This window comes from Dipodomys spectabilis, unplaced genomic scaffold (genome assembly GCF_019054845.1).
Source record: "Dipodomys spectabilis isolate Male_0828 unplaced genomic scaffold, ASM1905484v1 ptg000639l, whole genome shotgun sequence".
Lineage (NCBI taxonomy): Eukaryota > Metazoa > Chordata > Mammalia > Rodentia > Heteromyidae > Dipodomys > Dipodomys spectabilis.
In genome coordinates, this window is record NW_024871316.1 from 494,823 (window position 1) to 566,220 (window position 71,398).

Genomic DNA, 71,398 nt, shown 5'->3' on the forward strand with positions numbered 1-71,398 from the left:
CATGAGCTGCTGTGTGCCAGCCTGCTCCTGCTCCTGCTCCAGCTGTGGCTCCTGCGGGGGCTGCAAGGGGGGCTGTGGCTCCTGCGGGGGCTGCAAGGGGGGCTGTGGCTCCTGCGGGGGCTGCAGGGGGGCTGTGGCTCCTGTGGGGGCTGCAGGGGGGCTGTGGCTCCTGTGGGGGCTGCAGGGGGGCTGTGGCTCCTGTGGGGGCTGCAAGGGGGGCTGTGGCTCCTGCGGGGGCTGCAGGGGGGCTGTGGCTCCTGTGGGGGCTGCAGTGGGGCTGTGGCTCCTGCGGGGGCTGCAAGGGGGCTGTGGCTCCTGGGGTGGCTGCAAGGGAGGCTGTGGCTCCTGTGGGGGCTGCAGGGGGGCTGTGGCTCCTGCGGGGGCTGCAGGGGGGCTGTGGCTCCTGCGGGGGCTGCAGGGGGGCTGTGGCTCCTGTGGGGGCTGCAAGGGGGGCTGTGGCTCCTGTGGGGGCTGCAAGTCCTGCTGTTGTAAACCCTGCTGTTGTGAGTCCAGCTCTTCAAAGCCTTGCCGCTGCCAATCCTGCTGCTGTCAGTCCATCGGTTATGAGCCCTGCTGCTGTCAGTCCATCTGTTATGAGCCCTGCTGCTGTCAGTCCAGCTGTTGTGAGCCCGGCTGCTGCCCGTCCAGCTGCTGGGCCCCGTGTGCTGCCAGTTCAGGGTTGAGGCCTGGCACTCAGCCAGGTCCTTGCAGAGCTGCTGCTATGGCCTGGTCTTTGTCACTGAGCCTCACACCGTGATGTGTAGTCATTCTCCCACTTCGCGGGTAGAGTGAGGGCAGGTTTGGGTCCAGACGCCAGGAGGGGACCTCCCCATGCCTCGTGTCTGGAGGAAACCTCAAGTCCTCTGCTGCTGTCAGTGCTGCCGGAGCCTTGACGCACAGCTGCCTGTCCTGGGTTATAGTCTTGGGGTTCAGGGTGGGTGAGGACTTCCTCTGGGCAGCCTTGCACTCAAACCCTGTTTCATCTTCATGAATGCTGCAAAGCAATGAAAATGCTAAGCCAGCACACGGAAAGCCGTCCCACAGTGTTCGGTGGCCTGCTGTCTCAGCGCTGGGGTGGCTTCCTTGGTCTTGCTGTGTGGGACCTCGGAAGCCGCCGCCCCCTCCTTCCCACCGTTCTCTGTCTCTGCCCTGGGTCTCAGCAGCCACTGGTCTGAGGAGACAGGCCTGTCCCTGGGCCAGGCCCACAGAAGGCCAGGCCGGCAGCTCCCTCTGCTCCAGCCCCTGCCCACCTCCCCATCCTTACACATCTCCCTTCCAACATTTCACAACTGACTGCTCTCCTCTCCTTTGTTGATGGGTAAATGGACGGTGCCTTTGTAGCCGATGTGTCTATATCCACTGACCTTCTAAGTGGGACCTGGGATCCCGTCTACACCCACATGGTGGCCTGGAGACTGCCACGTCCCCACAGCAGGAGGCTTTGCATGCTCTCATAAGCCCGGCGGGCACTGGAGGAGAGGCTGACTCCATGATCGTCCTCACTGGCTTGTCCCGATCTGCACACCACCTGCAGAATTGTCTGGGAGAGACACAGGGCTGTGTCCAGAGTCCAGCCCTTGGGGCCCCCGGTGCCCTCCTGCTCCTGCCCTTGTGGCCGGCATTCTCTCAAGACTCTTAACCTGTGCTACTGATTCTTATTTCAATTCATCTGAAAACACGATATTTTGCTGGCAGGAAATGTCCAAAGCAAACAAAAGGCTCATGCCTGTAATTTAGTTACTCAGGAGGCTGAGATCTGAGGGTCCTGGTTCAAAGCCAGTCTGGGAAGGAAAGTTTCTGAAAGTCTCTCTCTCTTTGTTTTGCCAGGCTTGGGGCTTGAACTCAGGGCCTGGATGTTATCTCTTTTGTTCAAGGCTAGCTCTCCACCACTTGAGCCACAGTGCCACTTCCCACTCTTCTGTTAACATGGTACTCAGGAATCAAACCCAGGGCTGCATGCGTGCTAGGCAAGCACTCTAACACTGAGCTACCTTCCCAGCCCCTAAACTCTTATCTGGAATTAATCACCAGAAAGAAAGCTAGAAGTAGAGCTGTGGCTAAAGTGGCTGAACATTAGCCTTGAGAGAAAGGGAAAAAAAGCTCAGAGAAAGCACCTAGTCCTGAGTTCAAGCCTCAGGTCTGGCAAGAAATACTGTAAGAAGGGAAGGCAGGGACGGGTAGGAGTGATAAGGGAGAGGATTTGGTGGAGGTGTGCTGTGTGCGTGTATGCAGATTCCACAGCCAAACTCTTTTTCTTAATTAATGTGTGGGGACAAAAATGTAAGATACAAACTAAGCAAAAGACAAAATACAGGCAGAAAAATATACTTCAAGAAATTGTTTAGAAAAAGATTCATATGAAGCCAGGCACCGGTGGCTCATGCCTGCAATCCTAGCTACTCAGGAGGCTGACATCTGAGGATCACAGTTCAAAGCCAGCTTGGGCAGGAAAGACTGCGGGACTCTTCTCTCCAATCAACCACTGGAAAACCAGACATGGTGCTGGGACTCCGGTGGTAGAGTGCTAGCCTTGAGCTGAAGAGCTCAGGAACAGCGCCCAGGCCCACAATTCAAGACCCAAGATGGACTAAAAGAAAACAAGACTCAAATGAACAAAGGACTTCAGTGAAAAGTCAATGAATTCATGAAAGCCACGGCGGTGTCTACTCACTATGGAGTGTTTTCAGCCACAAAGCAGTGACATCATCAGCAGGTGACTGGGTAGAGCTGCAGACCTTTCTGCTAAGGGAGACAAGCTAGGGTCAGAGGGACGAAGGTCATGCTTCCCTTCATATGCACATTACACAGACAAGTGTGCACTGCAGGGGAGGAGGATGAGGAGAAGGAGCAGAAGCTGCTAGATAGTGGGAGGAGGAGGGGAAACGAGCCAGCGATGGAGGGGTTGCTCTGATCCGAGTGAGCTGGACTGGACGGTTAGCAGACTCCAACAGGAAGCGTGCATGTGAAGAGCGCAAATGCGTGCAGGCAAAGAGCACAAGGACACTTGGATTGGCACATCTCACGGGGAAGCCCCGGTGCGTGCATTCCCTCCGGTCCATAAGGACAGACATCTCAGGATGTAGATGTCGCCAGCCAGCGGCCAGGCCAGCTTGCTTCTACACAGACAGGCCCACGCTCACGCTAGTGGGGTGTGAAGCCAGAGTCACACTCACACACACTCACACCCTCACACATTACACACTCCCACTCTCACACACACACACACACACACACACACACACACACACACACACACAGGTGGGAGCAACTGCCCTTTATCATGGTGCAGCGGGCTCCACCCCCTTACCTGGATTGGTCAGGCTCAGGTTTGTAGTCTCTCAGGATTGGCTAACACCAACACTTAGCCCACAAAGCTGGGGGCTCAGTGGGCCTTCAAGGAGCAAAGGGCCAGGGATGTCTGGACCAATTTCACCAAGAAGGAGGGCGGAGGAAGCAAGAATCCAGGAAAGAATCCAGAGCAGGAAAAGTGAACATGGTGTCTTCAAAGGAAGGTAACCATGCACTCTGACAGAAACCCTGTCCCTACTTAGAGAGGACTAGTGGCCTGCAGTGATAACCACTAGTGCCCAGAGTGTTGCTCTCCTCCTCCTCCTTCCCTCCTCCTCCTCCTTTTCCCTCCTCCTCGTCCTTGTCCTCCTCCTCGTCCTCCTCGTCCTCCTCGTCCTCCTCCTCTTCCTCCTCCTCCTCCTCCTCCTCCTCATCTTCTCCTCCTCTTCTGCCTCTCCTCCTCCTCTTCTTCTCCAGCCCTCTCCTCCTCTCTTCCTCCTCCTCTTGTTCTGCCTATGGCTGACTTTGAACTCTGATCCTCTGGACCTCAGCCTCCTCAGACTCTGGGATTACATGTATGAACCATGGAATCCAGTTCCTTCCATCCTTATTTCCTTCCTTCTTGTTTTCTTCCTTCCTTCCTTCTTTCCCTTCCTCAATCTTCCCTCTTTCCTTCCTTTCCTCCTTCCTTCTTTCCTCCTTTCCTTTCTTTCTTCTTTTTCTCCTTCCTTCCCTCCTTCCAACTCTTTCTCTTTGTTGCTTGTATCTTTGTTGATTTTTCTTTTCAGAGGGGCTTTACTATGTGACCCAGGCTGGCTTTGAGTTTTCATCCTGTGACCTCAGACTTGCAAATGCTGGGATTATAGGCATGTGAGACCAGGGCTTTTTTGTTTTGTGTTGTTGTGTTTGTCAGTCCTGGGCTTGAACTCAGGCCTGGATGCTGTCGCTGAGCTCTTCAAGGCTAGCGTTCTAGCCCTTGAGCCACAGTTCCACTTCTGGGCTTTTCATTTTCTAAAGTTAATTGGAGCAAAAGTCTCATAGACTTTGCTGCCTGGAGTAGCTTTAAACTGGGATCCTCGGCTCTCAGCCTCCTGAGGAGCTTGGGTTACGGGTATGCGCCCCTGGCACCGGGCTGGTTTTTCCCCCTAGACAACTTTTTGTATCTAAACAAAGTCTGAGTTCTCCGGACAGATGGACAGGGAGTGAACGGATGAATCTGGACCATCTTTTGGCTTTAGAAAGCAAGGAGAGGGCAGGGAGCCCCAAGGTGGTGCCAGGACCCCGGCGGCTTGGTCCTGCCTTGCCAGCCCGGTCCAGTGGCATGTCCCGCCCGGCCCGGCCACCACTCTCATTCTACGACAGTGTCGGCTCAGTTCACTGGCCGGGTCAGGGGCTGGAAGACAGGGCGAGGCTCAGGCCCACAGCCCTGTCCCGTGGGCCCTGCAGGCCACGGCCAGGCTTGTGTGAGGACACCAGGATGGGCGGCGGGAGAACAGGCAGGCTGCACAGGCAGGGCCGGGGGCCTCTGCACAGCCAGGGACAAGGGAGCCCCCGATTGAAAGGGAACATCTCGTGTCCACGTCTACCGGCCCCACGGGGGCCATGGCTGCCGCAGGGGCAGGTGGCCGCTCCCGCCAGTGGAGGGGCCGAGGGGGCACCAGGTGGGCACAGGAGTGGCAGGGCCTCCCTGTTCCCGCTCAGCTGTCCCAGGTCGCTCTACCACTTCTTCCACAGAGGAGTCTTGCTGTGGAGTGTCAGGGCTCCGGCGGGGACAGGACATCCACACATCCCAGAGGACAGCCTGGCCCCCGCTAGCCCAGGAGCCTCCCCTGACCTCCGGGAAGCAGCCTAAGGCCCCAGACCCCACACAGGGCAGGGGCAGGGGCGACGGCAGAGGGCAGAGGGCAAGAGGCATGGGGCAGGCAGGAGGAAGTCTGCTAATGCAGGCACCACACACACTCTACCAGCTCTCTCTCTGACACATATTTAGGATCTAATTTGCCAATTGCCTAACTAGTCATTGACCTAATCAGCCGCTTCACAGCCCCACCTGCCCCAAGTCCTCTCCAGCCACCCCCCCTCCACAGACTGCCTGACATCCTCTCCCAACACCTCGTCCAGACTGCCTGACATCCTCTCCAACCACCTCCTCCTCCAGTCTGCCTGACATCATCTCCCAAAACATCCCCGTCCAGACTGCCTGACATAATGTCCCACCAACACCTTCTCCTCCAGGCTGCGTGACATCCTCTCCTACCACCTCCTCCTCCTCCAGACTGCCTGACATCCTCTCCCAACACCTCCTCCTCCTCCAGACTGCCTGACATCCTCTCCGTCCACCTCCTCCTCCTCCAGACTGCCTGACATCCTCTCCCAACACCTCCTCCTCCTCCAGACTGACTGACATCCTCTCCGTCCACCTCCTCCTCCTCCAGGCTGCCTGACATCCTCTCCCAACACCTCCTCCTCCTCCAGACTGCCTGACATCCTCTCCCACAACCTCCTCCTCCTCCAGGCTGCCTGACATCCTCTCCGTCCACCTCCTCCTCCTCCAGGCTGCCTGACATTCTCTCCCAACACCTCATCCTCCTCCAGACTGCCTGACATCCTCTCCCACCAACACCTCCTCCTCCAGGCTGCCTGACATACTCTCCCACCAACACCTCCTCTCCAGGCTGCCTGACATCCTCTCCGTCCACCTCCTCCTCCTCCAGGCTGCCTGACATCCTCTCCCAACACCTCCTCCTCCTCCAGGCTGCCTGACATCCTCTCCCAACACCTCCTCCTCCTCCAGACTGCCTGACATCCTCTCCCAACACCTCCTCCTCCTCCAGGCTGCCTGACATCCTCTCCCAACACCTCCTCCTCCTCCAGACTGCCTGACATCCTCTCCCTCCAACATATTCTCCTCCTCCAGAAGGCTTGACATCCTCTCCCATGAATACCTCCTCCTCCAGGCTGCCTGATATTTCTCACACCACCTCCTCCTGCTCCAAGCTTGGTGCTCTTTCTCCTTTTTGGGGGTGTGGGGGTTGAACATAAGGCCTCATGACTAATAGTGAGGGATTTAATCCCTAGACAGCTGAGCCTACTCCCTATGGGTTCCCCCTGAAAGCCAGCTGAGGCTCCTCCCCACAGGGTCTCCCCAAAGCCAGCTGAGACTCCTCCCCACGGGGTGCCCCCCAGCCAGCTGAGGCTCCACACCTGGGTCTGGCAGTCATTGTCCAGGCTGGATCTGATCTTGGCCTTGGCCTTGCACAGGACCTCTGCTGGGACTTTCCAGATGTGTGGCACAGGCCATGAAGCCTCTCGCCCGGGAACCTCTGGAGGGCAGAAGTCACAGCCTGTGGCCCTAAACATGTGGACATGAAACCAGCAGCACAGGGGCCGCCCAAAGAACACTAGGCAGACCTAGAACCATCGCCGGACACCAGAGAGAAGAGAGATCACCCAAAGACTGCCTGCCTCTCCTCTTCCACTCCCCTCCTCTTCCTCTACCTGCTTCCTCTCCTCTTCCTCTCCTCCTTCCCCTCCCTTCTTCTACCTTCTTCCTCTCATCTTCCTCTCCCCTTTCCTCTTCTCTTTACTTCCTTCCTTCCTGCTCACCCTTCTCTTCTCCATCCTCCTTCCTCTCCCTCCATTCCTTACTATTCCTGCCTTCTCCCTCCCTTCCTCCCCTCTCTTGTCCTGTCCTCTACTTTCTTCTCTCATGCTTCCTCTATCTCTTCTTCTCTTCCATCTTTCCTTCCTCCCTTCTTTACTGCCTCCTTCGTTGGCCTAGAGTAGCTCACAGGACACTGATGATATTAAAAATAAGCAAAAACAAGACAGAATCATGTGAAGTGGACCAACACTAGAGGGAAAAAGGCCAGGCCAGGAGACCCTTAACCACTCACCTCTCTCTCCACCAGCTCCTCTCACCTCCTCCAACCTCCACAACCAAAACCATGACCTGCTGTGTGACAGCCTGCTCCCGCTCCTGCTCTAGCTCTGGCTCCTGCGGGAGCTGCAAGGGAGGCTGTGTCTCCTGTGGGGGCTGCAAGTCCAGTTGCAAACTGTGCTGCTGCCAGTCCTGCTGTTGCAAACCCTGCTTCTGTGAGTCCTGCTGTTGCAAACCCTGCTGCTGTGAATACTGGTGTTGTAAACTCTGTTTATGTGAGTCCTGCTGTTGCAAGCCTTGGTGTTGCCAGTCCAGTTGTTGAAAACACTACTGCTGCCAGTCCACCTGTTGCAAGCCCTGCTGCTGCCAGTCCAGACTTTGTAAACCCTGCTGCTGCCAGTCCAGCTGTTGCAAGCCCTGCTGCTGCCAGTCCAGCTGTTGCAAGCCCTGCTGCTGCCAGTCCAGCTGTTGCAAGCCCTGCTGTTGCCAGTCCAGCTGTTGCAAACCCTGCTGCTCCAGCTGCTGTGCCCCCGTGTGCTGCCAGTGCAAGGTCTGAGGCTCTGATCACAGACACAGGTAAGCTGCAACAGTTGGGTTTCTCAGCAAAGGTCTTGCTGCTTCTCACAGACCTGAAGCTCCACCCCCACTATGCTCCAGAACCCTGGCCTCCTGCAGAGCCAGCATTCAGGGCGCTAGCATGGAGCCCTGCCCAGGGGCAGAGCCCAAGCTGGTCCTGCTGTCTTTGCTGACCCACCCCTTCTCAAGAGCCAACACCCTCAGCCCTCTTGGTCTTTTAAGCGCCCTGAATCCCTGGACCAGCCGTGCCAGAGCATTCCTGACTCCTCCAGCTGTTCAACTCTGGTCCTGACACTGCTCTCTCCCTCCCTGCCTGCCTCCCTGCCTGCCTCCTTCCTTCCCTCCGTCTCACCTTTCCTCCTCTGCTTGCAGCCCTGCCTTCCTTCCTCTGTCCCTTTCTCTCTTCCTCCCTCCCTCTTTCTCACTTCCCTTTCTCCATTTTCCCTCTCTTTCTTCCTTCCCCCTCTTCCCTGCCCCCTTTTCCTTCTTTCCTCTGCCCTTCTTTTCCCTCCTTCCCCCACCCCCAGCTTTGTCTCTCTCATCCTCCCCCTACTATGTCCAACAGGATGCTGTGGCTTCCTTAAGTAAAGCTTTCCAAAAGATGGTCTAATTCTTGTGGTGAGCTTTATTTATTTATTTATTCATTCATGCATTCATTTATATGAGCTTCAATCTGACAAATAAAGTCCAGTTCTTTGGTTCTTCACTCGTCCAGGGACGGTGGTCCCTGGCAGGCCGAGGTGGAGCCTCGGGGTCCAGGGCATGGGTGGCCAGGTAGGAAAGCTGGGCGTGCTGCCTGGGCCAAGATGCCTGTGCCCAGGCCTTCCTGAGAGGAGGCCGAGCCTGTGTGAGCCTGGGGCTGGGGAGGGGAGAGGCTCCTGGGGGAGGAAGCCTGGCAGGGTTCTAGGAAGATCATCCACCAGCAGCAGCCTTGGTGCATAGGTGCCTGCATGCAGGGACATGGGACTAGGAAGTGCGTCTTAGCAAATCTCAGGCTGCGGCGCCCATGCACACATGAAGCTCCATGATGGCGGTGAGTGCTGGCAAATGCCCGGTTCATCATGGACACGGAGTACGAACTTCACAAAGCACAAACCTCCATGCTGCCAACCATACCATGCAGAGAGGCAAACCCAAGAACATCTCTGTCAATAATGGGACTGACTGCACTCATGGACGAAGCACATAACACAGCAGAGGCGCTGAAACTGATCTGGAGTTCCCATAAAATGACGTGCCATCAAAACTCAGAAAGGTCCATGGTAGGACTGGGAAGGTGGCTCAGTTGTAAAGTACTTGCCTTACATGCCTGAGGGCCTGGATTCGATTCCTCAGCACCACATAAGCAGAAAAATAAGCCGGAAGTGGCACTGTGGCTCAAGTAGTTGAGTGCTGGCCTTGATCTGAAGAGCTGAGGCACAGCACCCAGGCCCAGAGTTCAGACCCACAACCAGACTCCCCCCCCCCCAAAAAAAAAGATCCGTGGCAAATGCAGGCGACCACAGACATTTTATAGGAAGATAAAAGAACAAGAAAAGCCTTAGTGATCTCGAAGTAGGAATGCGTGGCCACTTCCTCCGGAGAAGTACACACTGACTGTCCAAGGCAGCCGCCATCCTGATCCCTGTCAGGGAACAGGATGGGGACCCTGCCCACAGGGCTGTGACAGAGGTGCCATGGCTTGAATGGCGGGAAGACTCTTGCTCTCTCCAGCAAAGAGTGTTGGAACAACTGAACATGTTTTTCCTTTGCCCAGGACTGGACCTGAACTTGGGGCCTCACACTGGCCGGGCAGGTGCACCACCACAGAGCCCCCATCTCCAGTCCCATTTCCCATTAGTTGTTTTTGATGGGGTCTTGTACTTTTTCCAGGAGTGTGCCCAGATGACAAGTATGCACTATCACATACAGTTACTTCTGTCAAGATGGGGTCTTGTGGGCTGGGAAGGTGGCTCAGGGGTAGAGCGCTTGCCTTGCATGCCTGAGGCCCTGGGTTCCATTCTTCAGCACCTCATAAGCAAAAAGAAAAAGGCCAGAAGGGGCGCTGTGGCTCAAGTGGTAGAGGGCTAGCATTGAGCTGAAGAGCTGAGGGACAGCACCCAGGCCCAGAGTTCAGGCCCCATGACCGGAACCAAAAAAAAAAAAAAGTTGAAAAAAAAATGGGGTCTTGTGAGCCAGATGCTGGTGACTGGTTCCTGTAATCCTAGCTGCTTCAGGAGCCAGAGATCTGAAGAGATCAATTCAACGTCTGCTGGGGCAGAAAAGTCTGCTTCACTAGATCTCCAATTAGCCAGCAAAATACAACACCTGAGGTGTGGCTCAAGCTGTAGAGCTGCAGCCATGAGCAAAACAGCTGAGTGAGCATGTGAGGCCCTGAGCTCTAGCCTTGGTACCAGAACACCACAACCACAAAAAGGCAAAACAACACAAGAAGCCTATGGAGTCTTGAAGGGTGTTTTCTCCAGGTCTGTATGGAAGACGCATAACTCTCCCAGGGCCAACATCCCCCAAGCTCTTCTCCTTTGAAGCTCAGAGTTACCTAGAAAGAAAATTGCTTTCAATTACTGGGTGCCTCCCTGGCAGTCCTGCAATTATCTAGCCATTTACAGCCTCCTACCTATTGCAGTGCACAGGTCTTGAAAAACCACAGTAAGGTAGGTCTGCCTCCACTCACAACGCTTACTTAAAAATTATTAGGTCTGGGCTGGGAAGGTGGCTCAGTGGTAGAGTGCTTGCCTTGCATGCATGAGGCCCTGTGTTCGATTCCTCAGCACCACATAAGCAAAAAGAAAAAAGCCGGAAGTGGTGCTGTGGCTCAATTGGTAGAGCGCTAGCCTTGAGCTAAAGAGCTGAGGGACAGCGCCCAGGCCCAGAGTTCAGGCCCCACAACCAGACCCAGAAAAAAAAAATTATTTGGTCTTCCTTTTTCTCCTGCCTTCCTTCTTCCATCTTTCCATCCTTCCTTCCTTGCTTCCTGCCCTTTCTCCTTTATTTCTCTCTCTCTTTCTTTCTTCCTTCCTTTCTTCTAACTTTTTTGCAATACGTGGGTTTGAACTCAGGGCCTTGAACTGGCTCTGCTAGTACTCTAACACTGGAACCATACAACCACCCTGCTATTTTGCTCATGATTTTGCAGATAGAATCTAGAAAACTTTTCTGTCCAGGTAGATCTTGAACCATGACCCTCAAGATCTCAACCTTGGGAGGAGCTAGGATAGCAGGTGTGACCCACCAGCACTCAGCTCATTTGAAGCTATTTCCAAAGATTGCAAACATAACATAGGTAGTATAGAACAACACCAAGAAATGTTCTTAAGCACCAGCAGAGCATCACTGCCCCGTTAACCTTTCCAGAGGCCGGATACCTCCTTTCAGGACCCTTCAGATTTGTGGAATGGTGCTGCTTTTATTATTAGTCTGTTTTCTGTTGGTAAAATGAAATAATGGAGGAAAGAGGTGGACTTGGCTCACAGTTCCAAGGCTGAGAGTGGGACAGCGAAGGCCCCTCACCCATCTCACAGCTCTGTGGATAGGACAGGAGGCCCATGCCCTCACCCCACCACTCCCTGAGAGCTGACCAGACCCACATCCACCTCCATCTGACCTAACAGACCCGCCAGCCCCCTCAAGGGCTCGCACAAGCCATAATGGTTGACACACTGTGAACCCCAAGGGCACATGTGAGCATTCCCAAGAATGGAGCTCTCCAGGACCCCTCACTCCTGATGCCACATGATGGGCCCTAGAGTTGGAGGATCAGCTAATCCCCTGATTCTGTGTGTGGAGGGCCTGGGGAGCCTGGGATGCCCTGAGCCTCTGATCCTGCATGGTGGGATCTCTGGGCTGGAAAACCCGCTGGCCAGGTCCTGTCTGGCTCCTTTGCCCTTTTCCCACCATCCCGCAGGGCACTGGGCAGAGCTGGCCTGCCAGGAAATTGAGCGGGACACATGGCTGGCACAAGTCATGCCAACCCCTCCCCCCAGCATCCGGAGTCCCACACAGGGCCTCCATGCTCTGTGTGTGCACTCATCCCGCAGCCCAGCCTGGCATCCTGGGGCTGTGAAAGGCTCCCCAAAAAGGAAGCAAAGATCACAAGCCAGAAACCCCAAAATGCAAGGAAAGCACTTACATCCTGTGTTCATTTGTACCCTCTATGGAGCCTTCAAATGTTTACCTCCCCTAGTGATGAAACCCATTGCATCCCAGGAGCTGAAATGCCACCCAAGGAGCTCAAAGTCTAGATTAGAAATGGTCAATGGCCTCAAAGAGGAGTCAAATAAATGGATAGAGTTGGAAAGCTAATTTGAAATAAGAAGAAATTCAGCAGCTGAGATGAGAAATACAGAAGGCAACTTAAGATTCTAAAAACAACAACAGAAAACAAAACAAAAAAAAGAAGCAAAAAACAGAATTGATAGACTGCAGTGCCCACATAAATACACATGCTAAATGGAAACCATTTTAAAAAGAAAAGCAGCAAAAGAGAAAAATCTCTTGAAATGGAAAACATGTTTGGCAACCATTTGAAGGTAATAAAGTGGAAAACCCAGATTCTTGTGTCTCACACCTGTAATCCTAGCTCCTCAGGAGGCTGAGATCTGAGGATTATAATCCAAAGCCAGCTGGGGTACGAAAGTATGTGACAGCCTTATGTCCAACTAACCACCAAAAAGTTAGAAGTGGATCTGGGCTCAAGTGGTAAAGCACCAGCCTTGAGTACAAAACCAAAGCACTGAGTTCAAACCGCAGGATTTGTATACAAACACATGCAAATACACACACTCACACATACATGCACACACACACACAAACACCCACCCAGACACATACACAAACATATGAGGAAAAAAATGGGAATATTGGAATTGAAAAACTCCATAAATAAAATAGAAAGCCTCAATGGAAAGTGTCGCCAGTGGACTAGATCAAGCAGAAGAAAGGATGACAGGGAGGAAGATGGTGTCATGGAAGTGTGAAAATCAGACAGAAACAAAACAACAGCAATCACATGCCCGCTTTCCAGTGCTCTGAGACAGATCAAGAGACCAAACTAAGAATCCGTGCATCAGAAGAAGGAGCTGAGATGCAAACGAAAACTACAAAAACCACAGAACATCTATGCAGTGAAATTATAGCAGAAAACTCTCTGAACCTAGGGAAGATATGGAAACCCAGGAGGTATCTAGAGCAGCAGATACTACACTTGACCAGAAAAGATCTTCCACTTCGCATCACAGTTAAAATGTAGAAAACAGAACGAAGGAATGATATCGGAGGGGGGGGTAGGCGGGGAGGAGGATGGGAAGGGCTGTATGGAGGCCTTGGTTACTCACAAAGGCAAATTCATCAGATCTAAATCAAGAGAAACCCTAGAATCCAGGAAATGTGGGATGATAAATTCAAGTCCTGAAAATAATACCTCCCAACCAAGATTACTATATCCAACAAAATTATTCCTTAACATTGCTGGAGAGATAAAACTAAACAAAAACAATTCAGGACCAAAAGCTGGCATCAGAATATTTACTAAAGAAATCTCATACAGAAATGAGAAAGCAAGCTGGAGATGATGGGAATGCTCAGGAGGCATGGATGGAAGAGAAGGACAAATAGATAATGAGAGGGACGCGTGCCTAATGATAACAGATAAATAATACGAGGAACAGATGGCTCATGAGACAAAAGGATGTCTAATGAGACCGCTGGATAATGAGAGGTAGAGATGAATATCAAGAGGGAAAGATGGACAACAGGACCCATTAGATAATGAGAGGAAAGGACAGATAATGAGAGGAATGGATGAACAAACAAGAACTGCGAAAGAGTAGATCATGTTCCACTCACATACACAGTCAACTGCAGGATAAATTATACAGGACTCTAAACATTCACACAGTGAGAACAAAGACAGATATTCTTAGGAGAGGATCAAAAAGGTACAAAAGCTATGTGCATCTGATCATATAAAATGCCAATTACTGAAATCAACTCCAAGAAATGGAAACAAGAGGGTTTGATTATTTTGCTATATTTTTAGCCTTTGTTGCTGTTTTTGATTTCTGTAACTTATGTCTTGTACATAAGGTTATCAGTTTGGGGAATGGTAAGGGAGGTACAGAAATGGAGGTACAAAGGGTGAACAAACGCTGCTGGGATCTTTCACTAGACACTTTGAAAACAAACTATACAACTTGTAGGGGAGGGGTTCAGGAGGGAAAAACCCAGAGAATGAGGGAAGATGAGACACTGTTAAAAACAAAGAAATGTACTCATTCTGACTTATGTAACTGTAACCCCCTATACATCAACCTTACAATAACAATAAAAAATTTAAAATAAAAAATGAAAATCAGCAAACTCCCAAAACAAACAAGGAAGATATAAAAATAAAACTATGCAGAATAAGCAGAAAAAGACACACGGAATGATGACCATCAGTTCATGACAGACCACAATGACCCAAAGATAAATGGCTTAATTCTCCTATGAAAACACACACATATCATATGGCTGATATGATTTAAAAAAGAAGAAGAAGTTTCAGTAGGAAGAAACTCAGGTCACTGGGAAAGAAACTCAGGTCACTGGCAAAGACACTCACAGGCTGAATTAAAGGATGGAAGATCACATGCCCAGTGAAGAGAAGCTAGATTGTAACTAGACTATCTGTGCTTATATCTCCCAGTGAAGACTGCAAGAAAAATTCACTCCAAGAAAAAAGCCAGTTCACAAGCATAAAAGGAGTGATCCACCCAGACAAATAGCAATCAAAAAGAGACAGCATTTAATGCTGCACAAGATAAAACCACTGCAGGGCATAAAATAACAGAAGGTCTAGATGCAGTGATACTTCATGGGGAGCAAGAAATCTTTTCTTTGTGTGACTTTTCCCATTGTATTGGTGGAGGAAAAATCAAATAATCAATCTTTTTTTTTCCCAAAAGTAGGAGATTTCAATACCCCACTCTACCCAGAGATGATCCAGACACCCCTCCAAAAATCTAACAAAGGTGTCATGTCTGCCCTGGGGCAAGCTGGCCCTGGGCAGAGACCTCCCCACCTCCTGGCTAAGTCTCCCCCCAATGTCTGTTACCTAGGGAACCAGCACACCTGGAAGCAGTCACTGCCCCTCCTGCTAGATCACATCCTGGGCTGCCGGTGGTCTTGGCTCCCATCTGACCATAGGAGGATCCTAGGCCCTGAAGTCACATCCAGATCCAGTGTGGCCAGACCTTTCCTCCACGTGGCCACACCTTTTCCCATCCCTGGCCCAGATAAGTCCTGGCCTGGGGTGAGTTTCCCCTTTCCGCCATGCCTCTCCTCCATGCACCGCGGGAGCAGCAGGGTGGTAAATACACTTCTTTTCCTGTCTGAATACAGAGTGGGGTTCTCTTCATGCGTTACCTAGTGAAACTACCTACTGGATACACCTTACAGAAGGCAAGTCAGCGTTAGGCTGAAGGCCTCAGCAGATGTCTGCGGTCTAGTCCACGCGGAGACCCAGCATGCTCCCTCTTCTAAGCCAACCATGGAATGACTCCAAATAGATCACACTTCAGCCCATGTCTTCCAACAAGTAGAAAATAACTAACTATTTCCTTACAGCCACAGTATCATAGTAGAAGAAGACAAAAAGACATCACAGAGAGAAAACACACTCACCCAATAGACCTTTCATTGAAGAAGGAGGAGAGGGGAACAAAAGGCTTCCTAGAATCAAATGGAAGTAAAGATGACACTTTTCAGTGTTTGCAATTCCACAGCAATGAAACGAGGGGTAGAAGGAAGGTTTGTAGCGATGGGAACCTACATGAAAGATCAGAGCTAAGCATGCCCATCCACGACTGAAGAGAAGGAAGAGCAAGCCCAGCCCCAAGTCAGCAGAAGGACAGAGACAATGAAGATCAGAACCGAGCAAAGGCTGGACAAATGCAGCCGTGTTCCTCACTGGACACAACGTGGAAAATGGACTCTAGAACTTGTGGGCAGGGGCAGAAGGATAATCTAGGACAGACTGAGGGCAGGGATGACACTGTCCAAAATGAAATGAACTCTTCCTGATCTATGCAACTATAACCACTTTGGCATCCCCTTTAAAGTAACAAGAATTATTTTACAAAACATCAGAGCTGATGAGTGAAAAATGGAATAATAGTGCAGAGCAATGGATGAAGCAGCACTCTTTGAAAGAATAAACCCGAGGGACAAATCTTGAAAAAACTAGAGCCCCAGGCCGGCCGACGCCGGAGAATGACGCTCGATGGCACAGCAAGAAAGTCGCCAAGGAAGCTCAGGGGAAGGAGCCCCAGAGCCCAGGCCACAGGGTCCCAGACCACCAGCATAGGGGAGAGTGACTGCTCCAGAACTTTCTCTCTCAGACAGGATCTAGCGTCAAGAGCAGGCCCAGAACTCTGACTACATGAAACCCCAAGACCAGGGAGCCCGTGGAGAGCCTGCTGTTGTTCAAGACCGCCTGGAACAGCGCACACATGGAGGGGTGAGTGCGGTGGGCAGCAGGGACAGAGCCCAGCCCCACTCACCAAGTGTCCTGCTTCATTTGTCCTGCAAGGTTTGTCCCAGGAAGTGTGTCTCAGGAGGTGTGCCACATGACTCATCCATGCTTGTTACTTTGCAATGACACACAACTTCCCAGGGAAAGCCCACACAGGACCAGGAAGTGACCATATGCACAGCCCACATCTGACCCCGCAGGGACCTAAAGGTCAGGCCAGGGGTCCCCACACCACTCACCTTTCTCTCCACCTGCTTCTCTCTCCTCCTCCACCCTCCACCACCACAACCATGAGCTGCTGTGTGCCAGCCTGCTCCTGCTCCTGCTCCAGCTGTGGCTCCTGCGGGGGCTGCAAAGGGGGCTGTGGCTCCTGCGGGAGCTGCAAGGGGGGCTGTGGCTCCTGCGGGGGCTGCAAGGGAGGCTGTGGCTCCTGTGGGGGCTGCAAGGGAGGCTGTGGCTCCTGTGGGGGCTGCAAGGGGGGCTGTGGCTCCTGTGGGGGCTGCAAGGGGGGCTGTGGTTCTTGTGGGGGCTGCAAATCCAGCTGTTGCAAACCCTGCTGCTGTCAGTCCAGCTGTTGCAAACCCTGCTGCTGTCAGTCCAGCTGTTGCAAACCCTGCTGCTGTGAGTCCTGCTGTTGCAAACCCTGCTGCTGCCCATCCTGCTGTTGCAAACCCTGCTGCTGTGAGTCCTGCTGTTGCAAACCCTGCTGCTGTGAATCCTGCTGTTGTAAACCTTGTTGCTGTGAGTCCTGCTGTTGCAAGCCCTGCTGCTGCCAGTCCAGTTGTTGTAAACCCTGCTGCTGCCAGTCCAGCTGTTGCAAGCCCTGCTGCTGTGAGTCCTGCTGTTGCAAGCCCTGCTGCTGCCAGTCCAGCTGTTGCAAGCCCTGCTGTTGCCAGTCCAGCTGTTGCAAACCCTGCTGCTCCAGCTGCTGTGCCCCCGTGTGCTGCCAGTGCAAGGTCTGAGGCTCTGATCACAGACACAGGTAAGCTGGAACAGTTGGGTTTCTCAGCAAAGGTCTTGCTGCTTCTCACAGACCTGAAGCTCCACCCCCACTATGCTCCAGAACCCTGGCCTCCTGCAGAGCCAGCATTCAGGGCGCTAGCAGGGAGCCCTGCCCAGGGGCAGAGCCCAAGCTGGTCCTGCTGTCTTTGCTGACCCACCCCTTCTCAAGAGCCAACACCCTCAGCCCTCTTGGTCCTTTAAGCGCCCTGAACCCCTGGATCAGCCTTGCCAGAGCATCCCTGACTCCTCCAGCTGTTCAACACTGGTCCTGACACTGCTCTCTCCCTCCCTGCCTGCCTCCCTGCCTGCCTCCTTCCTTCCCTCCCTCTCTCCTTTCCTCTCTCCCTGCCTGCTGCCCTCCCTATCTTCTTCTCTCCCTTTCTCTCTTCCTCCCTCCCTCTCTCTCACTTCCCTTTCTCCATTTTCCCTCTCTTTCTTCCTTCTGCCTCCTCCCTGCCCCTTTTTCCTTCTTTCCCCTGTCCTTCTTCTCCCTCCTTCCCCCCACCCGCAGCTTTGTCTCTCTCATCCTCCCCCTACCATGTCCAACAGGATGCTGTGGCGTCCTTAAATAAAAAGCTTTTCAAAGCATGGTCTAATTCTTGTCGTGAGCTTTACTTATTTATTTATATTATATGAGCTTCAATCTGACTAATAAAGTACAGTTCTTTGATTCTTCATTCATCCAGGGGCGGTGGTCCCTGGCAGGCCGAGGTGGAGCCTCGGGGTCCAGGGCATGGGTGGCCAGGGAGGAAAGATGGGCATGCTGCCTGGGCCAAGCTGCCTGGGCCCCTGCCCAAGCCCAGGTCTTCCTGAGAGGAGGCTGAGCCTGTGTGAGCCTGGAGTATGCCCGGATGACAAGTATGCACTACCACACACAGTTACTTCTGTCAAGATGGAGCCTTGTGAGCCAGATGCTGGTGACTGGTTCCTGTAATCCTAGCTGCTTCAGGAGCCTGAGATCTGAAGAGATCAATTCAACGTCTGCTGGGGCAGAAAAGTCTGCTTGACTCCATCGCCAGTTAGCCAGCAAAATACAACACCTGAGGTGTGGCTCAAGCCATAGAGCCACAGCCATGAGCAAAACAGCTGAGAGAGCTTGTGAGGTCCTGAGCTCTAGCCTTGGTACCTGAACACAACAACAACAACAAGGCCAAACAACACAAGAAACCTATGGAGTCTTGAGGAGTGTTTTCTCCATTCTGCATGGAACATGCATAACTCTCCCAGTGCCAACCTCCCCCCAGCTCTTCTCCTTTGAAGATCAGAGATACCTGGAAAGAAAATTGCTTTCAATTACTGGGTGCCTCTCCTGGCAGTCCTGCAGTTATCTAGCCTTTTACAGCCTCCTACGTATTGCAGGTCTTGAAAGACCACAGCAAGGCAGGTCTGCCTCCACTCACAACACTTACTTAAAAATTATTTGGTCTTCCTCTTTCTCCTTCCTTCCTTCCTTCCTTCCTTCCTTCCTTCCTTCCTTCCTGCTCTTTCTCCTTTATTTCTCTCTCTCTTTCTCCCTTCCTTTCTTCTAACTTTTTTGCAATACGTGGGTTTGAACTCAGGGCCTTGCACTTGCTCTGCTAGTACTCTACCACTGGAACCATACAACCACCCTGCTATTTTGCTCATGATTTTGCAGATAGAATCTAGAAACTTTTCTGTCCAGGCAGATCTTGAACCATGACCCTCCAGATCTCAGCCTTGGGAGGAGCTAGGATAGCAGGTGTGACCCACCAGCACTCAGCTCATTTGGGCTATTTCCAAAGATTGCAAACATAGCATGGGTAGTATCGAACAGCACCAAGAAATGTTCTTAAGCCCCAACAGAGCATCACTGCCCCGTCGACCTTCCCAGAGGCCGGGTACCTCCTTTCAGGACCCTTCAGACTTGGGGAATGGTGCTGCTTTTATTATTAGTCTGCTTTCTGTTGGTAAAATGAAATAATGGAGGAAAGAGGTGGACTTGGCTCACAGTTCCAAGGCTGAGAGTGGGACAGCGAAGGCCCCTCACCCATCTCACAGCTCTGTGGAGAGGACAGGAGGCCCATGCCCTCACCCCACCACTCCCTGAGAGCTGACCAGACCCACATCCACCTCCATCTGACCTAACAGACCCGCCAGCCCCCTCAAGCGCCCACAACCCCTAATGGTTGACACACTGTGAGCCCCAACAGCACATGTGAGCATTCCCAAGTATGGAGCTCTCCAGGACCCCTCACTCCTGATGCCACAGGATAGGGCCTGGAGCTGGAGAGCCAGCTAATCCCCTGATTCTGTGTGTGGAGGGCCTGGGGAGCCTGGGACCTACTGAGCCTCTGATCTTGCATGGTGGGATCCCTGGGCTGGAGAACCTGCTGGCCAGGGTGCTGTCTGGTTCCTTTGCCCTTTTCCCACCATCCCTCAGGGCACTGGACAGAGCTGGCCTGCCAGGAAATTGAGCAGGACATGTGGCTGGCAAAAGTCATGCCAACCCCTCCCCCCAGCATCCGGAGTCCCACATAGGGCCTCCATGCTCTGTGTGTGCACTCATCCCTCAGCCCAGCCTGGCATCTTTGGGCTGTGAAAGGCTCCCCAAAAAGGAAGCAAAGATCACAAGGCAGAAATCCCAAAATGCAAGGAAAGCACATCCTGTGTTCATTTGTACCCTCTATGGAGCCTTCAAATGTTTACCTCCCCTAGTGATGAAACCCATTGCATCCCAGGAGCTGAAATGCCACCCAAGGAGCTCAAAGTCTAGTTTAAAAATGGTCAATGGCCTCAAAGAGGAGTCAAATAAATGGATAGAGTTGGAAAGCTAACTTGAAATAAGAAGAAATTCAGCAGCTGAGATGAGAAATACAGAAGGCAAGTTGAGATCCTGAAAACAACAACAGGAAACAAACAAAAAAAAAGAAACCAAAAACAGAATTGATAGGATGCAGTGCCCACATAAATACACATGCTAAATGGAAACCATTTTAAAAAGAAAAGCAGCAAAAGAGAAAAATCTCTTGAAATGGAAAACATGTTTGGCAACCATTTGAAGGTAATAAAGTGGAAAACCCAGATTCTTGTGTCTCACACCTGTAATCCTAGCTCCTCAGGAGGCTGAGATCTGAGGATTATAGTCCAAAGCCAGCTGGGGTAGGAAAGTATGTGACAACCTTATGTCCAACTAACCACCAAAAAGTTAGAAGTGGATATGGGCTCAAGTGGTAGAGCACCAGCCTTGAGTACAAAACCCAGGCACTGGGTTCAAACCCCAGGATTTGTATACAAACACATGCAAACACACACACTCAACACACATGCACACACACACACACAAACACCCACACACACAAATACACACACTTATGAGGGAAAAAATGGGAATATTGGAATTGAAAAACTCCATAAATAAAATAGAAAGCCTCAATGGAAAGTGTCGCCAGTGGACTAGATCAAGCAGAAGAAAGGATGACAGGGAGGAAGATGGTGTCATGGAAGTGTGAAAATCAGACAGAAACAAAACAACAGCAATCACATGCCAGCTTTCCAGTACTCTGAGACAGATCAAGAGACCAAACTAAGAATCCGTGCATCAGAAGAAGGAGCTGAGATGCAAACGAAAACTACAAATGCCACAGAACGTCTATGCAGTGAAATTATAGCAGGAAATTCTGTGACCCTAGGGAAGACATGGAAACCCAGGAGGTATCTAGAGCAGCAGATACTACACTTGACCAGAAAAGATCTTCCACTCCACATCACAGTTAAAATGTAGAAAACAGAACCAAGGAATGATATCGGGGGACGGGGGGTGGACATGGAGGACTTGGTTACTCACAAAGGCAAATTCATCACATCTAAATCAAGAGAAACCCTAGAATCCAGGAAAATATGGGATCATAAATTCAAGTCCTGAAAATAATACCTGCCAACCAAGATTACTGTATCCAATAAAATTATCCCTTAACATTGATGGAGAGATAAAAGTAAACAAAAACAATTCAGGACCAAAAGCTGGCATCAGAATATTTACTAAAGAAATCCCACACAGAGATGAGAAAGCAAGCTGGAGATGATGGGAATGCTGAGGAGGCATGGATGGAAGAGAGGGACAAATAGATAATGAGAGGGACGGGTGACTAATGATAACAGGTAAATAATACGAGAGACAGATGGCTCATGAGACAACTGGATATCTAATGAGAAGGATAGGTGGATAATGAGAGAGAGAGGTAAATATCAAGATGGACAGATGGACAAAAAGAGGAACTGATAGATAACGAGAGGAATGGATGAACAAACAAGAACTGGGAAAGAGTAGATCATATTCCACTCACATGCACAGTCAACTGCAGGATAAATTATACAGGACTCTAAACATTCACACAGTGAGAAGAAAGACAGATATTCTCAGGAGAGGATCACAAAGGTGCAATAGCTATGTGCATCTGATCATATAAAATGCCATGTACTGAAATGAACTCCAAGACATGGAAACAAGAGGGTTTGGTTATTTTGCTATTTTTTTCTCCTTTGTTGCTGTTTTTGATTTCTGTACCTTCTGAATTGTATGTAAGTTTATCAGTTTGGGGGAGGAAAGGGAGGTACAGAAATGGAGAGACAAAGGGTGAACAAATGCCGCTGTGATATTCACTAGACACTTTGAAAACAAAGTACACAACTTGTGGGGGAGGGGTTCAGGAGGGAAAAATGGAGACAATGTGGGTAGATGAGACACAGTTATAACAAAGAAATGTACTCATTTTCTGACTTATGTAACTGTAAAACCCTATATATCACCGTTACAATAACAATAAAAGACTTAAAATGAAAAATGAAAATCAGCCAACTCCCAAAACAAATGAGGAGGATATAAAAACTAAAACTATTCAGAATACGCAGAAAAAGACACACTGAATGATGACCATCAGCTCAAGACAGTCCACAATAACCCCAAGGTAAATGGTCTTAACTCTCCAATTAAAAGGCGCACACTTGGTTGATACGATTTTAAAAAAAGAAGAAGAAGAAGAAGTTTCAGTGGAAAGAAACTCAGGTCACTGGGAAAGAAACTCGGGTCACTGGCAAAGACACTCACAGGCTGAGGGAAAGGATGGAAGATCACATGCCCAGTGAAGAGAAGCTAGATGGTAACTGAAGTACCTGTGCTCATTTCTCCCAATGTAGACTCCAAGCAAAATCCACCCCAAGATAAAAGCCAGTTTACAGGCATAAAAGGAGTCATCCACCCAGACAAACAGCAATCAAAAAGAGACAGCATTAAATGCTGCACAAGATAAAACCACTGCAGGGCATAAAATAACAGAAGGTCTAGATGCAATGAGACTTCATGGGGAGCAAGAAATCTTTTCTTTGTGTGACTTTTCCCAGCGTCTTTGTGGCGGAAAAAACAATTAATCAATCCTTGATTTTTTTTCAAAAGTAGGAGATTTCAATACCCCACTCTACCCAGAGATGATCCCGACACCCCTCCAAAAATCTAACAAAGGTGTCATGTCTGCCCTGGGGCAAGCTGGCCCTGGGCAGAGACCTCCCCACCTCCTGGCTAAGTCTCCCCCCAATGTCTGTTACCTAGGGAACCAGCACACCTGGAAGCAGTCACTGCCCCTCCTGCTAGATCACATCCTGGGCTGCCGGTGGTCTTGGCTCCCATCTGACCATAGGAGGATCCTAGGCCCTGAAGTCACATCCAGATCCAGTGTGGCCAGACCTTTCCTCACGTGGCCACACCTTTTCCCATCCCTGGCCCAGATAAGTCCTGGCCTGGGGTGAGTCTCCCCTTTCCGCCATGCCTCTCCTCCATGCACCGCGGGAGCAGCAGGGTGGTAAATACACTTCTTTTCCTGTCTGAATACAGAGTGGGGTTCTCTTCATGCGTTACCTAGTGAAACTACCTACTGGATACACCTTACAGAAGGCAAGTCAGCGTTAGGCTGAAGGCCTCAGCAGATGTCTGCGGTCTAGTCCACGCGGAGCCCCAGCATGCTCCTTCTTCTAAGCCAACCATGGAATGACTCCAAATAGATCACACTTCAGCCCATGTCTTCCAACAAGTAGAAAATAACTATTTCCTTACAGCCACAGTATCATAGTAGAAGAAGACAAAAAGACATCACAGAGAGAAAACACACTCACCCAATAGACCTTTCATTGAAGAAGGAGGAGAGGGGAACAAAAGGCTTCCTAGAATCAAATGGAAGTAAAGATGACACTTTTCAGTGTTTGCAATTCCACAGCAATGAAACGAGGGGTAGAAGGAAGGTTTGTAGCGATGGGAACCTACATGAAAGATCAGAGCTAAGCATGCCCATCCACGACTGAAGAGAAGGAAGAGCAAGCCCAGCCCCAAGTCAGCAGAAGGACAGAGACAATGAAGATCAGAACCGAGCAAAGGCTGGACAAATGCAGCCGTGTTCCTCACTGGACACAACGTGGAAAATGGACTCTAGAACTTGTGGGCAGGGGCAGAAGGAAAATCTAGGACAGACTGAGGGCAGGGATGACACTGTCCAAAATGAAATGAACTCTTCCTGATCTATGCAACTATAACCACTTTGGCATCCCCTTTAAAGTAACAAGAATTATTTTACAAAACATCAGAGCTGATGAGTGAAAAATGGAATAATAGTGCAGAGCAATGGATGAAGCAGCACTCTTTGAAAGAATAAACCCGAGGGACAAATCTTGAAAAAACTAGAGCCCCAGGCCGGCCGCACGCCGGAGAATGACGCACGATGGCACAGCAAGAAAGTCGCCAAGGAAGCTCAGGGGAAGGAGCCCCAGAGCCCAGGCCACAGGGTCCCAGACCACCAGCATAGGGGAGAGTGACTGCTCCAGAACTTTCTCTCTCAGACAGGATCTAGCGTCAAGAGCAGGCCCAGAACTCTGACTACATGAAACCCCAAGACCAGGGAGCCCGTGGAGAGCCTGCTGTTGTTCAAGACCGCCTGGAACAGCGCACACATGGAGGGGTGAGTGCGGCGGGCAGCAGGGACAGAGCCCAGCCCCGCTCACCAAGTGTCCTGCTTCATTTGTCCTGCAAGGTTTGTCCCAGGAAGTGTGTCTCAGGAGGTGTGCCACATGACTCATCCATGCTTGTTACTTTGCAATGACACACAACTTCCCAGGGAAAGCCCACACAGGACCAGGAAGTGACCATGTGCCCCAGACCAGGAAGTGACCTCGTGCCCAGTCCACACCTGACCCCACAGGGACATAAAGGCCAGGCCAGGAGGCCCCACACCACTCACCTCTCTCTCCACCTGCTCCTCTCACCTCCTCCACCCTCCACCACCACAACCATGAGCTGCTGTGTGCCAGCCTGCTCCTGCTCCTGCTCCAGCTGTGGCTCCTGCGGGGGCTGCAAAGGGGGCTGTGGCTCCTGCGGGAGCTGCAAGGGGGGCTGTGGCTCCTGCGGGGGCTGCAAGGGAGGCTGTGGCTCCTGTGGGGGCTGCAAGGGAGGCTGTGGCTCCTGTGGGGGCTGCAAGGGGGGCTGTGGCTCCTGTGGGGGCTGCAAGGGGGGCTGTGGTTCTTGTGGGGGCTGCAAATCCAGCTGTTGCAAACCCTGCTGCTGTCAGTCCAGCTGTTGCAAACCCTGCTGCTGTGAGTCCAGCTGTTGCAAACCCTGCTGCTGTGAGTCCTGCTGTTGCAAACCCTGCTGCTGCCCATCCTGCTGTTGCAAACCCTGCTGCTGTGAGTCCTGCTGTTGCAAACCCTGCTGCTGTGAATCCTGCTGTTGTAAACCTTGTTGCTGTGAGTCCTGCTGTTGCAAGCCCTGCTGCTGCCAGTCCAGTTGTTGTAAACCCTGCTGCTGCCAGTCCAGCTGTTGCAAGCCCTGCTGCTGTGAGTCCTGCTGTTGCAAGCCCTGCTGCTGCCAGTCCAGCTGTTGCAAGCCCTGCTGTTGCCAGTCCAGCTGTTGCAAACCCTGCTGCTCCAGCTGCTGTGCCCCCGTGTGCTGCCAGTGCAAGGTCTGAGGCTCTGATCACAGACACAGGTAAGCTGCAACAGTTGGGTTTCTCAGCAAAGGTCTTGCTGCTTCTCACAGACCTGAAGCTCCACCCCCACTATGCTCCAGAACCCTGGCCTCCTGCAGAGCCAGCATTCAGGGCGCTAGCAGGGAGCCCTGCCCAGGGGCAGAGCCCAAGCTGGTCCTGCTGTCTTTGCTGACCCACCCCTTCTCAAGAGCCAACACCCTCAGCCCTCTTGGTCCTTTAAGCGCCCTGAACCCCTGGATCAGCCTTGCCAGAGCATCCCTGACTCCTCCAGCTGTTCAACACTGGTCCTGACACTGCTCTCTCCCTCCCTGCCTGCCTCCCTGCCTGCCTCCTTCCTTCCCTCCCTCTCTCCTTTCCTCTCTCCCTGCCTGCTGCCCTCCCTATCTTCTTCTCTCCCTTTCTCTCTTCTTCCCTCCCTCTCTCTCACTTCCCTTTCTCCATTTTCCCTCTCTTTCTTCCTTCTGCCTCCTCCCTGTCCCTTTTTCCTTCTTTCCCCTGTCCTTCTTCTCCCTCCTTCCCCCCACCCGCAGCTTTGTCTCTCTCATCCTCCCCCTACCATGTCCAACAGGATGCTGTGGCGTCCTTAAATAAAAAGCTTTTCAAAGCATGGTCTAATTCTTGTCGTGAGCTTTACTTATTTATTTATATTATATGAGCTTCAATCTGACTAATAAAGTACAGTTCTTTGATTCTTCATTCATCCAGGGGCGGTGGTCCCTGGCAGGCCGAGGTGGAGCCTCGGGGTCCAGGGCATGGGTGGCCAGGGAGGAAAGATGGGCATGCTGCCTGGGCCAAGCTGCCTGGGCCCCTGCCCAAGCCCAGGTCTTCCTGAGAGGAGGCTGAGCCTGTGTGAGCCTGGAGTGTGCCCGGATAACAAGTATGCACTACCACACACAGTTACTTCTGTCAAGATGGAGCCTTGTGAGCCAGATGCTGGTGACTGGTTCCTGTAATCCTAGCTGCTTCAGGAGCCTGAGATCTGAAGAGATCAATTCAACGTCTGCTGGGGCAGAAAAGTCTGCTTGACTCGATCGCCAGTTAGCCAGCAAAATACAACACCTGAGGTGTGGCTCAAGCCATAGGGCCACAGCCATGAGCAAAACAGCTGAGTGAGCGTGTGAGGCCCTGAGCTCTAGCCTTGGTACCTGAACACAACAACAACAACAAGGCCAAACAACACAAGAAACCTATGGAGTCTTGAGGAGTGTTTTCTCCATTCTGCATGGAACATGCATAACTCTCCCAGTGCCAACCTCCCCCCAGCTCTTCTCCTTTGAAGATCAGAGATACCTGGAAAGAAAATTGCTTTCAATTACTGGGTGCCTCTCCTGGCAGTCCTGCAGTTATCTAGCCTTTTACAGCCTCCTACGTATTGCAGGTCTTGAAAGACCACAGCAAGGCAGGTCTGCCTCCACTCACAACACTTACTTAAAAATTATTTGGTCTTCCTCTTTCTCCTTCCTTCCTTCCTTCCTTCCTTCCTTCCTTCCTTCCTTCCTTCCTTCCTTCCTTCCTTCCTTCCTTCCTTCTTTCCTTCCTTCCTTCCTTCCTTCCTTCCTGCTCTTTCTCCTTTATTTCTCTCTCTCTTTCTCCCTTCCTTTCTTCTAACTTTTTTGCAATACGTGGGTTTGAACTCAGGGCCTTGCACTTGCTCTGCTAGTACTCTACCATTGGAACCATACAACCACCCTGCTATTTTGCTCATGATTTTGCAGATAGAATCTAGAAACTTTTCTGTCCAGGCAGATCTTGAACCATGACCCTCCAGATCTCAGCCTTGGGAGGAGCTAGGATAGCAGGTGTGACCCACAAGCACTCAGCTTATTTGGGCTATTTCCAATGATTGCAAACATAGCATGGGTAGTATCGAACAACACCAAGAAATGTTCTTAAGCCCCAACAGAGCATCACTGCCCCGTCGACCTTCCCAGAGGCCGGGTACCTCCTTTCAGGACCCTTCAGACTTGGGGAATGGTGCTGCTTTTATTATTAGTCTGCTTTCTGTTGGTAAAATGAAATAATGGAGGAAAGAGGTGGACTTGGCTCACAGTTCCAAGGCTGAGAGTGGGACAGCGAAGGCCCCTCACCCATCTCACAGCTCTGTGGAGAGGACAGGAGGCCCATGCCCTCACCCCACCACTCCCTGAGAGCTGACCAGACCCACATCCACCTCCATCTGACCTAACAGACCCGCCAGCCCCCTCAAGCGCCCACAACCCCTAATGGTTGACACACTGTGAGCCCCAACAGCACATGTGAGCATTCCCAAGTATGGAGCTCTCCAGGACCCCTCACTCCTGATGCCACAGGATAGGGCCTGGAGCTGGAGAGCCAGCTAATCCCCTGATTCTGTGTGTGGAGGGCCTGGGGAGCCCGGGACCTACTGAGCCTCTGATCTTGCATGGTGGGATCCCTGGGCTGGAGAACCTGCTGGCCAGGGTGCTGTCTGGTTCCTTTGCCCTTTTCCCACCATCCCTCAGGGCACTGGACAGAGCTGGCCTGCCAGGAAATTGAGCGGGACACGTGGCTGGCACAAGTCATGCCAACCCCTCCCCCCAGCATCCGGAGTCCCACATAGGGCCTCCATGCTCTGTGTGTGCACTCATCCCTCAGCCCAGCCTGGCATCCTGGGGCTGTGAAAGGCTCCCCAAAAAGGAAGCAAAGATCACAAGGCAGAAATCCCAAAATGCAAGGAAAGCACATCCTGTGTTCATTTGTACCCTCTATGGAGCCTTCAAATGTTTACCTCCCCTAGTGATGAAACCCATTGCATCCCAGGAGCTGAAATGCCACCCAAGGAGCTCAAAGTCTAGATTAGAAATGGTCAATGGCCTCAAAGAGGAGTCAAATAAATGGATAGAGTTGGAAAGCTAATTTGAAATAAGAAGAAATTCAGCAGCTGAGATGAGAAATACAGAAGGCAAGTTGAGATCCTGAAAACAACAACAGGAAACAAACAAAAAAAAAGAAACAAAAAGCAGAATTGATAGGATGCAGTGCCCACATAAATACACATGCTAAATGGAAACCATTTTAAAAAGAAAAGCAGCAAAAGAGAAAAATCTCTTGAAATGGAAAACATGTTTGGCAACCATTTGAAGGTAATAAAGTGGAAAACCCAGATTCTTGTGTCTCACACCTGTAATCCTAGCTCCTCAGGAGGCTGAGATCTGAGGATTATAGTCCAAAGCCAGCTGGGGTAGGAAAGTATGTGACAACCTTATGTCCAACTAACCACCAAAAAGTTAGAAGTGGATATGGGCTCAAGTGGTAGAGCACCAGCCTTGAGTACAAAACCCAGGCACTGGGTTCAAACCCCAGGATTTGTATACAAACACATGCAAACACACACACTCAACACACATGCACACACACACACACAAACACCCACACACACAAATACACACACTTATGAGGGAAAAAATGGGAATATTGGAATTGAAAAACTCCATAAATAAAATAGAAAGCCTCAATGGAAAGTGTCGCCAGTGGACTAGATCAAGCAGAAGAAAGGATGACAGGGAGGAAGATGGTGTCATGGAAGTGTGAAAATCAGACCGAAACAAAACAACAGCAATCACATGCCAGCTTTCCAGTACTCTGAGACAGATCAAGAGACCAAACTAAGAATCCGTGCATCAGAAGAAGGAGCTGAGATGCAAACGAAAACTACAAATGCCACAGAACGTCTATGCAGTGAAATTATAGCAGGAAATTCTGTGACCCTAGGGAAGACATGGAAACCCAGGAGGTATCTAGAGCAGCAGATACTACACTTGACCAGAAAAGATCTTCCACTCCACATCACAGTTAAAATGTAGAAAACAGAACCAAGGAATGATATCGGGGGACGGGGGGTGGACATGGAGGACTTGGTTACTCACAAAGGCAAATTCATCACATCTAAATCAAGAGAAACCCTAGAATCCAGGAAAATATGGGATCATAAATTCAAGTCCTGAAAATAGTATCTGCCAACCAAGATTACTGTATCCAACAAAATTATCCCTTAACATTGATGGAGAGATAAAAGTAAACAAAAACAATTCAGGACCAAAAGCTGGCATCAGAATATTTACTAAAGAAATCCCATACAGAGATGAGAAAGCAAGCTGGAGATGATGGGAATGCTGAGGAGGCATGGATGGAAGAGAGGGACAAATAGATAATGAGAGGGACGGGTGACTAATGATAACAGGTAAATAATACGAGAGACAGATGGCTCATGAGACAACTGGATATCTAATGAGAAGGATAGGTGGATAATGAGAGAGAGAGGTAAATATCAAGATGGACAGATGGACAAAAAGAGGAACTGATAGATAACGAGAGGAATGGATGAACAAACAAGAACTGGGAAAGAGTAGATCATATTCCACTCACATGCACAGTCAACTGCAGGATAAATTATACAGGACTCTAAACATTCACACAGTGAGAAGAAAGACAGATATTCTCAGGAGAGGATCACAAAGGTGCAATAGCTATGTGCATCTGATCATATAAAATGCCATGTACTGAAATGAACTCCAAGACATGGAAACAAGAGGGTTTGGTTATTTTGCTATTTTTTTCTCCTTTGTTGCTGTTTTTGATTTCTGTACCTTCTGAATTGTATGTAAGTTTATCAGTTTGGGGGAGGAAAGGGAGGTACAGAAATGGAGAGACAAAGGGTGAACAAATGCCGCTGTGATATTCACTAGACACTTTGAAAACAAAGTACACAACTTGTGGGGGAGGGGTTCAGGAGGGAAAAATGGAGACAATGTGGGTAGATGAGACACAGTTATAACAAAGAAATGTACTCATTTTCTGACTTATGTAACTGTAAAACCCTATATATCACCGTTACAATAACAATAAAAGACTTAAAATGAAAAATGAAAATCAGCCAACTCCCAAAACAAATGAGGAGGATATAAAAACTAAAACTATTCAGAATACGCAGAAAAAGACACACTGAATGATGACCATCAGCTCAAGACAGTCCACAATAACCCCAAGGTAAATGGTCTTAACTCTCCAATTAAAAGGCGCACACTTGGTTGATACGATTTTAAAAAAAGAAGAAGAAGAAGAAGTTTCAGTGGAAAGAAACTCAGGTCACTGGGAAAGAAACTCGGGTCACTGGCAAAGACACTCACAGGCTGAGGGAAAGGATGGAAGATCACATGCCCAGTGAAGAGAAGCTAGATGGTAACTGAAGTACCTGTGCTCATTTCTCCCAATGTAGACTCCAAGCAAAATCCACCCCAAGATAAAAGCCAGTTTACAGGCATAAAAGGAGTCATCCACCCAGACAAACAGCAATCAAAAAGAGACAGCATTAAATGCTGCACAAGATAAAACCACTGCAGGGCATAAAATAACAGAAGGTCTAGATGCAATGAGACTTCATGGGGAGCAAGAAATCTTTTCTTTGTGTGACTTTTCCCAGCGTCTTTGTGGCGGAAAAAACAATTAATCAATCCTTGATTTTTTTTCAAAAGTAGGAGATTTCAATACCCCACTCTACCCAGAGATGATCCCGACACCCCTCCAAAAATCTAACAAAGGTGTCATGTCTGCCCTGGGGCAAGCTGGCCCTGGGCAGAGACCTCCCCACCTCCTGGCTAAGTCTCCCCCCAATGTCTGTTACCTAGGGAACCAGCACACCTGGAAGCAGTCACTGCCCCTCCTGCTAGATCACATCCTGGGCTGCCGGTGGTCTTGGCTCCCATCTGACCATAGGAGGATCCTAGGCCCTGAAGTCACATCCAGATCCAGTGTGGCCAGACCTTTCCTCACGTGGCCACACCTTTTCCCATCCCTGGCCCAGATAAGTCCTGGCCTGGGGTGAGTCTCCCCTTTCCGCCATGCCTCTGTCCATGCACCGCGGGAGCAGCAGGGTGGTAAATACACTTCTTTTCCTGTCTGAATACAGAGTGGGGTTCTCTTCATGCGTTACCTAGTGAAACTACCTACTGGATACACCTTACAGAAGGCAAGTCAGCGTTAGGCTGAAGGCCTCAGCAGATGTCTGCGGTCTAGTCCACGCGGAGCCCCAGCATGCTCCCTCTTCTAAGCCAACCATGGAATGACTCCAAATAGATCACACTTCAGCCCATGTCTTCCAACAAGTAGAAAATAACTGACTATTTCCTTACAGCCACAGTATCATAGTAGAAGAAGACAAAAAGACATCACAGAGAGAAAACACACTCACCCAATAGACCTTTCATTGAAGAAGGAGGAGAGGGGAACAAAAGGCTTCCTAGAATCAAATGGAAGTAAAGATGACACTTTTCAGTGTTTGCAATTCCACAGCAATGAAACGAGGGGTAGAAGGAAGGTTTGTAGCGATGGGAACCTACATGAAAGATCAGAGCTAAGCATGCCCATCCACGACTGAAGAGAAGGAAGAGCAAGCCCAGCCCCAAGTCAGCAGAAGGACAGAGACAATGAAGATCAGAACCGAGCAAAGGCTGGACAAATGCAGCCGTGTTCCTCACTGGACACAACGTGGAAAATGGACTCTAGAACTTGTGGGCAGGGGCAGAAGGAAAATCTAGGACAGACTGAGGGCAGGGATGACACTGTCCAAAATGAAATGAACTCTTCCTGATCTATGCAACTATAACCACTTTGGCATCCCCTTTAAAGTAACAAGAATTATTTTACAAAACATCAGAGCTGATGAGTGAAAAATGGAATAATAGTGCAGAGCAATGGATGAAGCAGCACTCTTTGAAAGAATAAACCCGAGGGACAAATCTTGAAAAAACTAGAGCCCCAGGCCGGCCGCACGCCGGAGAATGACGCACGATGGCACAGCAAGAAAGTTGCCAAGGAAGCTCAGGGGAAGGAGCCCCAGAGCCCAGGCCACAGGGTCCCAGACCACCAGCAAAGGGGAGAGTGACTGCTCCAGAACTTTCTCTCTCAGACAGGATCTAGCGTCAAGAGCAGGCCCAGAACTCTGACTACATGAAACCCCAAGACCAGGGAGCCCGTGGAGAGCCTGCTGTTGTTCAAGACCGCCTGGAACAGCGCACACATGGAGGGGTGAGTGCGGCGGGCAGCAGGGACAGAGCCCAGCCCCGCTCACCAAGTGTCCTGCTTCATTTGTCCTGCAAGGTTTGTCCCAGGAAGTGTGTCTCAGGAGGTGTGCCACATGACTCATCCATGCTTGTTACTTTGCAATGACACACAACTTCCCAGGGAAAGCCCACACAGGACCAGGAAGTGACCATGTGCCCCAGACCACGAAGTGACCTCGTGCCCAGTCCACACCTGACCCCACAGGGACATAAAGGCCAGGCCAGGAGGCCCCACACCACTCACCTCTCTCTCCACCTGCTCCTCTCACCTCCTCCACCCTCCACCACCACAACCATGAGCTGCTGTGTGCCAGCCTGCTCCTGCTCCTGCTCCAGCTGTGGCTCCTGCGGGGGCTGCAAAGGGGGCTGTGGCTCCTGCGGGAGCTGCAAGGGGGGCTGTGGCTCCTGCGGGGGCTGCAAGGGAGGCTGTGGCTCCTGTGGGGGCTGCAAGGGAGGCTGTGGCTCCTGTGGGGGCTGCAAGGGGGGCTGTGGCTCCTGTGGGGGCTGCAAGGGGGGCTGTGGTTCTTGTGGGGGCTGCAAATCCAGCTGTTGCAAACCCTGCTGCTGTCAGTCCAGCTGTTGCAAACCCTGCTGCTGTGAGTCCTGCTGTTGCAAACCCTGCTGCTGTGAGTCCTGCTGTTGCAAACCCTGCTGCTGCCCATCCTGCTGTTGCAAACCCTGCTGCTGTGAGTCCTGCTGTTGCAAACCCTGCTGCTGTGAATCCTGCTGTTGTAAACCTTGTTGCTGTGAGTCCTGCTGTTGCAAGCCCTGCTGCTGCCAGTCCAGTTGTTGTAAACCCTGCTGCTGCCAGTCCAGCTGTTGCAAGCCCTGCTGCTGTGAGTCCTGCTGTTGCAAGCCCTGCTGCTGCCAGTCCAGCTGTTGCAAGCCCTGCTGTTGCCAGTCCAGCTGTTGCAAACCCTGCTGCTCCAGCTGCTGTGCCCCCGTGTGCTGCCAGTGCAAGGTCTGAGGCTCTGATCACAGACACAGGTAAGCTGGAACAGTTGGGTTTCTCAGCAAAGGTCTTGCTGCTTCTCACAGACCTGAAGCTCCACCCCCACTATGCTCCAGAACCCTGGCCTCCTGCAGAGCCAGCATTCAGGGCGCTAGCAGGGAGCCCTGCCCAGGGGCAGAGCCCAAGCTGGTCCTGCTGTCTTTGCTGACCCACCCCTTCTCAAGAGCCAACACCCTCAGCCCTCTTGGTCCTTTAAGCGCCCTGAACCCCTGGATCAGCCTTGCCAGAGCATCCCTGACTCCTCCAGCTGTTCAACACTGGTCCTGACACTGCTCTCTCCCTCCCTGCCTGCCTCCCTGCCTGCCTCCTTCCTTCCCTCCCTCTCTCCTTTCCTCTCTCCCTGCCTGCTGCCCTCCCTATCTTCTTCTCTCCCTTTCTCTCTTCTTCCCTCCCTCTCTCTCACTTCCCTTTCTCCATTTTCCCTCTCTTTCTTCCTTCTGCCTCCTCCCTGTCCCTTTTTCCTTCTTTCCCCTGTCCTTCTTCTCCCTCCTTCCCCCCACCCGCAGCTTTGTCTCTCTCATCCTCCCCCTACCATGTCCAACAGGATGCTGTGGCGTCCTTAAATAAAAAGCTTTTCAAAGCATGGTCTAATTCTTGTCGTGAGCTTTACTTATTTATTTATATTATATGAGCTTCAATCTGACTAATAAAGTACAGTTCTTTGATTCTTCATTCATCCAGGGGCGGTGGTCCCTGGCAGGCCGAGGTGGAGCCTCGGGGTCCAGGGCATGGGTGGCCAGGGAGGAAAGATGGGCATGCTGCCTGGGCCAAGCTGCCTGGGCCCCTGCCCAAGCCCAGGTCTTCCTGAGAGGAGGCTGAGCCTGTGTGAGCCTGGAGTGTGCCCGGATAACAAGTATGCACTACCACACACAGTTACTTCTGTCAAGATGGAGCCTTGTGAGCCAGATGCTGGTGACTGGTTCCTGTAATCCTAGCTGCTTCAGGAGCCTGAGATCTGAAGAGATCAATTCAACGTCTGCTGGGGCAGAAAAGTCTGCTTGACTCGATCGCCAGTTAGCCAGCAAAATACAACACCTGAGGTGTGGCTCAAGCCATAGGGCCACAGCCATGAGCAAAACAGCTGAGTGAGCGTGTGAGGCCCTGAGCTCTAGCCTTGGTACCTGAACACAACAACAACAACAAGGCCAAACAACACAAGAAACCTATGGAGTCTTGAGGAGTGTTTTCTCCATTCTGCATGGAACATGCATAACTCTCCCAGTGCCAACCTCCCCCCAGCTCTTCTCCTTTGAAGATCAGAGATACCTGGAAAGAAAATTGCTTTCAATTACTGGGTGCCTCTCCTGGCAGTCCTGCAGTTATCTAGCCTTTTACAGCCTCCTACGTATTGCAGGTCTTGAAAGACCACAGCAAGGCAGGTCTGCCTCCACTCACAACACTTACTTAAAAATTATTTGGTCTTCCTCTTTCTCCTTCCTTCCTTCCTTCCTTCCTTCCTTCCTTCCTTCCTTCCTTCCTTCCTTCCTTCCTTCCTTCCTTCCTTCCTTCCTTCCTGCTCTTTCTCCTTTATTTCTCTCTCTCTTTCTCCCTTCCTTTCTTCTAACTTTTTTGCAATACGTGGGTTTGAACTCAGGGCCTTGCACTTGCTCTGCTAGTACTCTACCATTGGAACCATACAACCACCCTGCTATTTTGCTCATGATTTTGCAGATAGAATCTAGAAACTTTTCTGTCCAGGCAGATCTTGAACCATGACCCTCCAGATCTCAGCCTTGGGAGGAGCTAGGATAGCAGGTGTGACCCACCAGCACTCAGCTCATTTGGGCTATTTCCAAAGATTGCAAACATAGCATGGGTAGTATCGAACAGCACCAAGAAATGTTCTTAAGCCCCAACAGAGCATCACTGCCCCGTCGACCTTCCCAGAGGCCGGGTACCTCCTTTCAGGACCCTTCAGACTTGGGGAATGGTGCTGCTTTTATTATTAGTCTGCTTTCTGTTGGTAAAATGAAATAATGGAGGAAAGAGGTGGACTTGGCTCACAGTTCCAAGGCTGAGAGTGGGACAGCGAAGGCCCCTCACCCATCTCACAGCTCTGTGGAGAGGACAGGAGGCCCATGCCCTCACCCCACCACTCCCTGAGAGCTGACCAGACCCACATCCACCTCCATCTGACCTAACAGACCCGCCAGCCCCCTCAAGCGCCCACAACCCCTAATGGTTGACACACTGTGAGCCCCAACAGCACATGTGAGCATTCCCAAGTATGGAGCTCTCCAGGACCCCTCACTCCTGATGCCACAGGATAGGGCCTGGAGCTGGAGAGCCAGCTAATCCCCTGATTCTGTGTGTGGAGGGCCTGGGGAGCCCGGGACCTACTGAGCCTCTGATCTTGCATGGTGGGATCCCTGGGCTGGAGAACCTGCTGGCCAGGGTGCTGTCTGGTTCCTTTGCCCTTTTCCCACCATCCCTCAGGGCACTGGACAGAGCTGGCCTGCCAGGAAATTGAGCGGGACACGTGGCTGGCACAAGTCATGCCAACCCCTCCCCCCAGCATCCGGAGTCCCACATAGGGCCTCCATGCTCTGTGTGTGCACTCATCCCTCAGCCCAGCCTGGCATCCTGGGGCTGTGAAAGGCTCCCCAAAAAGGAAGCAAAGATCACAAGGCAGAAATCCCAAAATGCAAGGAAAGCACATCCTGTGTTCATTTGTACCCTCTATGGAGCCTTCAAATGTTTACCTCCCCTAGTGATGAAACCCATTGCATCCCAGGAGCTGAAATGCCACCCAAGGAGCTCAAAGTCTAGATTAGAAATGGTCAATGGCCTCAAAGAGGAGTCAAATAAATGGATAGAGTTGGAAAGCTAATTTGAAATAAGAAGAAATTCAGCAGCTGAGATGAGAAATACAGAAGGCAAGTTGAGATCCTGAAAACAACAACAGGAAACAAACAAAAAAAAAGAAACAAAAAGCAGAATTGATAGGATGCAGTGCCCACATAAATACACATGCTAAATGGAAACCATTTTAAAAAGAAAAGCAGCAAAAGAGAAAAATCTCTTGAAATGGAAAACATGTTTGGCAACCATTTGAAGGTAATAAAGTGGAAAACCCAGATTCTTGTGTCTCACACCTGTAATCCTAGCTCCTCAGGAGGCTGAGATCTGAGGATTATAGTCCAAAGCCAGCTGGGGTAGGAAAGTATGTGACAACCTTATGTCCAACTAACCACCAAAAAGTTAGAAGTGGATATGGGCTCAAGTGGTAGAGCACCAGCCTTGAGTACAAAACCCAGGCACTGGGTTCAAACCCCAGGATTTGTATACAAACACATGCAAACACACACACTCAACACACATGCACACACACACACAAACACCCACACACACAAATACACACACTTATGAGGGAAAAAATGGGAATATTGGAATTGAAAAACTCCATAAATAAAATAGAAAGCCTCAATGGAAAGTGTCGCCAGTGGACTAGATCAAGCAGAAGAAAGGATGACAGGGAGGAAGATGGTGTCATGGAAGTGTGAAAATCAGACCGAAACAAAACAACAGCAATCACATGCCAGCTTTCCAGTACTCTGAGACAGATCAAGAGACCAAACTAAGAATCCGTGCATCAGAAGAAGGAGCTGAGATGCAAACGAAAACTACAAATGCCACAGAACGTCTATGCAGTGAAATTATAGCAGGAAATTCTGTGACCCTAGGGAAGACATGGAAACCCAGGAGGTATCTAGAGCAGCAGATACTACACTTGACCAGAAAAGATCTTCCACTCCACATCACAGTTAAAATGTAGAAAACAGAACCAAGGAATGATATCGGGGGACGGGGGGTGGACATGGAGGACTTGGTTACTCACAAAGGCAAATTCATCACATCTAAATCAAGAGAAACCCTAGAATCCAGGAAAATATGGGATCATAAATTCAAGTCCTGAAAATAGTATCTGCCAACCAAGATTACTGTATCCAACAAAATTATCCCTTAACATTGATGGAGAGATAAAAGTAAACAAAAACAATTCAGGACCAAAAGCTGGCATCAGAATATTTACTAAAGAAATCCCATACAGAGATGAGAAAGCAAGCTGGAGATGATGGGAATGCTGAGGAGGCATGGATGGAAGAGAGGGACAAATAGATAATGAGAGGGACGGGTGACTAATGATAACAGGTAAATAATACGAGAGACAGATGGCTCATGAGACAACTGGATATCTAATGAGAAGGATAGGTGGATAATGAGAGAGAGAGGTAAATATCAAGATGGACAGATGGACAAAAAGAGGAACTGATAGATAACGAGAGGAATGGATGAACAAACAAGAACTGGGAAAGAGTAGATCATATTCCACTCACATGCACAGTCAACTGCAGGATAAATTATACAGGACTCTAAACATTCACACAGTGAGAAGAAAGACAGATATTCTCAGGAGAGGATCACAAAGGTGCAATAGCTATGTGCATCTGATCATATAAAATGCCATGTACTGAAATGAACTCCAAGACATGGAAACAAGAGGGTTTGGTTATTTTGCTATTTTTTTCTCCTTTGTTGCTGTTTTTGATTTCTGTACCTTCTGAATTGTATGTAAGTTTATCAGTTTGGGGGAGGAAAGGGAGGTACAGAAATGGAGAGACAAAGGGTGAACAAATGCCGCTGTGATATTCACTAGACACTTTGAAAACAAAGTACACAACTTGTGGGGGAGGGGTTCAGGAGGGAAAAATGGAGACAATGTGGGTAGATGAGACACAGTTATAACAAAGAAATGTACTCATTTTCTGACTTATGTAACTGTAAAACCCTATATATCACCGTTACAATAACAATAAAAGACTTAAAATGAAAAATGAAAATCAGCCAACTCCCAAAACAAATGAGGAGGATATAAAAACTAAAACTATTCAGAATACGCAGAAAAAGACACACTGAATGATGACCATCAGCTCAAGACAGTCCACAATAACCCCAAGGTAAATGGTCTTAACTCTCCAATTAAAAGGCGCACACTTGGTTGATACGATTTTAAAAAAAGAAGAAGAAGAAGAAGTTTCAGTGGAAAGAAACTCAGGTCACTGGGAAAGAAACTCGGGTCACTGGCAAAGACACTCACAGGCTGAGGGAAAGGATGGAAGATCACATGCCCAGTGAAGAGAAGCTAGATGGTAACTGAAGTACCTGTGCTCATTTCTCCCAATGTAGACTCCAAGCAAAATCCACCCCAAGATAAAAGCCAGTTTACAGGCATAAAAGGAGTCATCCACCCAGACAAACAGCAATCAAAAAGAGACAGCATTAAATGCTGCACAAGATAAAACCACTGCAGGGCATAAAATAACAGAAGGTCTAGATGCAATGAGACTTCATGGGGAGCAAGAAATCTTTTCTTTGTGTGACTTTTCCCAGCGTCTTTGTGGCGGAAAAAACAATTAATCAATCCTTGATTTTTTTTCAAAAGTAGGAGATTTCAATACCCCACTCTACCCAGAGATGATCCCGACACCCCTCCAAAAATCTAACAAAGGTGTCATGTCTGCCCTGGGGCAAGCTGGCCCTGGGCAGAGACCTCCCCACCTCCTGGCTAAGTCTCCCCCCAATGTCTGTTACCTAGGGAACCAGCACACCTGGAAGCAGTCACTGCCCCTCCTGCTAGATCACATCCTGGGCTGCCGGTGGTCTTGGCTCCCATCTGACCATAGGAGGATCCTAGGCCCTGAAGTCACATCCAGATCCAGTGTGGCCAGACCTTTCCTCACGTGGCCACACCTTTTCCCATCCCTGGCCCAGATAAGTCCTGGCCTGGGGTGAGTCTCCCCTTTCCGCCATGCCTCTCCTCCATGCACCGCGGGAGCAGCAGGGTGGTAAATACACTTCTTTTCCTGTCTGAATACAGAGTGGGGTTCTCTTCATGCGTTACCTAGTGAAACTACCTACTGGATACACCTTACAGAAGGCAAGTCAGCGTTAGGCTGAAGGCCTCAGCAGATGTCTGCGGTCTAGTCCACGCGGAGCCCCAGCATGCTCCCTCTTCTAAGCCAACCATGGAATGACTCCAAATAGATCACACTTCAGCCCATGTCTTCCAACAAGTAGAAAATAACTATTTCCTTACAGCCACAGTATCATAGTAGAAGAAGACAAAAAGACATCACAGAGAGAAAACACACTCACCCAATAGACCTTTCATTGAAGAAGGAGGAGAGGGGAACAAAAGGCTTCCTAGAATCAAATGGAAGTAAAGATGACACTTTTCAGTGTTTGCAATTCCACAGCAATGAAACGAGGGGTAGAAGGAAGGTTTGTAGCGATGGGAACCTACATGAAAGATCAGAGCTAAGCATGCCCATCCACGACTGAAGAGAAGGAAGAGCAAGCCCAGCCCCAAGTCAGCAGAAGGACAGAGACAATGAAGATCAGAACCGAGCAAAGGCTGGACAAATGCAGCCGTGTTCCTCACTGGACACAACGTGGAAAATGGACTCTAGAACTTGTGGGCAGGGGCAGAAGGAAAATCTAGGACAGACTGAGGGCAGGGATGACACTGTCCAAAATGAAATGAACTCTTCCTGATCTATGCAACTATAACCACTTTGGCATCCCCTTTAAAGTAACAAGAATTATTTTACAAAACATCAGAGCTGATGAGTGAAAAATGGAATAATAGTGCAGAGCAATGGATGAAGCAGCACTCTTTGAAAGAATAAACCCGAGGGACAAATCTTGAAAAAACTAGAGCCCCAGGCCGGCCGCACGCCGGAGAATGACGCACGATGGCACAGCAAGAAAGTCGCCAAGGAAGCTCAGGGGAAGGAGCCCCAGAGCCCAGGCCACAGGGTCCCAGACCACCAGCATAGGGGAGAGTGACTGCTCCAGAACTTTCTCTCTCAGACAGGATCTAGCGTCAAGAGCAGGCCCAGAACTCTGACTACATGAAACCCCAAGACCAGGGAGCCCGTGGAGAGCCTGCTGTTGTTCAAGACCGCCTGGAACAGCGCACACATGGAGGGGTGAGTGCGGCGGGCAGCAGGGACAGAGCCCAGCCCCGCTCACCAAGTGTCCTGCTTCATTTGTCCTGCAAGGTTTGTCCCAGGAAGTGTGTCTCAGGAGGTGTGCCACATGACTCATCCATGCTTGTTACTTTGCAATGACACACAACTTCCCAGGGAAAGCCCACACAGGACCAGGAAGTGACCATGTGCCCCAGACCAGGAAGTGACCTCGTGCCCAGTCCACACCTGACCCCACAGGGACATAAAGGCCAGGCCAGGAGGCCCCACACCACTCACCTCTCTCTCCACCTGCTCCTCTCACCTCCTCCACCCTCCACCACCACAACCATGAGCTGCTGTGTGCCAGCCTGCTCCTGCTCCTGCTCCAGCTGTGGCTCCTGCGGGGGCTGCAAAGGGGGCTGTGGCTCCTGCGGGAGCTGCAAGGGGGGCTGTGGCTCCTGCGGGGGCTGCAAGGGAGGCTGTGGCTCCTGTGGGGGCTGCAAGGGAGGCTGTGGCTCCTGTGGGGGCTGCAAGGGGGGCTGTGGCTCCTGTGGGGGCTGCAAGGGGGGCTGTGGTTCTTGTGGGGGCTGCAAATCCAGCTGTTGCAAACCCTGCTGCTGTCAGTCCAGCTGTTGCAAACCCTGCTGCTGTGAGTCCTGCTGTTGCAAACCCTGCTGCTGTGAGTCCTGCTGTTGCAAACCCTGCTGCTGTGAGTCCTGCTGTTGCAAACCCTGCTGCTGCCCATCCTGCTGTTGCAAACCCTGCTGCTGTGAGTCCTGCTGTTGCAAACCCTGCTGCTGTGAATCCTGCTGTTGTAAACTTTGTTGCTGTGAGTCCTGCTGTTGCAAGCCCTGCTGCTGCCAGTCCAGTTGTTGTAAACCCTGCTGCTGCCAGTCCAGCTGTTGCAAGCCCTGCTGCTGTGAGTCCTGCTGTTGCAAGCCCTGCTGCTGCCAGTCCAGCTGTTGCAAGCCCTGCTGTTGCCAGTCCAGCTGTTGCAAACCCTGCTGCTCCAGCTGCTGTGCCCCCGTGTGCTGCCAGTGCAAGGTCTGAGGCTCTGATCACAGACACAGGTAAGCTGGAACAGTTGGGTTTCTCAGCAAAGGTCTTGCTGCTTCTCACAGACCTGAAGCTCCACCCCCACTATGCTCCAGAACCCTGGCCTCCTGCAGAGCCAGCATTCAGGGCGCTAGCAGGGAGCCCTGCCCAGGGGCAGAGCCCAAGCTGGTCCTGCTGTCTTTGCTGACCCACCCCTTCTCAAGAGCCAACACCCTCAGCCCTCTTGGTCCTTTAAGCGCCCTGAACCCCTGGATCAGCCTTGCCAGAGCATCCCTGACTCCTCCAGCTGTTCAACACTGGTCCTGACACTGCTCTCTCCCTCCCTGCCTGCCTCCCTGCCTGCCTCCTTCCTTCCCTCCCTCTCTCCTTTCCTCTCTCCCTGCCTGCTGCCCTCCCTATCTTCTTCTCTCCCTTTCTCTCTTCTTCCCTCCCTCTCTCTCACTTCCCTTTCTCCATTTTCCCTCTCTTTCTTCCTTCTGCCTCCTCCCTGCCCCTTTTTCCTTCTTTCCCCTGTCCTTCTTCTCCCTCCTTCCCCCCACCCGCAGCTTTGTCTCTCTCATCCTCCCCCTACCATGTCCAACAGGATGCTGTGGCGTCCTTAAATAAAAAGCTTTTCAAAGCATAGTCTAATTCTTGTCGTGAGCTTTACTTATTTATTTATATTATATGAGCTTCAATCTGACTAATAAAGTACAGTTCTTTGATTCTTCATTCATCCAGGGGCGGTGGTCCCTGGCAGGCCGAGGTGGAGCCTCGGGGTCCAGGGCATGGGTGGCCAGGGAGGAAAGATGGGCATGCTGCCTGGGCCAAGCTGCCTGGGCCCCTGCCCAAGCCCAGGTCTTCCTGAGAGGAGGCTGAGCCTGTGTGAGCCTGGAGTGTGCCCGGATAACAAGTATGCACTACCACACACAGTTACTTCTGTCAAGATGGAGCCTTGTGAGCCAGATGCTGGTGACTGGTTCCTGTAATCCTAGCTGCTTCAGGAGCCTGAGATCTGAAGAGATCAATTCAACGTCTGCTGGGGCAGAAAAGTCTGCTTGACTCGATCGCCAGTTAGCCAGCAAAATACAACACCTGAGGTGTGGCTCAAGCCATAGGGCCACAGCCATGAGCAAAACAGCTGAGTGAGCGTGTGAGGCCCTGAGCTCTAGCCTTGGTACCTGAACACAACAACAACAACAAGGCCAAACAACACAAGAAACCTATGGAGTCTTGAGGAGTGTTTTCTCCATTCTGCATGGAACATGCATAACTCTCCCAGTGCCAACCTCCCCCCAGCTCTTCTCCTTTGAAGATCAGAGATACCTGGAAAGAAAATTGCTTTCAATTACTGGGTGCCTCTCCTGGCAGTCCTGCAGTTATCTAGCCTTTTACAGCCTCCTACGTATTGCAGGTCTTGAAAGACCACAGCAAGGCAGGTCTGCCTCCACTCACAACACTTACTTAAAAATTATTTGGTCTTCCTCTTTCTCCTTCCTTCCTTCCTTCCTTCCTTCCTTCCTTCCTTCCTTCCTTCCTTCCTTCCTTCCTTCCTTCCTGCTCTTTCTCCTTTATTTCTCTCTCTCTTTCTCCCTTCCTTTCTTCTAACTTTTTTGCAATACGTGGGTTTGAACTCAGGGCCTTGCACTTGCTCTGCTAGTACTCTACCATTGGAACCATACAACCACCCTGCTATTTTGCTCATGATTTTGCAGATAGAATCTAGAAACTTTTCTGTCCAGGCAGATCTTGAACCATGACCCTCCAGATCTCAGCCTTGGGAGGAGCTAGGATAGCAGGTGTGACCCACCAGCACTCAGCTCATTTGGGCTATTTCCAAAGATTGCAAACATAGCATGGGTAGTATCGAACAGCACCAAGAAATGTTCTTAAGCCCCAACAGAGCATCACTGCCCCGTCGACCTTCCCAGAGGCCGGGTACCTCCTTTCAGGACCCTTCAGACTTGGGGAATGGTGCTGCTTTTATTATTAGTCTGCTTTCTGTTGGTAAAATGAAATAATGGAGGAAAGAGGTGGACTTGGCTCACAGTTCCAAGGCTGAGAGTGGGACAGCGAAGGCCCCTCACCCATCTCACAGCTCTGTGGAGAGGACAGGAGGCCCATGCCCTCACCCCACCACTCCCTGAGAGCTGACCAGACCCACATCCACCTCCATCTGACCTAACAGACCCGCCAGCCCCCTCAAGCGCCCACAACCCCTAATGGTTGACACACTGTGAGCCCCAACAGCACATGTGAGCATTCCCAAGTATGGAGCTCTCCAGGACCCCTCACTCCTGATGCCACAGGATAGGGCCTGGAGCTGGAGAGCCAGCTAATCCCCTGATTCTGTGTGTGGAGGGCCTGGGGAGCCCGGGACCTACTGAGCCTCTGATCTTGCATGGTGGGATCCCTGGGCTGGAGAACCTGCTGGCCAGGGTGCTGTCTGGTTCCTTTGCCCTTTTCCCACCATCCCTCAGGGCACTGGACAGAGCTGGCCTGCCAGGAAATTGAGCGGGACACGTGGCTGGCACAAGTCATGCCAACCCCTCCCCCCAGCATCCGGAGTCCCACATAGGGCCTCCATGCTCTGTGTGTGCACTCATCCCTCAGCCCAGCCTGGCATCCTGGGGCTGTGAAAGGCTCCCCAAAAAGGAAGCAAAGATCACAAGGCAGAAATCCCAAAATGCAAGGAAAGCACATCCTGTGTTCATTTGTACCCTCTATGGAGCCTTCAAATGTTTACCTCCCCTAGTGATGAAACCCATTGCATCCCAGGAGCTGAAATGCCACCCAAGGAGCTCAAAGTCTAGATTAGAAATGGTCAATGGCCTCAAAGAGGAGTCAAATAAATGGATAGAGTTGGAAAGCTAATTTGAAATAAGAAGAAATTCAGCAGCTGAGATGAGAAATACAGAAGGCAAGTTGAGATCCTGAAAACAACAACAGGAAACAAACAAAAAAAAAGAAACAAAAAGCAGAATTGATAGGATGCAGTGCCCACATAAATACACATGCTAAATGGAAACCATTTTAAAAAGAAAAGCAGCAAAAGAGAAAAATCTCTTGAAATGGAAAACATGTTTGGCAACCATTTGAAGGTAATAAAGTGGAAAACCCAGATTCTTGTGTCTCACACCTGTAATCCTAGCTCCTCAGGAGGCTGAGATCTGAGGATTATAGTCCAAAGCCAGCTGGGGTAGGAAAGTATGTGACAACCTTATGTCCAACTAACCACCAAAAAGTTAGAAGTGGATATGGGCTCAAGTGGTAGAGCACCAGCCTTGAGTACAAAACCCAGGCACTGGGTTCAAACCCCAGGATTTGTATACAAACACATGCAAACACACACACTCAACACACATGCACACACACACACACAAACACCCACACACACAAATACACACACTTATGAGGGAAAAAATGGGAATATTGGAATTGAAAAACTCCATAAATAAAATAGAAAGCCTCAATGGAAAGTGTCGCCAGTGGACTAGATCAAGCAGAAGAAAGGATGACAGGGAGGAAGATGGTGTCATGGAAGTGTGAAAATCAGACCGAAACAAAACAACAGCAATCACATGCCAGCTTTCCAGTACTCTGAGACAGATCAAGAGACCAAACTAAGAATCCGTGCATCAGAAGAAGGAGCTGAGATGCAAACGAAAACTACAAATGCCACAGAACGTCTATGCAGTGAAATTATAGCAGGAAATTCTGTGACCCTAGGGAAGACATGGAAACCCAGGAGGTATCTAGAGCAGCAGATACTACACTTGACCAGAAAAGATCTTCCACTCCACATCACAGTTAAAATGTAGAAAACAGAACCAAGGAATGATATCGGGGGACGGGGGGTGGACATGGAGGACTTGGTTACTCACAAAGGCAAATTCATCACATCTAAATCAAGAGAAACCCTAGAATCCAGGAAAATATGGGATCATAAATTCAAGTCCTGAAAATAGTATCTGCCAACCAAGATTACTGTATCCAACAAAATTATCCCTTAACATTGATGGAGAGATAAAAGTAAACAAAAACAATTCAGGACCAAAAGCTGGCATCAGAATATTTACTAAAGAAATCCCATACAGAGATGAGAAAGCAAGCTGGAGATGATGGGAATGCTGAGGAGGCATGGATGGAAGAGAGGGACAAATAGATAATGAGAGGGACGGGTGACTAATGATAACAGGTAAATAATACGAGAGACAGATGGCTCATGAGACAACTGGATATCTAATGAGAAGGATAGGTGGATAATGAGAGAGAGAGGTAAATATCAAGATGGACAGATGGACAAAAAGAGGAACTGATAGATAACGAGAGGAATGGATGAACAAACAAGAACTGGGAAAGAGTAGATCATATTCCACTCACATGCACAGTCAACTGCAGGATAAATTATACAGGACTCTAAACATTCACACAGTGAGAAGAAAGACAGATATTCTCAGGAGAGGATCACAAAGGTGCAATAGCTATGTGCATCTGATCATATAAAATGCCATGTACTGAAATGAACTCCAAGACATGGAAACAAGAGGGTTTGGTTATTTTGCTATTTTTTTCTCCTTTGTTGCTGTTTTTGATTTCTGTACCTTCTGAATTGTATGTAAGTTTATCAGTTTGGGGGAGGAAAGGGAGGTACAGAAATGGAGAGACAAAGGGTGAACAAATGCCGCTGTGATATTCACTAGACACTTTGAAAACAAAGTACACAACTTGTGGGGGAGGGGTTCAGGAGGGAAAAATGGAGACAATGTGGGTAGATGAGACACAGTTATAACAAAGAAATGTACTCATTTTCTGACTTATGTAACTGTAAAACCCTATATATCACCGTTACAATAACAATAAAAGACTTAAAATGAAAAATGAAAATCAGCCAACTCCCAAAACAAATGAGGAGGATATAAAAACTAAAACTATTCAGAATACGCAGAAAAAGACACACTGAATGATGACCATCAGCTCAAGACAGTCCACAATAACCCCAAGGTAAATGGTCTTAACTCTCCAATTAAAAGGCGCACACTTGGTTGATACGATTTTAAAAAAAGAAGAAGAAGAAGAAGTTTCAGTGGAAAGAAACTCAGGTCACTGGGAAAGAAACTCGGGTCACTGGCAAAGACACTCACAGGCTGAGGGAAAGGATGGAAGATCACATGCCCAGTGAAGAGAAGCTAGATGGTAACTGAAGTACCTGTGCTCATTTCTCCCAATGTAGACTCCAAGCAAAATCCACCCCAAGATAAAAGCCAGTTTACAGGCATAAAAGGAGTCATCCACCCAGACAAACAGCAATCAAAAAGAGACAGCATTAAATGCTGCACAAGATAAAACCACTGCAGGGCATAAAATAACAGAAGGTCTAGATGCAATGAGACTTCATGGGGAGCAAGAAATCTTTTCTTTGTGTGACTTTTCCCAGCGTCTTTGTGGCGGAAAAAACAATTAATCAATCCTTGATTTTTTTTCAAAAGTAGGAGATTTCAATACCCCACTCTACCCAGAGATGATCCCGACACCCCTCCAAAAATCTAACAAAGGTGTCATGTCTGCCCTGGGGCAAGCTGGCCCTGGGCAGAGACCTCCCCACCTCCTGGCTAAGTCTCCCCCCAATGTCTGTTACCTAGGGAACCAGCACACCTGGAAGCAGTCACTGCCCCTCCTGCTAGATCACATCCTGGGCTGCCGGTGGTCTTGGCTCCCATCTGACCATAGGAGGATCCTAGGCCCTGAAGTCACATCCAGATCCAGTGTGGCCAGACCTTTCCTCACGTGGCCACACCTTTTCCCATCCCTGGCCCAGATAAGTCCTGGCCTGGGGTGAGTCTCCCCTTTCCGCCATGCCTCTCCTCCATGCACCGCGGGGGCAGCAGGGTGGTAAATACACTTCTTTTCCTGTCTGAATACAGAGTGGGGTTCTCTTCATGCGTTACCTAGTGAAACTACCTACTGGATACACCTTACAGAAGGCAAGTCAGCGTTAGGCTGAAGGCCTCAGCAGATGTCTGCGGTCTAGTCCACGCGGAGCCCCAGCATGCTCCCTCTTCTAAGCCAACCATGGAATGACTCCAAATAGATCACACTTCAGCCCATGTCTTCCAACAAGTAGAAAATAACTGACTATTTCCTTACAGCCACAGTATCATAGTAGAAGAAGACAAAAAGACATCACAGAGAGAAAACACACTCACCCAATAGACCTTTCATTGAAGAAGGAGGAGAGGGGAACAAAAGGCTTCCTAGAATCAAATGGAAGTAAAGATGACACTTTTCAGTGTTTGCAATTCCACAGCAATGAAACGAGGGGTAGAAGGAAGGTTTGTAGCGATGGGAACCTACATGAAAGATCAGAGCTAAGCATGCCCATCCACGTCTGAAGACAAAGAAGACCAAGCCCAGCCCCAAGTCAGCAGAAGGACAGAGACAATGAAGATCAGAACCGAGCAAAGGCTGGACAAATGCAGCCGTGTTCCTCACTGGACACAACGTGGAAAATGGACTCTAGAACTTCTGGGCAGGGGCAGAGGGAAAATCTAGGACAGACTGAGGGCAGGGATGACACTGTCCAAAATGAAATGAACTCTTCCTGATCTATGCAACTATAACCACTTTGGCATCCCCTTTAAAGTAACAAGAATTATTTTACAAAACATCAGAGCTGATGAGTGAAAAATGGAATAATAGTGCAGAGCAATGGATGAAGCAGCACTCTTTGAAAGAATAAACCCGAGGGACAAATCTTGAAAAAACTAGAGCCCCAGGCCGGCCGCACGCCGGAGAATGACGCACGATGGCACAGCAAGAAAGTCGCCAAGGAAGCTCAGGGGAAGGAGCCCCAGAGCCCAGGCCACAGGGTCCCAGACCACCAGCATAGGGGAGAGTGACTGCTCCAGAACTTTCTCTCTCAGACAGGATCTAGCGTCAAGAGCAGGCCCAGAACTCTGACTACATGAAACCCTAAGACCAGGGAGCCCGTGGAGAGCCTGCTGTTGTTCAAGACCGCCTGGAACAGCGCACACATGGAGGGGTGAGTGCGGCGGGCAGCAGGGACAGAGCCCAGCCCCGCTCACCAAGTGTCCTGCTTCATTTGTCCTGCAAGGTTTGTCCCAGGAAGTGTGTCTCAGGAGGTGTGCCACATGACTCATCCATGCTTGTTACTTTGCAATGACACACAACTTCCCAGGGAAAGCCCACACAGGACCAGGAAGTGACCATGTGCCCCAGACCAGGAAGTGACCTCGTGCCCAGTCCACACCTGACCCCACAGGGACATAAAGGCCAGGCCAGGAGGCCCCACACCACTCACCTCTCTCTCCACCTGCTCCTCTCACCTCCTCCACCCTCCACCACCACAACCATGAGCTGCTGTGTGCCAGCCTGCTCCTGCTCCTGCTCCAGCTGTGGCTCCTGCGGGGGCTGCAAAGGGGGCTGTGGCTCCTGCGGGAGCTGCAAGGGGGGCTGTGGCTCCTGCGGGGGCTGCAAGGGAGGCTGTGGCTCCTGTGGGGGCTGCAAGGGAGGCTGTGGCTCCTGTGGGGGCTGCAAGGGGGGCTGTGGCTCCTGTGGGGGCTGCAAGGGGGGCTGTGGTTCTTGTGGGGGCTGCAAATCCAGCTGTTGCAAACCCTGCTGCTGTCAGTCCAGCTGTTGCAAACCCTGCTGCTGTGAGTCCTGCTGTTGCAAACCCTGCTGCTGCCCATCCTGCTGTTGCAAACCCTGCTGCTGTGAGTCCTGCTGTTGCAAACCCTGCTGCTGTGAATCCTGCTGTTGTAAACCTTGTTGCTGTGAGTCCTGCTGTTGCAAGCCCTGCTGCTGCCAGTCCAGCTGTTGCAAACCCTGCTGCTGCCAGTCCAGCTGTTGCAAGCCCTGCTGCTGTGAGTCCTGCTGTTGCAAGCCCTGCTGCTGCCAGTCCAGCTGTTGCAAGCCCTGCTGTTGCCAGTCCAGCTGTTGCAAACCCTGCTGCTCCAGCTGCTGTGCCCCCGTGTGCTGCCAGTGCAAGGTCTGAGGCTCTGATCACAGACACAGGTAAGCTGGAACAGTTGGGTTTCTCAGCAAAGGTCTTGCTGCTTCTCACAGACCTGAAGCTCCACCCCCACTATGCTCCAGAACCCTGGCCTCCTGCAGAGCCAGCATTCAGGGCGCTAGCAGGGAGCCCTGCCCAGGGGCAGAGCCCAAGCTGGTCCTGCTGTCTTTGCTGACCCACCCCTTCTCAAGAGCCAACACCCTCAGCCCTCTTGGTCCTTTAAGCGCCCTGAACCCCTGGATCAGCCTTGCCAGAGCATCCCTGACTCCTCCAGCTGTTCAACACTGGTCCTGACACTGCTCTCTCCCTCCCTGCCTGCCTCCCTGCCTGCCTCCTTCCTTCCCTCCCTCTCTCCTTTCCTCTCTCCCTGCCTGCTGCCCTCCCTATCTTCTTCTCTCCCTTTCTCTCTTCCTCCCTCCCTCTCTCTCACTTCCCTTTCTCCATTTTCCCTCTCTTTCTTCCTTCTGCCTCCTCCCTGCCCCTTTTTCCTTCTTTCCCCTGTCCTTCTTCTCCCTCCTTCCCCCCACCCGCAGCTTTGTCTCTCTCATCCTCCCCCTACCATGTCCAACAGGATGCTGTGGCGTCCTTAAATAAAAAGCTTTTCAAAGCATGGTCTAATTCTTGTCGTGAGCTTTACTTATTTATTTATATTATATGAGCTTCAATCTGACTAATAAAGTACAGTTCTTTGATTCTTCATTCATCCAGGGGCGGTGGTCCCTGGCAGGCCGAGGTGGAGCCTCGGGGTCCAGGGCATGGGTGGCCAGGGAGGAAAGATGGGCATGCTGCCTGGGCCAAGCTGCCTGGGCCCCTGCCCAAGCCCAGGTCTTCCTGAGAGGAGGCTGAGCCTGTGTGAGCCTGGAGTGTGCCCGGATAACAAGTATGCACTACCACACACAGTTACTTCTGTCAAGATGGAGCCTTGTGAGCCAGATGCTGGTGACTGGTTCCTGTAATCCTAGCTGCTTCAGGAGCCTGAGATCTGAAGAGATCAATTCAACGTCTGCTGGGGCAGAAAAGTCTGCTTGACTCGATCGCCAGTTAGCCAGCAAAATACAACACCTGAGGTGTGGCTCAAGCCATAGGGCCACAGCCATGAGCAAAACAGCTGAGTGAGCGTGTGAGGCCCTGAGCTCTAGCCTTGGTACCTGAACACAACAACAACAACAAGGCCAAACAACACAAGAAACCTATGGAGTCTTGAGGAGTGTTTTCTCCATTCTGCATGGAACATGCATAACTCTCCCAGTGCCAACCTCCCCCCAGCTCTTCTCCTTTGAAGATCAGAGATACCTGGAAAGAAAATTGCTTTCAATTACTGGGTGCCTCTCCTGGCAGTCCTGCAGTTATCTAGCCTTTTACAGCCTCCTACGTATTGCAGGTCTTGAAAGACCACAGCAAGGCAGGTCTGCCTCCACTCACAACACTTACTTAAAAATTATTTGGTCTTCCTCTTTCTCCTTCCTTCCTTCCTTCCTTCCTTCCTTCCTTCCTTCCTTCCTTCCTTCCTTCCTTCCTTCCTTCCTTCCTGCTCTTTCTCCTTTATTTCTCTCTCTCTTTCTCCCTTCCTTTCTTCTAACTTTTTTGCAATACGTGGGTTTGAACTCAGGGCCTTGCACTTGCTCTGCTAGTACTCTACCATTGGAACCATACAACCACCCTGCTATTTTGCTCATGATTTTGCAGATAGAATCTAGAAACTTTTCTGTCCAGGCAGATCTTGAACCATGACCCTCCAGATCTCAGCCTTGGGAGGAGCTAGGATAGCAGGTGTGACCCACCAGCACTCAGCTCATTTGGGCTATTTCCAAAGATTGCAAACATAGCATGGGTAGTATCGAACAGCACCAAGAAATGTTCTTAAGCCCCAACAGAGCATCACTGCCCCGTCGACCTTCCCAGAGGCCGGGTACCTCCTTTCAGGACCCTTCAGACTTGGGGAATGGTGCTGCTTTTATTATTAGTCTGCTTTCTGTTGGTAAAATGAAATAATGGAGGAAAGAGGTGGACTTGGCTCACAGTTCCAAGGCTGAGAGTGGGACAGCGAAGGCCCCTCACCCATCTCACAGCTCTGTGGAGAGGACAGGAGGCCCATGCCCTCACCCCACCACTCCCTGAGAGCTGACCAGACCCACATCCACCTCCATCTGACCTAACAGACCCGCCAGCCCCCTCAAGCGCCCACAACCCCTAATGGTTGACACACTGTGAGCCCCAACAGCACATGTGAGCATTCCCAAGTATGGAGCTCTCCAGGACCCCTCACTCCTGATGCCACAGGATAGGGCCTGGAGCTGGAGAGCCAGCTAATCCCCTGATTCTGTGTGTGGAGGGCCTGGGGAGCCCGGGACCTACTGAGCCTCTGATCTTGCATGGTGGGATCCCTGGGCTGGAGAACCTGCTGGCCAGGGTGCTGTCTGGTTCCTTTGCCCTTTTCCCACCATCCCTCAGGGCACTGGACAGAGCTGGCCTGCCAGGAAATTGAGCGGGACACGTGGCTGGCACAAGTCATGCCAACCCCTCCCCCCAGCATCCGGAGTCCCACATAGGACCTCCATGCTCTGTGTGTGCACTCATCCCTCAGCCCAGCCTGGCATCCTGGGGCTGTGAAAGGCTCCCCAAAAAGGAAGCAAAGATCACAAGGCAGAAATCCCAAAATGCAAGGAAAGCACATCCTGTGTTCATTTGTACCCTCTATGGAGCCTTCAAATGTTTACCTCCCCTAGTGATGAAACCCATTGCATCCCAGGAGCTGAAATGCCACCCAAGGAGCTCAAAGTCTAGATTAGAAATGGTCAATGGCCTCAAAGAGGAGTCAAATAAATGGATAGAGTTGGAAAGCTAATTTGAAATAAGAAGAAATTCAGCAGCTGAGATGAGAAATACAGAAGGCAAGTTGAGATCCTGAAAACAACAACAGGAAACAAACAAAAAAAAAGAAACCAAAAACAGAATTGATAGGATGCAGTGCCCACATAAATACACATGCTAAATGGAAACCATTTTAAAAAGAAAAGCAGCAAAAGAGAAAAATCTCTTGAAATGGAAAACATGTTTGGCAACCATTTGAAGGTAATAAAGTGGAAAACCCAGATTCTTGTGTCTCACACCTGTAATCCTAGCTCCTCAGGAGGCTGAGATCTGAGGATTATAGTCCAAAGCCAGCTGGGGTAGGAAAGTATGTGACAACCTTATGTCCAACTAACCACCAAAAAGTTAGAAGTGGATATGGGCTCAAGTGGTAGAGCACCAGCCTTGAGTACAAAACCCAGGCACTGGGTTCAAACCCCAGGATTTGTATACAAACACATGCAAACACACACACTCAACACACATGCACACACACACACACAAACACCCACACACACAAATACACACACTTATGAGGGAAAAAATGGGAATATTGGAATTGAAAAACTCCATAAATAAAATAGAAAGCCTCAATGGAAAGTGTCGCCAGTGGACTAGATCAAGCAGAAGAAAGGATGACAGGGAGGAAGATGGTGTCATGGAAGTGTGAAAATCAGACCGAAACAAAACAACAGCAATCACATGCCAGCTTTCCAGTACTCTGAGACAGATCAAGAGATCAAACTAAGAATCTGTGCATCAGAAGAAGGAGCTGAGATGCAAACGAAAACTACAAATGCCACAGAAGGTCTATGCAGTGAAATTATAGCAGGAAATTCTGTGACCCTAGGGAAGACATGGAAACCCAGGAGGTATCTAGAGCAGCAGATACTACACTTGACCAGAAAAGATCTTCCACTCCACATCACAGTTAAAATGTAGAAAACAGAACCAAGGAATGATATCGGGGGACGGGGGGTGGACATGGAGGACTTGGTTACTCACAAAGGCAAATTCATCACATCTAAATCAAGAGAAACCCTAGAATCCAGGAAAATATGGGATCATAAATTCAAGTCCTGAAAATAATATCTGCCAACCAAGAATACTGTATCCAACAAAATTATCCCTTAACATTGATGGAGAGATAAAAGTAAACAAAAACAATTCAGGACCAAAAGCTGGCATCAGAATATTTACTAAAGAAATCCCATACAGAGATGAGAAAGCAAGCTGGAGATGATGGGAATGCTGAGGAGGCATGGATGGAAGAGAGGGACAAATAGATAATGAGAGGGACGGGTGACTAATGATAACAGGTAAATAATACGAGAGACAGATGGCTCATGAGACAACTGGATATCTAATGAGAAGGATAGATGGATAATGAGAGAGAGAGGTGAATATCAAGATGGACAGATGGACAAAAAGAGGAACTGATAGATAACGAGAGGAATGGATGAACAAACAAGAACTGGGAAAGAGTAGATCATATTCCACTCACATGCACAGTCAACTGCAGGATAAATTATACAGGACTCTAAACATTCACACAGTGAGAAGAAAGACAGATATTCTCAGGAGAGGATCACAAAGATGCAATAGCTATGTGCATCTGATCATATAAAATGCCATGTACTGAAATGAACTCCAAGACATGGAAACAAGAGGGTTTGGTTATTTTGCTATTTTTTTCTCCTTTGTTGCTGTTTTTGATTTCTGTACCTTCTGAATTGTATGTAAGTTTATCAGTTTGGGGGAGGAAAGGGAGGTACAGAAATGGAGAGACAAAGGGTGAACAAATGCCGCTGTGATATTCACTAGACACTTTGAAAACAAAGTACACAACTTGTGGGGGAGGGGTTCAGGAGGGAAAAATGGAGACAATGTGGGTAGATGAGACACAGTTATAACAAAGAAATGTACTCATTTTCTGACTTATGTAACTGTAAAACCCTATATATCACCGTAACAATAACAATAAAAGACTTAAAATGAAAAATGAAAATCAGCCAACTCCCAAAACAAATGAGGAGGATATAAAAACTAAAACTATTCAGAATACGCAGAAAAAGACACACTGAATGATGACCATCAGCTCAAGACAGTCCACAATAACCCCAAGGTAAATGGTCTTAACTCTCCAATTAAAAGGCGCACACTTGGTTGATACGATTTTAAAAAAAGAAGAAGAAGAAGAAGTTTCAGTGGAAAGAAACTCAGGTCACTGGGAAAGAAACTCGGGTCACTGGCAAAGACACTCACAGGCTGAGGGAAAGGATGGAAGATCACATGCCCAGTGAAGAGAAGCTAGATGGTAACTGAAGTACCTGTGCTCATTTCTCCCAATGTAGACTCCAAGCAAAATCCACCCCAAGATAAAAGCCAGTTTACAGGCATAAAAGGAGTCATCCACCCAGACAAACAGCAATCAAAAAGAGACAGCATTAAATGCTGCACAAGATAAAACCACTGCAGGGCATAAAATAACAGAAGGTCTAGATGCAATGAGACTTCATGGGGAGCAAGAAATCTTTTCTTTGTGTGACTTTTCCCAGCGTCTTTGTGGCGGAAAAAACAATTAATCAATCCTTGATTTTTTTTCAAAAGTAGGAGATTTCAATACCCCACTCTACCCAGAGATGATCCCGACACCCCTCCAAAAATCTAACAAAGGTGTCATGTCTGCCCTGGGGCAAGCTGGCCCTGGGCAGAGACCTCCCCACCTCCTGGCTAAGTCTCCCCCCAATGTCTGTTACCTAGGGAACCAGCACACCTGGAAGCAGTCACTGCCCCTCCTGCTAGATCACATCCTGGGCTGCCGGTGGTCTTGGCTCCCATCTGACCATAGGAGGATCCTAGGCCCTGAAGTCACATCCAGATCCAGTGTGGCCAGACCTTTCCTCACGTGGCCACACCTTTTCCCATCCCTGGCCCAGATAAGTCCTGGCCTGGGGTGAGTCTCCCCTTTCCGCCATGCCTCTCCTCCATGCACCGCGGGAGCAGCAGGGTGGTAAATACACTTCTTTTCCTGTCTGAATACAGAGTGGGGTTCTCTTCATGCGTTACCTAGTGAAACTACCTACTGGATACACCTTACAGAAGGCAAGTCAGCGTTAGGCTGAAGGCCTCAGCAGATGTCTGCGGTCTAGTCCACGCGGAGCCCCAGCATGCTCCCTCTTCTAAGCCAACCATGGAATGACTCCAAATAGATCACACTTCAGCCCATGTCTTCCAACAAGTAGAAAATAACTGACTATTTCCTTACAGCCACAGTATCATAGTAGAAGAAGACAAAAAGACATCACAGAGAGAAAACACACTCACCCAATAGACCTTTCATTGAAGAAGGAGGAGAGGGGAACAAAAGGCTTCCTAGAATCAAATGGAAGTAAAGATGACACTTTTCAGTGTTTGCAATTCCACAGCAATGAAACGAGGGGTAGAAGGAAGGTTTGTAGCGATGGGAACCTACATGAAAGATCAGAGCTAAGCATGCCCATCCACGTCTGAAGACAAGGAAGACCAAGCCCAGCCCCAAGTCACCAGAAGGAAAGAAACAATGAAGGTCAGAACCGAGCAAAGGCTGGACAAATGCAGCCGTGTTCCTCACTGGACACAACGTGGAAAATGGACTCTAGAACTTGTCGGCAGGGGCAGAGGGAAAATCTAGGACAGACTGAGGGCAGGGATGACACTGTCCAAAATGAAATGAACTCTACCTGACCTATGCAACTGAAACCCCTCTGGCAGCCCCTATAAAGTAACAAGAATTATTTTACAAAGCATCAGAGCTGATGAGTGAAAAATGAAATAATAGTGCAGAGCAATGGATGAAGCAGCACTCTTTGAAAGAATAAACCCGAGGGACAAATCTTGTAAAAACTAACCAGAGCAAAGAGCCCCAGGCTGGCCAGATGCCGAAGAATGAAGCAGGACAGCACAGCAAGAAAGTCGCCAAGGAAGCTCAGGGGAAGGAGCCCCAGAGCCCAGGCCACAGGGTCCCAGACCACCAGCATAGGGGAGAGTGACTGCTCCAGAACTTTCTCTCTCAGACAGGATCTAGCGTCAAGAGCAGGCCCAGAACTCTGACTACATGAAACCCCAAGACCAGGGAGCCCGTGGAGAGCCTGCTGTTGTTCAACACCTCCTGGAACAGCGCACACATGGAGGGGTGAGTGCGGCAGGCAGCAGGGACAGAGCCCAGCCCCGCTCACCAAGTGTCCTGCTTCATTTGTCCTGCAAGGTTTGTCCCAGGAAGTGTGTCTCAGGAGGTGTGCCACATGACTCATCCATGCTTGTTACTTTGCAATGACACACAACTTCCCAGGGAAAGCCCACACAGGACCAGGAAGTGACCATGTGCCCCAGACCACGAAGTGACCTCGTGCCCAGTCCACACCTGACCCCACAGGGACATAAAGGCCAGGCCAGGAGGCCCCACACCACTCACCTCTCTCTCCACCTGCTCCTCTCACCTCCTCCACCCTCCACCACCACAACCATGAGCTGCTGTGTGCCAGCCTGCTCCTGCTCCTGCTCCAGCTGTGGCTCCTGCGGGGGCTGCAAAGGGGGCTGTGGCTCCTGCGGGAGCTGCAAGGGGGGCTGTGGCTCCTGTGGGGGCTGCAAGGGAGGCTGTGGCTCCTGTGGGGGCTGCAAGGGAGGCTGTGGCTCCTGTGGGGGCTGCAAGGGGGGCTGTGGTTCTTGTGGGGGCTGCAAATCCAGCTGTTGCAAACCCTGCTGCTGTCAGTCCAGCTGTTGCAAACCCTGCTGCTGTCAGTCCAGCTGTTGCAAACCCTGTTGCTGTGAGTCCAGCTGTTGCAAACCCTGTTGCTGTGAGTCCAGCTGTTGCAAACCCTGCTGCTGTGAGTCCAGCTGTTGCAAACCCTGCTGCTGCCCATCCTGCTGTTGCAAACCCTGCTGCTGCCCATCCTGCTGTTGCAAACCCTGCTGCCGTGAGTCCTGCTGTTGTAAACCTTGTTGCTGTGAGTCCTGCTGTTGCAAGCCCTGCTGCTGCCAGTCCAGTTGTTGTAAACCCTGCTGCTGCCAGTCCAGCTGTTGCAAGCCTTGCTGCTGTGAGTCCTGCTGTTGCTGCCAGTCCAGCTGCTGCAAGCCCTGCTGTTGCCAGTCCAGCTGTTGCAAACCCTGCTGCTCCAGCTGCTGTGCCCCCGTGTGCTGCCAGTGCAAGGTCTGAGGCTCTGATCACAGACACAGGTAAGCTGGAACAGTTGGGTTTCTCAGCAAAGGTCTTGCTGCTTCTCACAGACCTGAAGCTCCACCCCCACTATGCTCCAGAACCCTGGCCTCCTGCAGAGCCAGCATTCAGGGTGCTAGCAGGGAGCCCTGCCCAGGGGCAGAGCCCAAGCTGGTCCTGCTGTCTTTGCTGACCCACCCCTTCTCAAGAGCCAACACCCTCAGCCCTCTTGGTCCTTTAAGCGCCCTGAACCCCTGGATCAGCCTTGCCAGAGCATCCCTGACTCCTCCAGCTGTTCAACACTGGTCCTGACACTGCTCTCTCCCTCCCTGCCTGCCTCCCTGCCTGCCTCCTTCCTTCCCTCCCTCTCTCCTTTCCTCTCTCCCTGCCTGCTGCCCTCCCTATCTTCTTCTCTCCCTTTCTCTCTTCTTCCCTCCCTCTCTCTCACTTCCCTTTCTCCATTTTCCCTCTCTTTCTTCCTTCTGCCTCCTCCCTGCCCCTTTTTCCTTCTTTCCCCTGTCCTTCTTCTCCCTCCTTCCCCCCACCCGCAGCTTTGTCTCTCTCATCCTCCCCCTACCATGTCCAACAGGATGCTGTGGCGTCCTTAAATAAAAAGCTTTCCAAAGCATGGTCTAATTCTTGTGGTGAGCTTTATTCATTGAATGATTGATTGATTGATATTATATGAGCTTCAATCTGACAAATAAAGTCCAGTTCTTTGGTTCTTCATTTGTCCAGGGATGGTGGGCCCTGGCAGGCCGAGGTGGAGCCTCGGGGTCCAGGGCATGGGTGGCCAGGGAGGAAAGCTGGGCGTGCTGCCTGAGCCAAGCTGCCTGTGCCCCTACCCAAGCCCAGGCCTTCCTGAGAGGAGGCCAAGCCTGTGTGAGCCTGGGGCTGAGGAGGGGATAGGATACTGTGGGAGGAAGCCTGGCAGGGATCTAGGAAGACCACCCATGGTTCATGGGTGCCTGCATGCAGGGACATGGGACTAGGAAGTGCGTCTTAGCAAATCTCAGGCTACGGGGCCCACACACACAGGGAGCTCCATGATGGCAGCGAGTGCTGGCAAATGCCCCGTTCATCATGGACACGGAGCATGAACTTCACTAAACAGAGACCTGCGTGCTGCCAACCATACCATGCAGAGAGGCAAACCCAAGAACATCTCTGTCAATAAGGGCACGGACCACACTCATGGACAAAGCACTCAACACAGCAGAGGGGCTGAGACTCATCTGTAGTTATCATAAAATGACGTGATATTAAAACCCCAGAAAGATCCATGGCACAAACAGACGACCATAGACAGTGGAGGCAGACCTGCTTGCTGTGGGTCTCTGTGTACTGTTTGTTTGGTTTGTTTTAGTTTTGTGTTTTGCTGGTCGTGGGGCTTGAACTCTGGGCCTGGGTGCTGTCCCTCAGCTCTTCAGCTCAAGGCGAGTGCTCCACCACTAGAGCCACAGCACCACATCTGGCTTTTTGTTGCTTATGTGGGGGGAGGAATTGAACCCAGGGCCTCATACATGTGAGGCAAGCATGTGCTCTACCTCCCAGCCCATGCTGTCTTCTTTCAAGACCTGCACACTGTAATAAGTAGGAGGCTACAAATGGCTAGGTAAATGCAGGACTGCCAGGAGAGCCCACCCTGTAATTGAAAGGAATTCCTTTCTAGGTAACTCTGAGCTCCAAGGTGAAGAGCTGGGGGGGGGGGGAAGCGTGGCCCTGGGAGAGCCTTAAGTCACTGTCTCCCACCTGTAGGGACCCTTTGTGATCGCTGCAGCCCTGAAAGCATCCTGCAGGAACCTACCGCCTCGCCCTGTCACTCCTGGCATCCTGCTCCCTGCTCTGTGTGTGCACACATCCCTGCAGCCCTGGCTGCTGTGTAGACCCATCAGCTCTCCCAGTGCCCACCATCCACGGACTGAAAATGGCTCCCCACAAAGGGAGCACAGATCATAAGGCAGAAACCCCAAAACGCAAGGAAAGCACTTATAGCCTGTGTTCATTTGTACCCTCTACGGAGCCTTTGAATGTTTTCCTCCCCTAGTGCCAAAACCCAAGGCATCACGGGAGATGAAATGCCACAGAAAGAACTCAAAAGTCTAGTTTAGAAATGGTCAAAGGCCTCAAAGAGGATTCAAATAAGTGGATGGAGTTAGAAAGCTAATTTGAAATGACAAGAAATTCAGCAGCTAAGATGAGAAATACAGAAGGGAAATTGTGTGGAGTAGAGGGAGCTGAGATGCAAACAAAAACTACAAAAACCACAGAACGTCTACAGTGACATTGCATCAGGAAACTCCCCAAACCTAGGGAAGATATGGACACCCACCAGGTGTCTAGAGCAGCAGATACTAGACTTGATCAGAGAAGAACTTCCATCTTGCATCACAGTTAAAATGTAGAGAACAGAGCCAAGGATGGATATCAGAGAGGTGGGGGGAGGGAGGCCTTGTGATTCACAAAGGCAAATTCATCAGATCTATATCAAGAGGAACCCTAGAGTCCAGGAAAAGGTAGAATGATATGTTCAAGTCCTGAAAATGAAGAACTGCCAACCCATATTACTATATCCAGCAAAATTATCACTTAACAATGATGGAGAGATAAAACTAAGCAAAAACAATTTGGGACCAAAAACTGGCATCAAAATAGCTACTAAAGAAATCGCAGGGACTGGGAAGATGGCTCAGTCGTAGAGCGCTTGCCTTGCATGCATGAGGCCCTGGGTTCCATTCCTTAGCACCACATAAGCAAAAATAATACAGCCAAAAGAAGCACTGTGGGTCAAGTGGTAGAGTGCTACCTTGAGATGAATAGCTGAGGGACAGTGCCCAGGCCCAGAGTTCAGGCCCCAGGACCGGACACAAAACAGAAAAAAAAAACGAATGAAACGCCATACAGAAATGAGGAAGCCCGCTAGAGATGATGGGAAAGCTGGGGAGGCATGGATGGATCCTGAGAGGGACAAACAGATAAGGAGAGGTAACGAGAGGAACGGATGTCTAACAAGAAGGACAGATGGATAACTAGAGGGATGGATGTAATATGGGAAGGATGGGTGGATATCAAGAGGGACAGATGGATAATGAGAGGAAAGGACAGATATCGAGAGGAATGGCTGAACAAACAAGAACTGGGAAGGAACTCAGAAAGCCAGCCAACTACATGGTGAATTATACAGGACTCTAAACACTCACACAGTGAGAACAAGACAGATATTCTCAGGAGAGGATCACAAAGGCCCAATAGCTATGTGCATCTGATCATATAAAATACCACTTACTGAAATGAACTCCAAGAAATGGAAACAAGAGGGTTTGGTTATTTTGCTATTTTTTCTCCTTTGTCCTGTTTTAGATTTCTGTACCTGATGTCTTGTATGTAAGTTTATCAGTTTGGGGGATGGTAAGGGAGGTACAGAAATGGAGGGACAAAGGGTGAACAAATGCCGCCCTGATATTCACTAGACACTTTGAAAACAAACTACACAACTTGTGGGGGAGGGGTTCAGGAGGGAAAAACGGAGAAAATGAGGGAAGATGAGACACTATTAAAAACAAAGAAATGTACTCATTTTCTGACTTATGTAACTGTAAAACCCTATATATCACCCCTACAATAACAATAAAAGACTTGAAATACAAAATGAAAATCAGCCTACTCCCAAAGCAAATAAGGAAGATATAAAAATAAAACTATGCAGAATAAGCAGAAAAAGACACACTGAATGACAACCATCAGCTCATGACAGTCCACAATGACGCAAAGGAAAATGGCCTTAACTCTCAAATTAAAAGGCACACACTTGGCTGATGCGATTAGAAGAAGAAGAAGAACAACAACAAGAAGAAGAAGATGACGAAGGAGGAGGAGGAGGAGGAGGAGAGGAAGAAGTTTCAGTGGAAAGAAAGTCAGGTGACTGAGAAAGAAACTCAGGTCACTGGCAAAGACACTCACAGGCTGAGGGAAAGGATGGAAGATCACATGCCTAGTGAAGAGAAGCTAGATGGTAACTGAAGTACCTGTGCTCATTTCTCCCAATGAAGACTCCAAGCAAAATCCACCCCAAGATAAAAGCCAGTTTACAGGCATAAAAGGAGTCATCCACCCAGACAAACAGCAATCAAAAAGAGACAGCATTTAATGCTGCACAAGATAAAACCACTGCAGGGCATAAAATAACAGAAGGGCTAGATGCAATGATATTTCATGGGGAGCAAGAAATCTTTTCTTTGTGTGACTTTTCTCAGTGTATTTGTGGGGGAAAAAACAATCAATCCTTGATTTTTTTTTTCAAAAGTAGGAGATTTCAATACCCCACTCTACCCAGAGATGATCCCGACACCCCTCCAAAAATCTAACAAAGGTGTCATGTCTGCCCTGGGGCAAGCTGGCCCTGTGCAGAGACCTCTCCACCTCCTGGCTAAGTCTCCCCCCAATGTCTGTTACCTAGGGAACCAGCACACCTGGAAGCAGTCACTGCCCCTCCTGCTAGATCACATCCTGGGCTGCCGGTGGTCTTGGCTCCCATCTGACCATAGGAGGATCCTAGGCCCTGAGGTCAGATCCAGATCCAGTGTGGCCAGACCTTTCTTCCACCTGGCCACACCTCTTCCCATTCCTGGCCCAGATAAGTCCTGCCTCTCCACCACACACCGGGGGGGGGGGGGGGGCAGCAGGGTGGTAAATACACTTCTTTTCCTGTCTGATTACCTCGTGGTGTTCTCTTCATCGGCCACCTAGTGAAACTACCTACTGAATACAACATACAGAAGGCAGGTCAGCGTTAGGCTGAAGGCCTCAGCAGATGTCTGCAGAAGGCAGGTCAGCGTTAGGCTGAAGGTCTCAGCAGATGTCTGCAGTCTAGTCCATGCGGAGCCCCAGCATGCTCCCTCTTCTAAGCCAACCATGGAATGACTCCAAATAGATCACACTTCAGCCCATGTCTTACAGCAAGTAGAAAATACCTATTTCCTTACAGCCACCCGTATCATAGTAGAAGAAGACAAAAAGACATCACAGAGAGAAAACACACTCACCCAATAGACCTTTCATTGAAGAAGGAGGAGAGGGGAACAAAAGGCTTCCTAGAATCAAATGGAAGTAAAGATGACACTTTTCAGTGTTTGCAATTCCACAGCAATGAAACGAGGGGTAGAAGGAAGGTTTGTAGCGATGGGAACCTACATGAAAGATCAGAGCTAAGCATGCCCATCCACGTCTGAAGACAAGGAAGACCAAGCCCAGCCCCAAGTCAGCAGAAGGACAGAGACAATGAAGATCAGAACTGAGCAAAGGCTGGACAAATGCAGCCGTGTTCCTCACTGGACACAACGTGGAAAATGGACTCTAGAACTTGTCGGCAGGGGCAGAGGGAAAATCTAGGACAGACTGAGGGCAGGGATGACACTGTCCAAAATGAAATGAACTCTACCTGACCTATGCAACTGAAACCCCTCTGGCAGCCCCTATAAAGTAACAAGAATTATTTTACAAAGCATCAGAGCTGATGAGTGAAAAATGAAATAATAGTGCAGAGCAATGGATGAAGCAGCACTCTTTGAAAGAATAAACCCGAGGGACAAATCTTGAAAAAACTAGAGCCCCAGGCCGGCCGCACGCCGGAGAATGACGCACGATGGCACAGCAAGAAAGTCGCCAAGGAAGCTCAGGGGAAGGAGCCCCAGAGCCCAGGCCACAGGGTCCCAGACCACCAGCATAGGGGAGAGTGACTGCTCCAGAACTTTCTCTCTCAGACAGGATCTAGCGTCAAGAGCAGGCCCAGAACTCTGACTACATGAAACCCCAAGACCAGGGAGCCCGTGGAGAGCCTGCTGTTGTTCAAGACCGCCTGGAACAGCGCACACATGGAGGGGTGAGTGCGGCGGGCAGCAGGGACAGAGCCCAGCCCCGCTCACCAAGTGTCCTGCTTCATTTGTCCTGCAAGGTTTGTCCCAGGAAGTGTGTCTCAGGAGGTGTGCCACATGACTCATCCATGCTTGTTACTTTGCAATGACACACAACTTCCCAGGGAAAGCCCACACAGGACCAGGAAGTGACCATATGCACAGCCCACATCTGACCCCGCAGGGACCTAAAGGTCAGGCCAGGGGTCCCCACACCACTCACCTTTCTCTCCACCTGCTTCTCTCTCCTCCTCCACCCTCCACCACCACAACCATGAGCTGCTGTGTGCCAGCCTGCTCCTGCTCCAGCTGTGGCTCCGGCGGTGTCTGCAAGGGGGCTTTGGCTCTTGTGGTGGCTGTAAGGGGGCTTTGGCTCTTGTGGGGTCTGTAAGCGGGGCTGTAGCTCTTGTAGGTGCTGCCAGTCCAGCTGTTTCCAGCCCTGCTTCTGCCAGTCCAGCTGTTTCCAGCCCTGCTTCTGCCAGTCCAGCTGTTTCCAGCCTTGCTTCTGCCAGTCCAGCTGTTGCAATCCCTGCTGCTCCAGCTCCTGTGGCCTGTGTTAGTGCAGGGTCACAGGCTGTGACCGGGCTTTGCTCTTCCCTGCATCACTGGGAATCTCTCCTGGGCTGTGTGGTCAGGGAAGCCAATGAGGAAGTGGGGCTTGGCTCCGGTTTAGGAACACCTCCCCTCCCTCGTCCAGTATGTGGCTGCAGGACCAGGCTGAATGTGGTCAGCATGGAGATCATTTGGGAAGTTGAAGTGATTGATGAGGTCTGAGAAGCCGCTGCACCTTCCCTACCGGGGAAGACCTCTGCGGAGGATGGGCTGTGACCTTTAGCTCTGGGGTGAGGCTGCAGCAGGTCTGACTCCCATCCCACCCTGCCCACTGCATGCAGTGCCCTTGGCCTGAGCTGTCTCCAGCCTGATCCCCTCCAGCACGGGCACGGTCTCCTCTGGGAGGAGTCCTCGTACCCAAGTCCCTGACCTTCGTCACCCTGCCTGGCTCCACTTCCCTTCCTGTCCATTCCCATGGCCTGCTCCGGTCCTCTGCTGTCCCCTCACACAGTGCTCCTGTCCTCTGCTGTCCCCTCACACAGTGTTCGGTCCTCTGCTGGGCCAGACCTGGCCATGGCCCACAAAGCCTCCCTAGGAGCCCTCTTCTCCTCCACAGAAGTGACCAGAGCCAGTTCCAGCCTGCCCCCACAGTACCCCTAGATAAACGCACCCCTCTCTGTCTCCCTGACCCCTGGTGCCTTCCTCCCTGCAAACGCTTGTGGGGACTCATGGGGACTTGCGGGGACCATGAGCTCCGGCCCCAGGCAGGGGCAGGGCGATGGGGCTCCTGCCAGGGGCCAGGGTGGCCAGGTGGGCGGGGAATAGCGTGGCCAGCACTGAGCACAGCGTGACCAGAACAGGGCGGATGTGTGGGGGGGGGGGCGTCAGGGAGAGAAGGAAGAAGACAGGGAGGCGAAGGACAAGCTGAACACAGCGTTCCCCCAACACTCGCCCTGCGATGCAGGGCATTAGGAAACAGGAGCAAATTAACTTACTGTGAAGTAACCACCACTCCCCTGCCTGGTCTGTCTGTGTCCTTGTAAGAAAGGGGGATGAGGACATGGACACGGGGGCTCACGGGGCCCAGGGAAGATGCCATCTGCACGCCCAGGAGAGTGGTGGGAAGAGCCGGCGGCCTGCGTCTCAGCCTCCAGGACTAGGTTCGGAGGCCACAGCTCATGGCTTTTGTCACGGCAGCTGGGGCCGGCCGACGCGGCAGGAGGTTTAGGAGATGCGGAGGTGTGGACCTCTCGGGTGGGTGGTAACTGGGGGTGGGATGGGGGGGAAGACGGGCCATGGCCAAGGCAAGGGGCGCCAGCAGAGGTGGGCATGAAGGGCCGCGGACGTGGGGCCTCAAGGCCGATCCCTCCAGATCCAGTCCACAGCCACCCGAGGGCCGGAGCGGCACTGACCCCGCGTCCCACCGCCCCACACAGCCGAGTGGTTCTGGGGACTTCTTAAAGAGAAGAGGGGCTGTGAGTGGCCCATTGAGCGGTGCCTGGGCGGCTGGCGGCACGGGTGGCTCAGGCCCTGGCAGCAGCCCCCAGCCCGCGCCACGCCACGGGGGATGGAATAGTTCCCACTGCAATGCAGCCCCAAGGAACCAAGGCCCTTCCTCCAGAACAACGTAATCCCGCGTTCTTTATGACTGAGTAAGAGTGGACCCCACTATTTTAATCCTTCCATCGCTTGCAGGGCATCTGGGCTGCTTCCTGGCTGGGCAGGTGTGCATAGGGCTGACCCATGCTCCTTCAGACCAGAGCCCAAAACTGCTAGTGCTGCAGCGGGTGGAGGTTCTAGTTTTCTTTTTTCTTCTGTGCCATACTGGGACGTGAACTCAGGGCCTTGTGCTCTCCCTTGGCTTTTCACTCGAGACCAGTGCTCTACCCCCTGAGCCACAGCTCTATTTTTGTCTTTTTGCTGGCTCACAGACATTCCTGCCTGGACTGGCTTTGGACCGCAATCCTCAGCTCTCAGCTCTCTTGAGTAGCTGGGATGACAGGCATGAGCCCTGGCGCCCGGTCATTTCCCACTTACTCAGCATCCTCCCTACAGTACTACAGAGTCAAGGGTCCTGCCCCGCCCCCCAGCACCGTGTCATCCACTTGCAGGAAAACCAGCGGACCTGGAGATGCTCACCTTAATTAAGTGAGACCATATATGAAGCCAGATCTAAACAGTGGACACATCGAGACAATATAGGATTACATGTAGAATATGTAATAGTGTAATATATAACAATGTATACTATATTACATTATTATATTATATATCATTATATAATACAATATGATATCTAATATAATCATATAATCTAATTAGATTATTTAGTATGATACATCAGATATATGTGATAACATACATATTTGTTATATATAATAGTTATGTATATAGAATATAGAATATATTTAAATAACATGTATGTTTATAGTACATATGATATACATTATATATCATATAAATATTATTATATGTAATATATGTCTAGGACATAATATATATAGTGAGAGAAAGTTTGTACTGTGGGAGTATTTAAGGGGAGAAAAGATGTGAAGATCATGTCAGAACTTCAGGGGTGGGCAAGGGGTGGGAAGCAGTCCTGAGGGGTAAACCTGCCTAATGCCACACACCTGTGTGAAATACCAGGCAATCTCTTTGAACAATCAAGGTGCCCCCAGCTGTGTAACTGGAGGGAAGGGACGGGAGGGGAGATGGAGAATGCTAGAAGGCTGACAAGCTTCAGGCATGGCACTCATCACCTGACTTATGGAGCTGAGTTGTGACTTCTTGGTACAACTACTGAATACTTAAAAAAAAAAAAAAAACAGCTGGATTAGAAAGAATAATATGATGTCATTTGTAGGGAAATGGATGGATCCAAGCAAATCATGCGAAGGGAGGTAAGCCAACCTCAAAGAGACACGGCACTGGTTTTCTCTCCGCTGTGGAAGCTGGATTGAAGACCCACGGGCCATGAGAGGCCGCACAGGTCTCCCGGCGTCAGCACACAGTGGGACCAAAGGGGGACTCCGGGGGAGGCGCACCGGGTGCCAGGCTCAGAGCCTGGTCAGTGTGCAGTGCAAGGAACGCCAGGAAAGGAAGACAAGAGGGGCTTTCCAGCTTGCTGTTTTTGTTGTTTGTTACTGACCTGTCTTTGGGAGGGAAGGGGGCACAGAACTGGAGGGACAAAGGGTGAACAAGTGCAGCAGTGCGCTCACTGGGCACTACGAGAAAAATGAGCCCTACAACGTGCGAGTGCGGAGCCCCCCCCCCATGATGTAAACACGCCCTCGGCCCCTCCCCCGAGGTGTGATCACCCCCTCGACCCTCCCCCGAGGTGTGATCACCCCTCAGCCCCTCCCCCGAGGTGTAATCACCCCTCGACCCCTCCCCCGAGGTGTAATCACCCCCTCGGCCCCTCCCCCGTGGTGTAATCACCCCCTTGGCCCCTCCCCCGTGGTGTAATCACCCCTCAGCCCCTCCCCCATGGTGTAATCACCCCCTCGGCCCCTCCCCCATGATGTAAACACGCCCTCGGCCCCTCCCCCAAGGTGTAATCACCCCCTCGGCCCCTCCCCCAAGGTGTAATCACCCCCTCAGCCCCTCCCCCGAGGTGTAATCACCCCCTCGGCCCCTCCCCCATGATGTAAACACGCCCTCGGCCCCTCCCCCGAGGTGTAATCACCCCTCAGCCCCTCCCCCGTGGTGTAATCACCCCTCAGCCCCTCCCCCGTGGTGTAATCACCCCTCGGCCCCTCCCCCGTGGTGTGATCACCCCTCGGCCCCTCCCCCGTGGTGTGATCACCTCTCGGCCCCTCCCCCGTGGTGTGATCACCCCTCAGCCCCTCCCCCGTGGTGTAATCACCCCCTCGGCCCCTCCCCCGTGGTGTGATCACCCCTCGGCCCCTCCCCCGGGGTGTAATCACCCCTCGGCCCCTCCCCCGTGGTGTAATCACCCCTCGGCCCCTCCCCCGTGGTGTGATCACCCCTCAGCCCCTCCCCCGTGGTGTGATCACCCCTCAGCCCCTCCCCCGTGGTGTGATCACCCCTCAGCCCCTCCCCCAGGGTGTAATCACCCCTCGGCCCCTCCCCCGTGGTGTAATCACCCCTCGGCCCCTCCCCCGTGGTGTGATCACCCCTCAGCCCCTCCCCCGTGGTGTGATCACCCCTCGGCCCCTCCCCCGGGGTGCAATGCCTTCTGTGGTATAATCTCCTGTGTGGGATGTGGACGGGAGGACTGCAGTCCACGGTCAGTCCTGGTGGGAGAATGTGAGCCCCATCTGAAGATGGGGGCATGGCTCAGGTGACAGCACCTGCCCCTGCATTCAAACCCCAGCTCCTCATTTAAGAAAAAAGGAAAAGGAAGAAGGAAATATAAAATCATCTTGAGAGTGGCATACAGTAATTGCACCAGAGAAGATCTGCTGGTGAAGGCTAACATTGAAACTTCAAAGGAGGGGCTGGGAAGGTGGCTCAGTGGTAGAGCACTTGCCTCATGCATGAGGCCCTGGGTTCGATTCCTCAGCACCACATACGCAGAAAAAAACAGAAGTGGCAGAGTGCTAGCCTTGAGCTGAAGAGCTGAGGGACAGCACCCAGGCCCAGAGTTCAAGCCCCACGATCGACCAAAACAAAACAAAACTTCAAAGAGATGCTTGTATAGACTGAAAATATCTAGACCACAGGACATGCTGCTTGTGGTGATAATTCACCGTTGTCTGCAGATGATGTTACATCCTCTATTCAGGACGGTCGTGGTTAGTGGAACCCTCCTGGCTCATGCCTGTCATCCCAGTTACTCAGGAGGCTCAGATTTGAGGATCGTGGTTCAAAACCAGTCTGGACAGAAAAATCTGTGAGATTTTCATCTCCTATGAACCACCAAAAAGCTGGCTCAAGTGGTAGAGCGCTGACCTTGAGTGAAAAGGGACAGCGCCCAGGCCCTGACCTTGAGCCCAGGACAGGCATCAAGAAGACGGTGATAATGTGGAGAGGAGCACAGGAACATGGGAATTGGGAAGAACTATCTTCTGCCACTAGAGTCATCTGGCTTTCTCCGTCCCCAGGCCCCTGGCTCAACCCCAGATGACTTGGTTTTGGTGGTGCTGGGTTTGAACTCAGGACCCACACAAGTCAGAAGGCATTGACCACAGGAGTCACTCCACACCTTTCTTCGCTTTATTCCAGGTAGGTCTCAGGGCTGAATGCTGGGAGCTGAGAGAGAGGGTGCCCCCGGCCCTTTGCACTTGGAAGGAGCGGGCTGCAGCAGGGCCTCTCTGCCCAGATGGGGTGTGGGGACCAGTGTCGGCCTGGAGAGACAGGCACAAACCAGCCCTGACGTGCACATGCACCTGACTTGCACCCTGGCTCTGTGATGCTCAGGACCCCGTGCCACCACCTTGTCCCCCCACACCGCCTCCCTGTCCCTAAGGCATGTCTCCCAAGATCTGCTGTGGTGGGAAAACCAGAGCAGACCAAACTTAAACAGGAACAAACAACAGAATTTCCCCGGAGAGATGGCACAAACAGGAACCAGGAAGTGACCTCGTGCCCAGCCCACACCTGACCCCACAGGGACATAAAGGCCAGGCCAGGAGGACCCACACCACTCACCTCTCTCTCCACCTGCTCCTCTCACCTCCTCCACCCTCCACCACCACAACCATGAGCTGCTGTGTGCCAGCCTGCTCCTGCTCCTGCTCCAGCTGTGGCTCCTGTGGGGGCTGCAAGGGGGGCTGTGGTTCTTGTGGGGGCTGCAAATCCAGCTGTTGCAAACCCTGCTGCTGTCAGTCCAGCTGTTGCAAGCCCTGCTGCTGCCAGTCCAGCTGTTGCAAGCCCTGCTGCTGTCAGTCCAGCTGTTGCAAACCCTGCTGCTGTCAGTCCAGCTGTTGCAAGCCCTGCTGCTGTCAGTCCAGCTGTTGCAAGCCCTGCTGTTGCCAGTCCAGCTGTTGCAAACCCTGCTGCTGTCAGTCCAGCTGTTGCAAACCCTGCTGCTGCCAGTCCAGCTGTTGTAAACCCTGCTGCTGTCAGTCCAGCTATTGTAAACCCTGCTGCTGTCAGTCCAACTGTTGCAAACTCTGCTGCTGTGAGTCTTGCTGTTGCAAACCCTGCTGCGGCCAGTCCAGCTGTTGCAAGCCCTGTTGCTGTCAGTCCAGCTGTTGTAAACCCTGCTGCTGTGAGTCCAGCTGTTGCAAACCCTGCTGCTGTGAGTCCAGCTGTTGTAAACCCTGCTGCTGTCAGTCCAACTGTTGCAAACTCTGCTGCTGTGAGTCTTGCTGTTGCAAACCCTGCTGCTGAGTCCAGCTGTTGCAAACCCTGCTGCTGTCAGTCCAGCTGTTGCAAACCCTGCTGCTGTGAGTCCAGCTGTTGTAAGCCCTACTGCTGTCAGTCCAGCTGTTGCAAGCCCTGCTGCTGCCAGTTTGGCTGTTGCAAACCCTGCTGCTGTGAATCCTGCTGTTGTAAGCCCTGCTGCTGACCCATCTGGCTGTTGTAAACCCTGCTGCTGTGAGTCCAGCTGTTGCAAACGCTGCTGTGAATCCTGCTGTTGTAAGCCCTGCTGCTGTCAGTCCAGCTGTTACAAACCCTGCTGCTGTCAGTCCAGCTGTTGCAAACCCTGTTGCTGTCAGTCCAGCTGTTGCAAACCCTGCTGCTGTGAGTCCAGCTGTTGCAAGCCCTGCTGCTGCCCGTCCGGCTGCTGTGCCCCCGTGTGCTGCCAGTGTAAGATCTGAGGCTTTGGTCAAGGTCTCTGGGCATTCTCACCACTGGGTTTCCATCAGCACCTCCTCCTTTTCTAGCAATCTGGAGAGGATTTGCCCTGGCTGCTGGATTCTCCTGGTTCGGGCTTCTCCAGGGCGGGGTTGGGAGGATCGCTTATGGTGACTGCATCCCAGCACCCTGCATTCTCCTTCCCACAGTACTGTGAGTGGCTTCAGACCCAGGAGGGGGCCAAGCCGCAGTCCTGATCTCTGCAGAAGGCCCATGGCGGTGGGGTCTGCCTGGTGCTATCTGTGGACCGCGTCTGCTCGAAATGAAGCCTGCGCAGCCTGAGTGCTGTGTGAGTTGTTCTTGGCTGCGGCCTTTGTCTCACCGCTGGTCTCCCTTCCTTCCCGAGTGCTCATCTGAGCAGCGGTCAGTCCCTTGGAGGAGGCCGTCCGGTGGCCCTCCACGCCAGGGCCTGGCTCCGGTACCATGCCACCATGTGTTTTTAACAAACGAAGACGTCACAAACCCTACTTGATAAAAAGGAGAGAGTGGGGTCGGGGATCACTGTCCAAAAAGAAGTGTACTCCTTAGCTTCTGTCACTGTGAGCCCGCTGCACATCACCTTACAGCCACAGCAAAAATAAAGAAAAGGAGGAACCAGCGTGCGGTGCATGCCTGTCTGCGGGAGGGTGGCTCATGGAGGTGGAGACTGCACATACCAGGTGGGGTCCTCCGCACACGGCAGGCTCTGGTTGGTCCCACGCAGTAAGGCGGCTCGGCCGGCGTGGCTGCGGCGTCACCCTGGTCCCTGCACCCGCCAGG

General features: G+C 50.9%; 2 protein-coding genes across 2 annotated transcripts; both read left to right on the plus strand.

The window, feature by feature from the left end:
* Positions 1 to 24,559: 24,559 nt before the first annotated feature.
* LOC122101198 (keratin-associated protein 5-1-like) lies at positions 24,560 to 35,862 on the plus strand (the record flags this gene model as incomplete). Its single annotated transcript, XM_042671530.1, has 4 exons — positions 24,560 to 24,818; positions 32,631 to 32,882; positions 33,247 to 33,303; positions 35,765 to 35,862. Coding segments are annotated over 4 exons (666 nt in total), but the record flags the coding sequence as incomplete, so codon positions are not given.
* Positions 35,863 to 56,385: 20,523 nt separating this feature from the next.
* On the plus strand, positions 56,386 to 57,413 carry LOC122101199 (keratin-associated protein 5-4-like). Its single transcript, XM_042671531.1, has 2 exons — positions 56,386 to 56,393; positions 56,765 to 57,413. Exons 1-2 carry the CDS (start codon positions 56,386 to 56,388, stop codon positions 57,411 to 57,413), a joined length of 657 nt encoding a protein of 218 aa, XP_042527465.1.
* Positions 57,414 to 71,398: the final 13,985 nt, after the last annotated feature.